Below are 72,089 nucleotides of genomic sequence, written 5' to 3'. Positions count from 1 at the left end.
CTCACTTGACATGCAAACTATTCATTCAGATTGGTCCAATCAGAGCAACAGACACAGAAGACAGTTCCCTTGATTATAAAGGTGCTTGTAAAATGACCCTGTAATTCTGCCAAGTATGTATCTGTAGAATCATTTCATAGGAAAAAAATCTACAATTGCAACGTGTACATGAACTTAGAACAGCAAGATTGTGTCACGAAGCGGAGCGGGAAACAGGAAAAAAGGACCCATTCGCGTAGACGTACTCACAATTTATTGGGGGAAGGATGAGGAGGGTGCGCACGCTCGATCTGGGGATCGATGGTCGCGGAGTGGATTAGAAATCCAAACAAAAGACAAGTTGTCAAAACAAACAAACGGATCAGACCAAAAAACAAGGCAAGTTCAAATACGGGCAGATTCACAGAACTAGGCATTTAACAGGTTTTAACAGAAGTCTCATGGAGTTTAACCAGGTTTAACAAACATTCCAGCAAGGCACAGTACAAAGGAGCGCGCTTAAGTACTCCAAGAGCAATCAGTCCAATGCGTCTCAGCAGGTGTCAAGGGGCGGGGCCAGCTAGGCGCCATGACAACCGTGCAGGACATGACAGATTGCGAACGTCTCTCAGTTCGAACAAATCGGTTCTCGACCAAAAATTTCGAGAAATTCTTGCTTCGCTTTTCGTTCAAAAAATCGGAGTTCGAACGCCGGTACGCTAGGGGCAATGCTGAGCGGCGTACGGGTGTAGATTGCCCCCACCCCTCGTGAAGAACTGTTGTCACGTGACCCCGCACTTTTTTGCTTTCGTTTTTAATATCGGTGAACGGAGTGTTTTCACCCCTAATTATGCCTTGGAAGAAGGTCGGTGCAAGCAGCAAAGTTGCTACAGGTGAAAAAAGAAGAGTAGTGCGTACAACTATTGCATTTAAGAAAGAAATAATAGCAAAATATGAAGAAGATGTGCGAGTTTCCCTTCTTTCGAGGGAATAGAGCATGGCTTCTGCAGACCACCACAAAGGTAAGAAATCCTATTCATAAATATTTTCTTTATCCTTTAACTTGTTGTGGAGACCCGGGTGCTAAATGACGTGTAAACGACCTGATTTTTTTATTTTTACACGTTCATGTTAGCGTAATCTTTTGTACGGAAGATTACGCTAACGCGAACGTACGATTAGCCCGGGTTAGCTTCATGTTTACGTTCATGGTAAACATTCAGGGTGTTGGAACGGATTAAAACGATTTTACATAACTTTTAATGGGAAAAACGATTTACGGTGATCGGACAAATCCTTTTTCGAACAGAGTTCTGGAACGGATAATGGTCGAGAACCGAGGTTCCATTGTACAAGACGTCTGGAAAACCTTTGAGTCAATATAAATTGAATGTCGTGTAAAAAAATAGTTTTTATAAAAAGTTAACGCTCAAAAACTACCATGTTTCAGTTTCAGGAGACTCCCTCAATCAATTTAAACTCTATGCACTCCTCTCATTTTTTTGTATTACGACATGAACAAATTTTGACGGCACCATGGACGGGTGAGTCCAATTTGTCACTGCGCCGGCTGGAAATGAAGGTAATTTTAGAAAGAGTTTGACTCAACTTGATTAAAACTTGACACTCGCTCCCTTGAGCTACTGTCAAGTGACAGAATGTACTTCAAAAATAACGAAGTATAACCAAATTTCATTCTCCTTGATGAGCTTCCTTCATCTAAATATTTGATCAAATGAGTTCCCTTCTCTTCCAAGTACACTCTTGTCCTAATCACCGACGCTAAACATTCGGTGTGCCCGCTTGATTAGCGCCAGTTAGCATCGCGCGCTCCTGAGCTATTATCAATCACGCCGTGCGATTTGCAGAATATATTTTTGCGCGCCCGCATAAATATTTGATTCAGTGCGTCCAATCAATTAACTCGTCTGATTCCGACGTCTAAAAACGGAGGACGAAAATGAGGTTGTACTTCAGCGTTCGGCCGTCGGGCAGGGCGTAATTGAAGCCCGATGAAAGATAATGTAATTTGGGATAGATCGTAAATAATGAATAGGCCGCGCGACCAAAGTATACCGGAGGAAAGATTATCTGCTGTTTTAACTGGCTGAAGTGATGAAGTGCATCTTTTTGTCTGCAGAGCAGAGTGCTCGCCACTGGCAAAGTAGAAATAATTAAAAGGGGCACCGTGTCAAGAAGGCTCCATTTTATATATGCTTCAATTACAACGCTAACATTTTTCTCCCTGAGGAAGTCTATGACCTTAAGTGTCGGGATGTCACAGCGCCTAAAAAACTAAAGGTGTTACCGGTCCAAACATCTCCCATAGTAGACCCTTGAGATACAGTGTCTCGCCTTACAACATGGAATTAACGATAATCGGCCACTTCTACGAGTACCTGATATGTACAAATAAGGTAACTATTACCTTAACTGAAGTCCGAAACCTGTTTGAAATACCATCTACTTTAGATCTTGACTTAAAGTTCTACCTAATCTGTAATCGTGAAGCAAGATGGGAACTACAGAAGACCCACGGCGTCTCATTTATAAAACTGCACAGAAAAGATCCCTGAAGTTGGTGTACGGAGGAAACACAGGAAGTACGTGCGCACTGTCCCCCACACTGGTTTCTCTTCATAAATCACAACCTACTAACATATGAGGGAACCACCCCTTTATTCCTATAAAAGGCCAGAGGAACGCCCTTGATAATTACCGTAAATTCCGGACTATAAGCCGCTACTTTTTTCCCAAACGTTCAACCCTGCGGCTTATTCAGTGATGCGGCCAATTTATGTAATTTTTCTAACAGCCGCCAGCAGACTCACAGAGCTACGGCACGTAAAATTTACTTTGCGAGCGTGTTGCTAGCGTGTTATTGAATTAGGGAGCGTGGGACAACTTCTATATGTGACAGTCTCTTTCCCATAATGGGAAAGACGACTTTGATGACGGCAGTTATAAGGAGGAAGATTAGGACGGTTTACCGTAATTACTACAAGTACGGTATGTTTTTTTAACAGAGCGGTTTACTGCATTGCGAGCGTGTTGCTAGTAGCGTTTTGCTACCCTTCACGGGCACGGTTTGGGACGATAGTTATAATATTATTATTAAAGCTTTGAAAACTCTCTCGGTGTACCGTCTTTCTTTGTAAATATGTGTAACCATGTATAATATGTATTTTCAACTGTATATTTTTGTAATGTCTTTATTTCAGACACTTATTCTGATATGTTTCCATCGGGCGATTAAAAAAGAAGGGGCGAAAAAAACGCGGGCTGACGGGAAGTGGTGAATGTTTATGGACGCGGCGGACAATAGTGGATATATATTTTTCCCACCTTTACCTTTGGAAATATACATTTTTTTTCCCTGGATTATTTTCAACAGGAACCGAACTCTGCAGGTCTGCATCAAATGTTAAATACCGGTATCATATTCCATTCATTTTGCCGGCTGTGGTTTATGGACTGTGTACTTTATATTCAGTTACAATCGCGGGACTCAAAGTCGGGTTTGGGTTAAATTTGTGATTGTACTACATGTTGTAATGTGGGCGCATGCGGCTTATATACAGGTGCGCCTTGTGTAAGTACAAAAGCGGTGATCCCCTTAAAATGTGGTGGATACGGCTTATAATCAGGTGCGCTCTATATAAATAAAAACGTACCAAAAATGAAAATGGATAAAGCGGCGACAAGAACCAAAGTGCGAACTGGAATTTCTTGTGGGTGAGGCGGATTGTGTGAAACAATTTTCATTTTGGGGGCTTAGCGTTGGCATCATGATGGCAAAAAGGCAGAGGAGTGGCATCATGTGACAGATGCTGTCAACATTGTTGCCTCAGAGGGCTGGACAGTGGCAGAAATAAAGAAATCACCCGACAAAGTGGAGGCCAAGAAGTTGTTCGACCTACGCTGCAGGAGTATGTCCGCAAAGGGGGAAAAGGGACCCTGAGCTCTCCCCTACAGAGGAAAAGCTGGAGGGGATCATTGGGGAATCCCTCGTGAGTGAGGTGGTGGTAGAGGCTGAGGGGGTTACAGATGTGCCAGAACCCAATGTGCCTGATGCACTTGATATCGCAGGTAATTGTATTCCCCTCCTTGAATTGATAATAACATTTGTTTTACAGCCCCCTGGTCTTTCAGCCGGGTTGGTGGGGCTGCCACCGTTGTGGGGGAGAGTGAGGCCCGGGACACCACAGCAGCCGGGTCCTGAAAGATCCAGTCCTGTTTCTTGTGTGTGCACTAAGAGAGAGTCAATGTCATATCCTGTACGCCTCTTGTTTTATTTTTTTAATTTACTCTTCATGTGGCTCAGTTCTTCTTATTCAGTGCTTGAGTCCCAGTGACAAAAAATAGTATATTTTTAATTTTTGTTTTAATATTTTCTTGTATGTCATTATAAGGGCTCGTTTGTTTTGCTATGTAATGGATGATATTTTACGATTATGAATGAGTCAGTGTGACAAAACATACATTTTTTTTTCGCTGTACTTGTTCTTTATGGGCATCAACCATGGGATAAACAAAAAAAAAAACAAATATGATAACAGAAGAAACAAAGCCTGTGATTCTGAATAAATATAAAGAAGGCAAATAAAATGCTACCCTCGTTAAGATGCATGCCTGTACCTTATCGACTATTGGGACCATTATTAAAATTAAGGATTAAAGCATGGAAATCTGCCAAGACAATCCTCACAAGCAGAAGTTTAAAATCGGTTTTAATTTCCGCCTTTGCATCCACCCACTAACTCCACAGGACCAGCTAAAGTCACGTCAAACCAAAGGTAAATAAAATGTCATGTTTCCATCATTTATAATGTTATTCAATAATACGTAAATATATTACACCTAAGAAGAACAATCCGTATATTATTTTTTCATTCTAAAGTTGGGGTTACCTGGGGTACCAGGAGCGAACTATCATAGGTTATTATCCCCCGCAATGCGGCAACTTCACTTTGCAATCCCCACCTCAGAACGGATTATTTTCCTATCCCGGGGAAGTTATGTATAAATAACAGTAAGGTTCAACAGCCTTGTCCAAAATTTCAGGATAATGGAGCACTTTCTGTCCAAACTAGTTTCCTGAATCCCACAGCCGGAGTTCCCGTGCTTTAATCCTGGCAAGGGGGTGGGAAAGGATTAGTCGAGGCAGAAATGATATCTGCTATTATGACATTAATCCTTACGGAGCGTCATTCAGCTCCTTATTATCTCGACGCCCTTATAATCTGTCATTGGCCAAATTGACCCGGAAAATGCAGAGTCGGCAATTTTTCCCGCACGGGTCGAAACGAAAATCCATTCCAATTTCGGCCGGTCTGTAACCGAGCTCCACGCTCAATAAATGGCTCTTAAATTTAGAATGAACTGGATCAAATCGTTAACCTTCTGACTGAAAATGCGTAGTTTATGATTTTGCGTTTCTTCTAATTTAATTTCACCCAAAAGATTTATTAGTGCAAAATAACGAAACCCTGAGTACTTTTTACCGTATTTTCTGGACTAAAAGTAACAACTTATGCATATGATAGCAATTCCTTAAATTACAACAAATAGTGTCGTCAGTTAGAGGGCGACTATTTCTAATATAGAGTTTTTACACATTTTCATGGCCAAATTTAAGCATTTTTTAAGGACTTTCAAAGAAAATTTCACAATCTGGTACCATTGAAAGAAGAAATTTCGTGCAATCATGTATTTTACGGAACCACAAATGTATCTGCAATTTACATATGTGATTTTGAATATTGCATGTGGATTTATCGAGACGTATGGTTTTTCGATCGACTAAATAGCGAATATGTTTGTGGATGTGAAGAAAACTATGAATATTTTTGAGGTAAATCTCTCCCCATATGGTTGTAGTGTAAAAATGTAGTTTACATTTTCAGTTGCAGTAAGTTTTTCCAATACAATTCATCACTGGGAAACGACTTAAATTTTGCAAGGTAGTAAATATTCATAATTTATACATTTGCATTAGAGGTAAGATCTTGGGCCCGGGCCTGAACCTGGCTCGAAACTCTGTTTTTTCCCCCCTCTGTGAAGGATCTGCAGAGCATTCACTTACTTTGACTTAAATATCTATTCAGATATAGAAAATGCTTACCAAACTACCAGTTTACCTCCAAATTACTAAATCCAAAAACCTTTCATCCTCGGTGTTGGGGTAAAAGACGCACTGCTTCCTCCTTCCACCTGCCACACGTCAGACGTCATTTCCGCTTCTTGCCAATAGCTTCCAAACTTTAAAAACGTTCTTCCTGCTTTTCGGCCAAATATTTCACTATCTGCAGCTTGTAATCTGCAGATCATGATTTTCTTTTCGGTGACATTTCAGTTTAATTTTAACCGAAATGCACACTCGGCGCCGAACCGTTAACGTTGGCTCTGCACTGGCAGTGCACGCTTAATTTGAGGGACTTGGCCCAAGTGAACCCCAAGCTGCATGGTTCAGCCGTAAAACACAGTTCGGCGCTGCCAAAGTAAAGCATTGTGTTTGCTTTAGGGGCAAATTAAAGCTCGGGATTTATTTCGGGCTCGGTTATCAAATCAAGTTAATCCGTCGGATTCGGGCGGGTTCGGGTCTATATACCTGAGACTCGGGTTGGGTTAGGCTGAATTTTTAGGCCCGATTTTATCTCTAATGTACACACTCCTTCCACTAATACATATTTCACAGTGCCTTGCTTAGGTGTCGCATGCACCTGTCCTATTGGGCGCGACCTGTGTTCGTACTATTACAGTTCCTTTGACGTACATTGAAAAATATTTTGTTATTCAAACAATAAAAAGTTTGAGACAATGGAAATGTTCTCGTTTTACTAAATTCATTAAAAGGTAAAATAATGAATAATTTTAAAAGGGAAAACAATGGTCTGATACCATAGATTGGGTATTTAGTAGCGTATTTCCCCAACTAAAGTATTTTTTTTTATTTTTACCAAAAATCAAACGAGAAAAAAATGTTCTTAAAATTATGCTTATTTTAGTTTTTTTTTTTATATTAAAAAAATTGTAGGATTATTAGAAAAACATACAATGAGCAAAATTATGTGCCAGTATAACCATTTCTGTTTGTATTTAATTAGTTTAGCAAAATGTTGTATTGAGAAACTACGGCATGCGTCTTCTATGTTGAAAAAAAAAAAACAATTGTGCTAATGCAATTGATATCTTGATAATTTATTTATAAGAGGCCAAAAAAAGAACCACTTCTCTTCAAAAATGCTCATCACGCTCTGGCCCTATAAAACAAACAATGCCCGAAAAACAAAATCCAAATGTATTCTCAGCAACTGGTCATTTTGTCTAGTTTGGAGACAAAAAAAAACATCTTATGTCCGCCACTAAAAAGCACTTCGGGTTCAACCACAAAATTGATCGGAATTCAGCGGCATAAACTAAGAAATTGCTTTTATAGAATTCAACAAAACTCAGTGTGATTGATTGTGGAACGTCTTGAAACGACACACCCCACAAAAAAGACTAGAAATCACACTAAAAAGTAATAGCCAATTTCCAAGAACCCTTGATATCTAAAAATCTAGCTCCAATTAAACAAATGAAATACATTAACAAAGGAAAAGGAAACAGTCCTCGAAATGGTGTTGATTGGCTAATGCATAGCATCTAGCTAATCTCCGAAAAATAAAAGGAATTGCCCGAGTTTCTCCCAAGTACTTATATCTGCATTAACTGTGGACAAATGACAAATTAAAGCAGTAAAAAACAATAAATACAATATTTTATAGTGCCTCAGTAGGGGAGGCTGATCACATTGCTGATTAGACGGAACGCCGATGCACCGATTGACTATGTGAAGCTTTATCAACTCATTTTAAAGGGTAGAAATTATATTTTTGGGGGTCTCCTTCTAAATAGGGACATTAGAGACCGGGAAGGTCAAAATAGAATAAATTAATTTACCAGCAAAATTCCCCTTGATTAACCAGACCAGGATTTTTTTTTTCAATGCCGACTTATTTACACTACCGACTGTAACAAATCAGTATTAACTATATTTTAACAACCACATTGGTTAAAATGTAACTAAGTATACTGAATTGTTTAAGGTATAATAATCTGTTTCGATCAACCGAGACTATTCAACCAAGTGTAAACATCAAATTTAAGTACAGTAGACCCCTCGGATATGAGTTGAGTATGGTGGGAATTGGAGTTTGAAAAGTGACATTGCCGTAGAGTGGGGAGATAGAAACCTATGGGTGGGTAAACCATAAAAAACATTTAAAAAAAAAACTCCTATTTTTGTTTAATGTATGTAGATATGATAGATACGTTTTTAAAAAAACAATAATAAATAATAATGACTCCAGCTGGTCCAGTGGAGCAGTGGGTAGATGCAGAGGGGTGAGGAGACAGAGGATGAAAAATGAAACTGAATTTTTAAGTTCCACTTCAAGGATTGTCACTCACATAGAAGATGTTTAAAAATAGTCCTGGTCGTTGATTGTGTTTCCCGCATTCAACTTACAGAGAGTAGCCGTTTGTGTACCTTCTTCAATTTAATAGCAAGCTTTGTTTCCATGGTTATCCCTGTTTTGCTTCTTTCTTTAGCATCACTGCAAACCTTGTGACCCATAGCGAAGAAAATGTTTTTTTGAAGGGGTTTCTGAACTGGATCAAGTGAAAGTGGGTGGAAGGTAATTCAGCCAATAGCATATCAGGATTTTTATGACACCATGATCCAAACCAATAGCAAACCGACATTTAATATAACATTTTCGCAAAGCAAACAACGCTGTAACTCGTCATACGCACAGAGACAGTTTCTGTGCATCCAAAATAATTTGTTGTCAATGATGTATAATGGTAAAAACACAATCAAAAGGGGCTGAAAAAACATTCCCCACGCTGTAAAGATTTTGTAATGCGGGGTCGCAGTATGCCGGAGTCTTCTGTAACGATTCACATGCTGCTTTGTCCACTCTACACGGAAGACGACTACTAATCAGCCTAGTTCATTTACGATGATATATTTTGTTACCTAATTGTTCTTCTTTGTGTTCTACAAGAATAATTTACAGGCAATTATTAGCGGCAGTGGCGTGTCCTAGTAAACAACACTCGTAAGTCCATTAATATTCATGTTTATATTAAGACAAGAAGACCGGGCCCAGGTAGAGAAAACAATAGCCCCTTTTATACAAGCTTTCTGGCAAATTGACTCATTTTGGAGTTGTTTTGTCCTATTGACGACAATGTATGTGAAGTATAGCCGCACAGTGACCAATTTGCTAGTAAACTTGACCACCATTCAGAAAAAAAAAGTACTGTAATCCCTTGTTCATCACGGTTAATGGGAGCACAACTCCCTACGAAGTACCCAACTTAGCTTTGGCATCACATGGCCGAAACAAGCTACACTTTAGCACCATATGCCCTCCAAACTTAGCTTAGCTTTACTACAATATGGCTTCCCATCCTAGCTCAGCTTTAGTTACACATGGCCTTCCAATTTAGCTTAACTTTAGCACCACATAGTATACCAACCTATCTTAGCTTAAGCAGTTCCAAACTAGCTTGACCTTAGCACCACATGACCTCCTAAACCTAGCCTAGCTTAAGCACCACATGGTCTCCCAGCCTAGGTTACCTTTAGCACCACATGGCCTCCCAAACTAAAAACATTTTAGCACCACCTGGCCTAGGTTAGCTTTAGTAGCCCCCCACCACCTCTATGTTTAGGGTGGGTCCAGGCAGCCCTCCGTTGCGGAAATAGCCGCCCAGAGACAATGGATAGCACCTGTAAAAGCGACAGTGAAAGCAAAAAAAGAGCTGAACGGCCTGACAAATCTGTTATCTTATCCATGCTCTCAGCAATAGTGAACAGGGATAACAGATAGAGGCCAAAACAGTGCAGTTTATTTAAAGTGGGCCACAATAGCACGGTTGATTGGCCTGAACCAAAGAAACATGCGCTCTGCATACCCTAATAAAAAAAAAGTCCACTGGGAATAACAGATCATGGGCACAACTGCGCATCCCCAGACAAAGGTCCTGTCTGCAAATCCCCGCTTTTGGAAATCTGGGATAATGGATAGTGGCAGCACAAGTGCAGTTCATTTTGAGCAGAAATAAAAGAAAAAAAGGCGTCAGGCGACAAAAAGTGCTTTGCGGATATAGGATTGTGAATAATGGATCGTGGTCGTGTGAGTGCAGTTGACTTTTTGGAAAATAAAACGGCAAAAAAGAGCTGCCAGGCCCGACAAAAATACAAACCGCCCGCCCCTCCTCGCAGCCATGTCCAATCAGAGATAATGGATAGCGAATGCGTGAGTGCAGTTCACTTTTTGAGCAAAGCATAGCAAATAAGGGCTGCCAAGCCCAACAAATATGCACTCTGCTGGCCCCCGTTTACAGCAATATGCGATTGGGGATAAAGCAACGGGGTTTCATTTTTTTGGGGTCCGAGTTCAATCCTATTGCAGACCCCCCAAAAAGTGTGTGGGAGTTAAGAGAAGCGCTAATTGGCGCCGAGCGGTCCGCTTCCCTCCCTACGTCAGTCCCGCTTTTCTTGAGGTCGCACAGAAGGCAACAATGCTCGCGGCCAAGCGTCTCAATCACCACAACGCTTTGAAGAGCTGCCGAAACAACCGCGGGATGAAAAAGTGAGAAAGAAAAAAAGCAAATTCAAAAAGTTTTTCACGGGAGAAAAAAAAAAAAAAACATGGCGATAGCGGCTTTCCACAAACCGGATTCCTCAGAACTGGAGCTTATTGAAGAGAAGTGTTGGCTTGTGATTAAAGTCAGGCGCTACCTTCATTTCTGTCCTTCCCGTTTTGCATTTGACCCCGGAGCACACTTAAATCTCTGCAAACACACGCTGGGTGACCTCCTTACCCCCCCACAGCCGGGGGTGCCGTCGCGTGCCCCGCCCGAAGGACGGCGCTGGCAATGATACGCTATTCATCATTTTTTGTGCATAAATGACTGCAGTAGAAAGGTGGAAAAGATGAGAAGAAAATAGGGGGGAAATATAACAGATTTCGAGACACTACGATCACTTTAGCCTTGCGAGTACATTTTTGGTGCACAGGAAAAACCAGTGACCCCGTTTCAGTAGAACCCCGAAATACTGCATTCATTTGCTCCAAGGTGGCGGTCTTGAAGGGACATTTTCATATACCAGGGGATAAAACCAATCCAAATGAGTTTTAAACCGACTGATCGTCGAATGTTTCCGGCCATAGTCCTGAGCAAGATTGATAATATGTGTTAATTCTTCGTATTTCTTTATTATTTCAAGCTTCTTCTTCATTTTTTTTTTGCATATCCCTTGAGGATCACTGTAAGGCTTGGACCCATAGCGAATAAACAAGGTACAAAAGTACATGAATATGGGGTGGGTAGATAAATCATTCTAACAAACAATTTATTGACCAATTGAATTAAAGAACTGAGTTTATTCTTTTCAAAACTCTTCTCGACTTTTTGGAGCACCACATACGTTTTTAGATCATTATGTCAGGGAAACGGATGAAAAACCGTGTTTATTTATTCTGAAGGGTGGCGACACACACTTTAGGTGAATTCTTTTTACTGTTTTTAAAAGTTCGATATGCTTCAATTAAGACACACACACACTCTTGGATTTATGGACTTTTATTTTACTAATCATCTACTGAAGAAGCTTGAATGGAACACAAAACAATAATAAAAACACAAAACAAAGACAGGGCAGCACGGCGGCGCAGTGGTTAGCGCTTGTGCGGCACAGTTCATGTCATGGGAACCTGTCGTGGGTTCAAATCCAGCTCCAGACTTTCTGTGCGGAGTTTGTATGTTCTCCCCGTGCTTGCGTGGGTTTCCTCCGGGCACTCCGGTTTCCTCCCACATTCCCAAAACATGCATTTCAGGTGAATTGGCCGGTCCAAATTGTCCCTAGGTGTGAATGAGCGAATGAGTTGTCTGTCCCCGTGGCTCCAGCCCCCCCCGCGACCCTAATGAGGATAAGCGGTACGGCTAATGAGAGATGAGATGAGACAAAACAAAGACAACTTGAAGTTGAGAACTTAAACTGGCACCATTTGGATGGACAACAACGTTGGCTTGATTATTATCTCATTCAATCATTCATTATCTGCACTGCTCATCCTCAGTAGGGTCGCAGAGGTGCTGTAGCCCATCCCAGCAGTCTTCGGGCAGTGGGCAGGGGACATCCTGAATTGGTTGCCAGCCAATCGCAGGGCATACAGGGACAGACAACTCACTCGGTCATTCATTCACACCTAGGGTCAATGACATGACATGCATGTTTTTGGAATGTTGGAGGAAACCGGAAAGCCAGAAGGAAACCAACGCAAGCACGTGGAGAACATGCAAACTCCACACGGGAAGGTCCGATCTCATGACCTCAGAACTGTGCCGCACACGCGCTAACCACTGCGCCGCCGTGCTGCCTGGCTTGATTATTACGTAACTCTATTCTGATAGAATTTTCCCTTTTCTGTCACACCAATACCGATACCTAGCAACAACGAGATGTTCTGCGAAGTTCTGCTTCGATGAAGATGAGCGTGTCATGATGACTGATGTGACTCAGCTGTGCCCGCTCATTTGGCGCCACCTGCCGCAGGTTCTGATTGGCTCCCTGTCACTATTTGAACTCTGTCCTGTCAATCCCCTGTTGTCAGTCTGTCTGCGAATCTCCGTGTATACAAGGGAAGCCTTTTTTGACCCTGACCCCCACCTGTCCCGTCTTTGCTCTCGTTTGTCTCCGGCTACAACCAGTTTTGATCCCGACCACGTCTGCTCTCTCAGTCCCGGCTACCGACCAGTTTTCCGCCCCCGACACCGCCATCGCTCGCTATGGAAGATCCACTTCCGTGTTCGGCTCACAACCAGAGTACGAGAGTGATTTTCTTCCTCTTTAAATAAAACTTGTAAACGTCACGCAAGTGGGTCCTGTTTCCGTCCTGGTCCTGACTGACAGCTCAGTCTTTATGTCCTTGGCTGTAGAGCAAGGAGTAATCCTGGTAGGCTTGAGACCATGTTGCGTTGAGGACCACAGGATGCAGGGAGTTGAAGCATAGGTTGACTGCTGGTGGCTTGAGGCTTCTCTGAGGTCGCTGGCTCTGTTCCACCGGTTTGGCCTCGAGCTTTATCAAGCTTGGCTGCTGACTTGGCAAGGTTCTCTGGCTGGATGTTAAGCTGAGACTTGGTCAGAACCGGGCAGGGTTTTGGTCCAGTAATTTTTGTTAGGATACGCCTTATTGCTGGCCTAATTCAGACTGTCTTGCAAGGTGAATGGTGTAACAGATCTGGGTTCCGGCCACCTGGGAAGGGCAAACCCCCTGTGGTGGAGTTGTCACGGCAACCTTTGATGCGCAAATGCAAACAAACGCCCCCCTTCCCCAACCTCACATTTCGCCAGTATCAGTCAGATAACATATCTATGTGATTGACTTAAAACACAGTATTCTCCTGACATATCTTGACATTGCAAAAGGGAATTCTGACCAAACGTTGAATTCTCTACAACTTTGAAGATATAATGTAAAATACAATTAATCAAAACTTAAAAATGTCCACTTGCGAGTATTGTCATGCCATTAGAGGTCTTTATGGCTTTTATCACCTCTGTATTCTTAATATTTTTTTATTGATTAAAGCTGTGTTTCTAAGCGAGAAAAACAATGAATGTTCCTTTCTCGTATTTCTACATGATTTATATATTATTATATTGTTTCCATCATCATCATGATATTTACTTCTTTATTTAGAATCACTGCAAGTCTTTGGAACCATAACCAATTAGTTTTTGTTCAACAAGATTCTAAACTCAACAGAGAGGGAGTTCAGCCAATAGCAATCTGGCATCTTAATGAAACCTTAAAGCAGACCACTGACAGACCAGCATCTTATGACTCAATAGCAGAATGGTATCTTAGAGACGTTGTTATATGGTGGGTGAAAGGCTGTAACGAGGGGGCGAAAAAAAACCTTGTATTCCACATTGTAACTTGAAAATATTGTTAACGAGGGACGCCAGAAACCGGGGGTCTCCTGTACTTGGAACATCTCCTATCTCCGTCTTCCAGGTACTATGACCAAATCCGATCGTCAATCGGTTAAGCCATATTTATTGGCTTCACAATGTGTTTTCACTCTTTGTATTTTGTTTTATTACTTCAAGCTTCTTTTCCATTGTTATTGTGTTTCTTTTTTCCCCCCTTTAGGAATCCCCTTAAGTCCTGGCTCTCAGCTACACTAATTACTTTGTTTCGTGAGATTGTGTACTGAACAAAGAGAGAGAAAGGCATTGTGGGAGGTAGTGCAGCTGTGAAAACCCAAGTCTAAGGAGGTAGGAAAGGCGGGCACGTTTTTCAATCGATGGTGAAAATTATTGGTGACATCAAAACAAACACAAACAGATCAAGTGTCTTTGCCTCGACATTGACTGAAACTAACGACGGGGAGGTGAAGGCAACACTGCGCCACCGCTAATTGGCTTAGCGTGTGAAGTGGACACGCCTGATTGCCGTGTGCACGTGCGTGTGCACGTATGAAAACGCCATCGAGACGCTTTAGTCATGGCCGGCGCGACGTCAAAGGCAATTAGCAGCCACTGTCCAATCATCTCCGAGCACTCCCCATGAAAAGTGCCCTCATCAATCGGCTACATAATACATAATAAAAGGACAACAACAACAGTCAATACATAAACCACAGAACATAAATAATACAGATTTTTTTCCAGCCACAAACACCCTGCCGCGACGGGTATAACAGTTATTCAGTTTGAGAGGAGCAATTTGGCGATGTTATTGCGATACGTGTTGATTGTCGCCAAGGATAAGATTAGGGGGGAGATATAGTGGATACTGATTGCAATTCCAGGGGTTTATGTCTCCTCAAGATTAATAAACGTCCAAAAATGTAGTAAAAACATAGAAACAAATGTTATTTTCACATTTGAGATTATATTTTTTTGAAATCAGAAAGGGGGCAGGTAGGTTTTCACGGCACTGTAATTTTGCTGGTTGAAAGTTTTTTTTTTTTTTTTATTATTTTACAAACAAATAGAAATGCCAATGGTTGCAATTTCACAAAGCTTAAAGCCCAGTTGAAAAACATAAAAACAACTATAAAAAGTAACAAAAATGTAAAAGCAATATCCAGTAATACATGCAAAATGATTTGCAGTTGGGGAGTTAATAAAGAAAAGTGCAGTTCTTTTGTTATTGATTTAGTTTGTTTATTTTTCACTCTAAATATATTTCTCCAATGAAATCAGAACAATAAAACAAAAAAATAATATTCACGATGAGTTCAAGGCTTGTAGTAATGCTCAAGGGAGAATGAAAATGATAATAACAAGGGAACGGAGAGTCCATTTGAAAGTCAAATCAAGTCATGTTTATTTGTATAGCCCTTACTCACAAAGAGTTTCAAAGGGCTGCACAGACCACAGACTGCAAACCACAGACTATTATGACACCACCCCCTGATCTGAAACCTACATAAGGGCAAAAAATACACAGGTATTGTCAACATAAAAGGGCATGACAACACTCGCAAGTGGACTTTGAAAATCCGTTTTAATTTGCATTTACCGTTTCCTCCCTCTTTGCACCCATCTGCTACTCCACTCTACCAGCTCAAGTCCCATCACATCAAGGGTAAATTAAATGCTCTTTTACTTGTATTTAGAATGTTATTCAATGATATGCAGGTATATTAAAAGTAAGTAGTACGACTTTGTTATTTTAATGTTTTTACAAGAAGAAAAATTAACACAGTTTTCTATCCCCCACTAACCAGCAATTCCACTTTGTGATCCCCACCTCAAAACGCTTGTTCTTTTGTACATAGATTTTGTTTCAGCCAATTTATTGTTGTGTTGGCAAAGTAATTGACAGATTACCGTATTTTCCGCACTATAAGGCGCACCTAAAAGCCTTTATTTTTTTTTCAAAAGCTGACCATGCGTCTTATAATACAGTGCGCCTTATATATGGTTTGAACCATTTTATTGGCACTTTTAACAGCAATTAAACACATTCACAATTTCATTACATCATATTCTAACAATATGGATCAATATTAAGTTGCAAAGTCTTGCAACTAAGGCAAGCAGCCACCGACTAGATTTTCCCCTGAAGGTGAAGTAGTCCGCGATGTATGCTGGGATTTATATACCGGCGTTTCATTTCCTAACCAATGTGTCAATCATCATTTGAATCAGTCACTATTGGCTAAAGTTATTCGGAGGTAAAGGGGGCGGATCCTTTTTATCATTTACAGGCTCGCATAGGCTAAAGGCGAAACAAAGCCTGCAATTGGCCGAAAAAGAGGAATGTGAATCACACGTCGGGTTGCACTACGGCATAGAGAAAACATTTTTTACTATTCTGTATTTGTAAATATTTTACTCTCCTGGATTTACTCCACTCACGGTTGTAAGAAGACCATGGTTACGTATCATTATTGAACGTGATGGCTGCAAGAGAACTTAGGTGAGCTATGCGGCTTTATATTTTCCCGGTATCTTGTTTTAGAACGATCTTGATGTTTCTGTGATGAGTCTATTTTTTCACTAAATTCAATTCAAAGTGTTTATTGTCATATGCACAGTAAAGAACCCCGTTTCCCTGCACAATAAAATTCTTACTTTGCTGTCCACACAGTTGCCAGCAAAAAATAAAATGGAAACTAAGAAATGTTTGGCATTTCTTGAATCCCAAGACTTTAACCCTCCGAATGATATTTGGAACGATGCATTTGAGTGATTGGTGACATCGTACAGACACTGTTTCCGTAAAGTTGCGAGTGAAAAAGAAAATAGAAACTAAGGAATGGTTGGCATTTCTTGAATCCCAAGACTTTAACCTTCCGAATGATGGAACGATGCATTTGAGTGACATCGTACGGACACCGCATCCGCACGTGTTCTCGACACGTATTTGCTTCTTTGCAAGCTTTTGGAATGTTAAGGGGGTAATAAGTTTGACTTAACTATCTGACTGTTTTGTCGACGTTCCCATTGTAGCGCCTTATAATCCGGTGCGCCTTATGTATGGAAAATATAGGACCGAAACTTTTTTTGGGGGGTGCGCCCTATAACCCGGTGCGCCTTATAGTGCAGAAAATACGGTAATTGTATATTGACCCCGACTTTCATTTGGTTTACATAATAAGACGGTATGGGTAATAACACAAACAGGGACCAGCACAGAAGAAAACCTCTTTGAGACGAGCACCGGATTCGAACCTCCCACTAATTGCTTCCGCAAGTAAAATGCTGTACACAATCTTCCAGATTAATCTATTCACACCGCTTAATAATTAATAGCGTTTCCCTGGTTGCGATCTCGGCCAGTGATCAATTAGTCCGTTTAATGAGCGGACCAGACTAGACTTGTTAAAAAAACCCTTCCGAGGTTTGGATCGAGGCTCTAAACGCACCGTTGGGGAAGACTCAGACTCTCTGGTGTTTGCTGTTCTGTGCCTGTGATCTATCTTGACAAGGACGTCAAAGCCAAATGTCAGGCATGCCGCGAGACAAGCAGGGGGGCAACAAGTCTGGAAATCCCCCCGCCGGTGACTGAAAAACGTCGCAGAATCAGAGGCCCCCTCGCTCGTTATTTAGCGCAAACCTAGCGAGACCCGCTGAAAGGTTAATGAAGATCTCGGCGGTTCCGAGGACGCCCGGACCTCCCGTGTCGTTCTGGTACGTCTTGTTTGTGTTAGCATCCCGTGGAGTGTCTCGCCTGACATTTCTTTATTATTGAACGGGAAGCTGTCTTGTAAGTTAAATGATTTACGTAGCACAAATATCCAAACAACGTGTGAGGGACAAAATCATCCATCCATTATCTGCATCGCTTATCCTCAGTAGGGTCGCGGGGGTGCTGGAGCTCATCCCAGCCATCTTAAGGCTGTAGGCAGGGGACACCCTGAACTGGTTGCCAGCCAGTCGCAGGGCACACAGGGGGAGACAATTCGGTCGCTCATTCACACCTAGGGACAATTTGGACCGGCCAATTAACCTGACATGCATGTTTTTGGAATGAGGGAAGAAACCGGAGTGCCCGGAGGAAACCCACGCAACCATGGGGAGAACATGCAAACTCCGCACAGGTAGGTTGGTAGCTGGATTTGAACCCATGACCTCAGAACTGTGCCGCACACGCGCTAACCACCGCCCCACCGTGCTACCCGGGACAAAATCAAGTCCATGAAAAACAAGATCATGGCCTTAAACTTGACAATCAAGGAATAGCCCAATAAACCCCCGGGATAGGTTGAGACCACCTTAAGACATTTGCACACTACAGTAAGTAACAAGAAATTGTTGGACGCTCTTTCCAACATTTTCTCCGTGATACGACGTCATCAACTCTTGTTGTGTCCAACATGAATTTCTAAAATTGGTCAACATATAAGATGCTTATCTGCAATTGTTTTTCGTCACAGCATCATGAAAATATGCTAATGGATGACTTTCTACCCACAATGCCTTTCCATATCATACATTTTACAGAGTTGGCGACAACATACTGTATTTTTAGACTATTTACTCTTTATGGGTCGAGGCTTGCAGTGATGCTTAAGAGAGAAAAAGATAACCATGGAAAAAAAGCTCGCTGTGATCAAGAAATAGGAAAAAGGCACACGAAGCGCTACCCTTTTTAAGTTGCAGGTTTGATAAACAAGATTTTTATTGAAAATAAGGAAGCAATTAAGGCAAATAAATCTTATGAAGGCATCAAAATTCTTGCAAGTGGAACTTTTAAAATCCATTTAATTTATTAATACGCCATTGATGTTTCCTCCCCACCCCCTGCATCCACTCGCTACTCTACTGTACCAGCTCAAGGCATGTCACACCAAGAGTAAAAAAAACAAAATTTTTCCTTTACATACACAGTATTTTTATGTATTAGGTGCTTTGAGCGTGTATTCCACATACATAGTACAGTGGAACTTCGGTTTTCGAACGCCTCTCAGTTCAAACAAATCGGAGTCCGACCAAAAATTTCCAGAAATTCTTGATTCGCTGTTCGGTCAAAAAATCGAAGTTCGAACGCCGGTAATGCGTGAGTGCGTACTTTAGGGTGTGATGCTGAGCGGCGTACGGGTGTAGATCGCTCTTTCGTGACCAACTGTTATCGCGTGCAAACGTGCTTCGTTTTGCTTTCGCTTTTAATATAGCTGTACGAAGTGTTTAGCCCCAAATTATGCCTCCAAAGAAAGTCAGTGCAAGCAGCAAAGTTGCTACAGGTGAAAAAAGAAAAGTAGTGCGTACAACTATTGCATTTAAGAAAGAAATAATAGCAAAATATGAAAGAGATGTGCGAGTGTCTGGTCTTGCTAGGGAATACCCCAGCGTCCCCCTGTGCCTTCTGCTGACCACCACAAAGGTAAGAAATCCTATGCATAATTCTTTTCTTTATCCTTTTTCTTTTATTTTTACATGTTCATGTTAGCGTAATCTTTCGTACGGAAGATTACGATAATGCGAACGTACAATTAACCTGGGTTAGCTTAATGGTTACGTTAAACATTCAAAACATTCAGGGTGTTGGAACGGAGCCCAACATTCAGGGTGTTGGGACGCAGCCCCCTTTCCAATGAACCGCTCACCACTTGTTGTGGAGACCCGGGTGCTAAATGACTTGTAAACGACCAGATTTTTTAATTTTTACACGTTCTTGTTAGCGTAATCTTTCGTACGGAAGATTGCGATAACACGAACGTACGATTAGCCTGGGTTAGCTTTATGTTTACGTTACACATTCAAGGTTAACATTCAGGGTGTTGGAACGGATTAAAACAATTTACATTATTTTTAATGGGAAAAATGATTTCGGTGATCGAACAAATCGGTTTTCGAACAGGGTTCTGGAACGGATTATGGTCGAGAACCGAGGTTCCACTGTACTTACTTTATACTATTTTGTCATTTTAATGAGTTTATCTGGTGTCCCCGGGGTTCGGAAAGCATACGCTAACCATTACCAAAGGATAATTTCTTGCTATACACCAATTTCACTTAGAAATCCCCACCACAGAACGGATTCATCTTCTATGTACTGGTTCTACCGTAGCTTGGATAAAAGAACCAGTCTTCTGTCATCAATAGACAGTTACTCTTTGACCCCAGATACATTAAAACTGAAATTTGACGACCTCAGCGGAACAAACTATAATCAATGCCGAAAAGGTCATTACGAGGGTTGGGCGGTAATAAAATTGTGACATAGTTTTACGGTCTCATTACAATAAAGTTAATAGTCTTACAGCTGATAATTTCTGCTTGTTTTAAGCATTATTTTGTATTATTGTCATGTTTCAACACAGTTGCATCAATGCTAATTTTCCAGCCATAATTTCATATTGAAAAAATAACAATACACACAGTCTTGTAGGGATGCGGCGAAAAATATATATTTTCTAAGGGTTATTTATATATTTCATGAACCTTTATCCGATTCCGTTTTCAGACTTCTACCAGAGCCAAAAAAGCTACTTTCTCCTTTGTGTTGTGAGGTGGAAAACAAAATGTTGAAAGATCAAGGTTGCTCCACTGTTGTGACAAAAAAACAAGATGTGAAAAATGTAAAAAATGACAAAACGCAAGGCTTTTAAATGATTTATCTTCCCAGTCCGAGTTAAGTAGCACACCATTATGTACTTTTTGTGTCCGCTGTACCCTTTGTTTAGCCTTTAAATGGACATAATACTGTGAAAACAGGCATTTTTACAGCCACCAGTTAACATTTTTAAGACCCTTGCGATTTTCGCCACCTAAAAAGTTTTCAAGACCCATGCAATTCAATTAGAGATTCGTTTTTAGCGATCCTTTTGTAAAGGGCATGTTTTCGACCACCTATAAACATTTTAAAGACCTGTGCAAGTCAACTTGTTATTTGTTTGCGACATTTGATTTTAAACAGGGATTATTTTTGCCACCTAAAAATATTTTCAAGACCCATGCAATTCAATGAGCGATTTGTTTGTGGCGATCCATTTGTGAGAGGTATGTTTTCAGCCACCTAAATATATCAGAGACCTGTAAGAGTCAACTTATTATTTGTTTGCAACAATTGACCTTAAACAGGCATGAATTTTGCCACCAAAAATGTTTTCAAGACCCATGCAATTCAATGAGAAATTTGTAGTGTTCCATTTGGAACAGGCATGTTTTCGGCCACCTGTTAATATTTTAAAGACACAAACGAAGCAACTTATTATTTGTTTGAGGCATTTCATTTTAAACAGGCATTTTTGCCACCTAAAAATGTTTTCAAGACCCATGCAATTCAATAAGAAATTTGTAGCGTTCCATTTGTAACAGGCATGTTTTCGCCCACCTGTTAATATTTTAAAGACACAAGCGAAGCAACTTCTTATTTGTTTGTGGCATTTGAATTTAAACAGGCATGATTTTTGCCTCTTAAAATGTTTTCAAGACCCATGCAATTCAATGAGAAATTTGTTTGTAGCGTTCCATTTGTATCAGGCATGCTTTTGGCCACATGTAAATATTTTAAAGACCCATGCCAGTCAACTTCTTGTTTGCAGCATTTGAATTCAAACAGGCATTATTTTTGCCACCTAAAGACATTGAGCAATTAGTGGGTGGCATTCAATTTGTAAAGGGCATTTTTGGCCACCTATAAAAAAAAATGTTGTGTTTCATTTGTGTCAGCCATGTTTTTGGCCGAATATAAAAGTCAGCAATACCTGTGTCATGTATTTGCGACGATCCATTCTTATCAAGCATGTTTTTGGCCACTCGAGACTCACGCAAGTCATCATTTGATTTGTTTTTGGTGATTCATTTGTAACAGGCAATTTTTCGGTTACCTATACGTGTTTTCAAGACCTGGGTGCGTCACTGACTGACTCGTTTGTAGCACCCCATTTGTAACAAGCATATTTTCGGCTACATAATATTTCCAAGACCTGTGCAAGTCAACAAGTCATTCAGGGATTTCTTAGTGACATTCCATATATATCGGGCATATTTCCAGGCTCCTATAAAAGACCCGTGCGGGTAAACAATGTATTATTTTCATAGTATTTTATTAGTAACAGGCATATTTAGGAGAATGTTTTCAAGACCTTTGCAAGCTAATGAGTCAGTGAGTTGTTTGTGGTGATCCATATCTAACAGGCATATTTTCAGGCACCTAAAAATGTTTTCAAGAGCCTTACAAGTCTAGTAATTATTTGCTGGTCGCACTTTATTTCAAGCAGGAATTTTTGGACCACAGCCGAGTAATTGAGTGATATGTCTTCGCCCTTTCTGTCATGATTACTCATGACACTCACTTGTGCCTGCTCGTTTGGCGCCAGCTGCTGCTGGTCATCTGATTAGTTCCCCGTCCTATTTAAGCTCAGTCCTTTCACTCGCCTGTTGTCAGTCCGTCAGCGAACCTCTGTTTTCACAAGACAAGCATTTTTGACTCTGACGGTACCGCCGTTCGCGTTTTGTCACCCGTTTTCCACTCGTCCGTTCCTGATTCCCCCGTATGTCTCCTTCTACGACCTGTTTTTTTACCCCGACCACGTTTTAATCTCCTGTCCCGGCTAACGACCTGTTTTTCCGTCTAACTACGCTACGAACTCCCGCTCCGGAAGATTCTGCATTCGGTGCATTCGAAACACGCTCCGATCCCGTGAGCGGCTTGCTTCCCGTGTCCAGCGAGCACCGGATCGCTGGCGCTGCCTTTCATCTATATTTCAATCAACTTGAGAGTAACGTTACGCATCTGGGTCCTCCTTCTGTTCTGGTCGTGACAGTTTCATTGGTAACAGGCATAATTTGGGCCACCTATAAAGTGAGTAAGTAATTTGTTCGTGGCGTTTTATTTCTAACCGGCAACTATAATAATTTCAAGTAATATCCTGCCTTATTAATACACGCCACAAGCTTGTTTGCTTTTCCCCCCGATTTAGGCTAATTGCTTTCTTAAAGCAATTATCCAAAGAATCTTGTAAAGACGCCCGTAAGCTGTGCGCAACTCTTTTCTCCGGAGTCACAAAACACAAAAGGCATGAACACGAATAATCAGCACCGTATAAAAAAAAATAAAAAAATAAAACTTCTTACCTTTATTTCGCAGGGAACGCCAGCAGCACCGGAGGGGGAACAGAGAAAAGAGAAAAATAAGATTAGAATTGGCACCGGCACAAAATCAACACACTTCTCAACTCATGTTGCTCCCGCAAATAATTTGTATATTAAAAGATGCAGTCTGACATCATTTCGCATCAGGCAAATTATTTCATGGACTTAAAGGGAGGAGGTGGTGGGGAGGGGGTACTCGATGTCAAAACCCATCAGCGTGAATCGGGAGACGGGAATTTTAAATCTGAAGGTTGATAATTGCAGATGAAAAAGGAAGTCTGAGAGGATGAGAGGCTTGGAGGAAGCCGGAGAAGCGAGAGATGAGGGGTTATTGTGAGAGTGGGGAGGTCTTTCATCTTTGGACTCAGCGCACCGTGAGGGGGTAGAAAAAAACACGGCAGAGAAAAAAAAAACATAAAAAAAGAGCCTTATATTGAGAGAAAACATGCCTGAAAACAACATGATCAGCAACTACTGACATATTTGGACAGCATGGAGTAATTGTGAATGGCCGCAAGGAAATACAAATCCTCTGCAGTGCTGTGGAAAAGAGGCCAAGTTTGCTTGGTTTTGGAAAGTTTTTATCCGTCGCAGAGAAAATAGAAAATCTGAACACCGATTTCTTCACAGAGTCAATTCAATATTTGAAAGGATCGATTTTAAGCCAAGTTATGTACGTTTTGTATCAGGGGTCTCCAACGTCGTGCCCTCTAAGGACAGTTCAGTCGCCCGCGGACCTGTTCGAAAAACAGCTCATCGTTACTGGTCCATAGTGATTTTCAAGGCAAATTACTTTTATTTTTTAGTGGTTGGCTCAGTGTTTAATCCTATTTCCAATGATGAACCTAGTCATAATATAGTAACAACATAGTAATAACATAAGTTTGTTAGAAATGCAAATTTAACTAGGTGACCTTGTGCGCTACTTAGTCAAATAAAGTAGCTCTCAGGTTGAAGACCCCTGTTTTGTATACATCATATGTTAAATATATATTTATTTCATTTATTTATTTAAATAATTTATTCAACTTAGCTTTTTACTGCCTTCATTTTTTAAAAAAAAATGCAGTGTTTGTAAGAAATTAAACAAAAAAAATGTCTAAGTAAAGTTACAATTTTGTTCATGTTGAAATCTTCCGACTTGAGGAAAATCTTAAATTTAGCAAAATGTGCAAATTTAGAATACAATTTAGAATAAAGCTAGATTTCCTGCAGGTATATTTACAAATAATGTATTTATTATTGATGTACTTAAAAAAAATCTTAATAAATCATAAGCTAAGATGGGTTTTAATTAAATTTAACATGACATAACATTAAAATCGAATTGAATGAATATTAATTTATTTAAATATTTGATTCCACATTATTGAATGAAAATATGTTAACAGGCGCTCCCCTACTTACGAACACTCGAGTTACGAAAATCGGTAAATACAAACATTTTTTTCGGGATGTCGAAAAATATCCGGACATTGCTGTAAGTTAGATTTTGTATTGTGTGCAACTTTTTCTGAGTACAGAACAGTACGTAGTGCTTCTTTCTGCCACTAACAACGAGTGGCGCTGTGAGAGCTCGCCCAGCATCCACCCCGAAGAAGAAATCCGCTTCCCCTTCCTAGTTTTTGTGTAAACATTCTATACTGTATGTCCAGCGCGCTAAGAACTTTGACATTTTTATTGTTTAATATCTCGTGCATCCATTCAATATGGTTGGTGTAAAGTGTAAAGAAGAGGCGAGCCATTTCGTTTGAAACATAAGTGGAATAAGAAAGCTTGATGCGGTTGAGAAAATGGTCGGAACGTTTTTTTCGGCCACTTTTTACCACGGAGGAAGACCTCTTGAAACGCATTTAAACCTTACCTCATCTATCTTTATAGAGAATATTTTCTTTTTTTGGTACAAAACAATACAGGTACTTTTACAAGCCAATACATTCCATACAAAATATAGCACAACTTACGAAAGATTGTATGGAACCGATCGTGTTCGTAAGTAGGGCCATATTATATATTCATATGTTTTAATTTTTAATTTGTATTTATGTATTTATAAATTCTATATGTATTTTGATACACCGTTTTGATTTTAAGAGACCCTGCACCTTGTTAGAATTGTACAAATATATTTTTTGATGTATGTATTTGTTGTATTTTTTTGTGAAAACATTTTAATACATACATTTAATATTTGGGAAGACCTTTATTTGTTTTTCCAGGTAACCGCTCATCTTGCCTGTTTTTAAACCTACAGTACCTGCCCTTTGACTATGCTTGCCTCGCCGGTTATTTATAACAACAGCCATCTTGCATAACAAGAAAAGCAGACAAACACCCAGAAAAAAAAAAGTAGTAACAGGCTCCCCCCTGCTGAGTCGCGACGATAAATGAGACGCGCTGTACCTTTAAGTGGTGCTCAGAAGTGCAGCGCCTCTCTGCAGCTTTTAGCTAAAACAGCAGATGTGCGTCAAATTAAAGAGCTCCGCTTTAGGGCAAAGATGCCGAGTTTAGAACGGGAGCACAACATGCCTGGATCCCAACACATCATTATGTACTTTTCACGCTAAAAGTACCAAAAAAAAAGGTGGGTCTGAATTTAATTAAGGTTGAAATTGGGTCACGTCGGTTGTTACCTCGACTTTAAGAATCAACATACAAAACAAAAAAGAAAACAGGCATGATTTTTAACAACACAAATGTCTTCAAGACCTGTGTGGGTTAATGATTTTTTTTCTGTGTAGCCTTCCATTTGTGTCAGGCATGTTATTGGCTACCTATGAATTTTTTCAAGACCAGTACGAGCCAACAGTAATTTGTCCACGTTTTTCCATTCTAAACTATGTATTCAGACATCTAGAAATGTTTTTTAGACCCATGCGAGTGAACGGTTGATTTGTTCTTGGTGTTCCATTTGTATCAGGCATGTTTTCGAACACCTATCAGAATTGTCAAGGCCTCTGCGAGTCAACGTGTAATTTATTTTTGATGTTTCATTTGTATCAGGCATCTTTTTGGCCACCCATAAATGATTTTGATACCCATGTAAGTTTGTGGCGTTTCTTTTGTAAAAGGCATTTGTCTGTGGTGGTCGTGTATAAGTATTTTCAAGATCAGTATGAGTCACCGACTGATTTGTGGCATTCCATTTGTAACAGGCACGTTTTCGGCAACCTTTAAATATCTTCAAGACCTGTGCAAGTTGACAAGTCATTCAGCTATTTGTCAGTGGCATTCCGTTTGTATCAGACATGTTTTCAGTCATCTATGACCGTTCAAGACCTGTGTGAGTTAGCAAGTGATTGGTTTTGTGGCATTCCATTTGTAACGGGCACGTTTTGGGCCATTTATTGATGTTTTCAAGACCTTTTTAGTGGAGTCATACAATGATTTGTTTGTAATGTTCCATGCGTAACAGGCATGTTTCCAGGCACCTATAATTGTTTTCAGGACATTTACATGTCTAGTAATCATTCGATCGTGGAGTTGACTGTATCAGGCATGTTTTCGGGCACCAATCACAGTCCATGGAGCGTTTAACTGGCAGGGTCAGGGCAACACTTCCTGTGGTGTGTCTTGGGCAATTACAGCCTAGCGGCGGCCTTCTCAAGTTCACCTGTAAGTTCTTTCAGAACCAGGGTTGGGTAGGGTTACTTTAACTGGATTACTTTCAATTACTTTTGGATTACTCCAATACCAAATGTGCTAATAAAAGACAAAAGAAACTAAATGTGAATAAAATTATGACTCACAACACGTGGTAAGCTTTCTCTCCTGGCTTTGATCTCTTTGATCTCCGGCAAAACATAAAATGCGACAGAAAGAAAATGAAAATAAATCCAAACAGCTTGCCAACATCATTTTTGCCGTTCCATGTATTCCGTTTACTCCCCAAGCCTGCACAACATTTTGTAATTTTATTCATATCTAGTTTCTTTTGTCTTTTATTAGCATATTTTGTATTGGAGTAATCCAAAAGTAATTGAAAGTAATCCAGTTAAAACAACCCTACCCAACCCTGTTCAGAACTTGTGTGAGTCAACAAGTTATTTATTAATGGAGATCCATGTGAACCAGGCATGTTTTTGGCCCACTAAGAATATTTTTAAGTTCTGTGCGGATCAAATAGTGATTTGTTTGTGGCGTTTCAAAGGTATCAGGCAAGTTTTCAGCCTACTTGAAATATGTTCAAGATCCGTGCGAGTCCAATACCCGTTGGTTTGTGTTTTTCTATTTAAAACAGGCATGTTTTCAGCCACCTGTAAATGTTTTAGAGTGCTCCTTCTTCGAGTAGCTCGCATTTTTCTGTTCTCGTAGTACAAATATCCCTTTGCTTCCGTTTAGGCACTTAACGAGAAGAAAAGCACGGCATCTTACTTAATTGGATCAGAGCATCGGCGCGAGAAAGAAAAAAAACAAGCACTCAAAAACAAACACGGACATCTGCATGAATCTCAGGTACTCCAAAAGGCGCGTCATCCATTATTCATGTCTGCCGTATTCCGACGAGCGCACAAATATTTTTTTACGAGGCAATTACGCAAAAGAACATCTGTCGACGTGCGCCGAGTGGGCAAGCGAGCGACCGACTCATTTACAATTAGACCGAATCTGTCAAAAGGGCAAACGGGGTGTGCTTTGATGCGACTTTCATTTCGCGTCAGCAATCGTGGTCGAGGCGGTCGCGGATGGCCACGTTTGACATAAGACTCGGGTGTTGTATAGCGACTACGTCTTTTCGGGTCCTGATTAATAACTCGAAAATCGGGAAAATAACTGATTCTATTGTGGGTTGCAAAATTATTGGCGAAAAATGCTGTTAAAATTAAAACTGGCCAGCGGAATTAAAAACCGCGAGAAAACGCTTCATTACGAAAAATGTAGGGTTTTGGGAAATTATTTTTAAATCACTTATCCGAAAAGGCTTTTGTGGATATGTAAAATAGTTAAAATGACTAAAAAATGTCAATACTGAAGACGAAGTGGTTGTTGCCTATTTTATCATACAACTTGTCTTATTCCAAAGAGATTAGATATTATAGAAGAGTAAAATCCATAAAAAACAACAACAACATTGAATTAACATACCGTAAAATCCGGAGTATAGAGCGCACCTGATTATAAGCTGCACCCACTACATTTTAAGAGGATAACCGCTTTTGTACTTACACAAGCCGCACCTGAATATAAGCCGCGTGCACACAAAATTAACCCAAACCCTACTTTGAGTCCCGCGATTCTAACTTAGCATAAAGTACTTAGTTCAACAACCACAGCCGACAAAGTGAATGGAAAATGATACCGGTAGTTAATATATGATGCAGACCTGCAGAGTCCGGGTCCCGTTAAAAGTAATCCAAGGAAAAGAAAGTGTATATTTCCAAAGGTAATGGTGGGAAAAATATATATCCACTTTTGTCTGCCGTTTCCACAAACAATCACCTTTACCGGTCCCTACTTCCCGTCATCCCCTGCGTCTGTTACGCCCCTTCTTTTTAATTGGTCAGTGCAAGACTTATCAGAATAAGTGTCCAAAATAAATACATTACAAAAATATACAGTTGCAAATACATATTATACATGGTTACACATATTTACAAAGGAAGACGGTACACCGAGAGAGTTTTCAAAGCTTTAATCATAATTTTATAACTTTCATCCCAAACCCTTTCTGTGAAGGGTAGAAAAACGCTACTAACAACACGCTCGCAATACAGCTAGCGGGTCTGTTAAAAAAACGTACCGTACAAGTAGAAATCACGGTAAACCGTTCTCATCTTCCTCCCTATAACTGTCGTCTTTAAAGTTGTCCTCCTTTAGTAGGGGAAAGAGACTTAGTCATACAGTATAGACGTCGTCCCACGTTCCCTGATTCAAAAACACACTGGCAACACGCTCGCAAGGTAAAGTGAGTGCAGTAGCTCTGTTTCCTTCTTTATCGGACTGTTCGATGTTCGATTTCGTTTAGCTTGTAAGCTGCGTCATGTGCCTTAAACTCGAGCGCCGCTGGCAGCTGTTAGAAAAATTACATAAACTGGCCGCATCACTGAATAAGCCGCAGGGTTGAACGTTTGGGAAAAAAGTAGCGGCTTATAGTCCGGAATTTACAGTAATTAAAATACCGCACTTTACAGACTATAAGTCGCTCCGGAATATAAGTCTCATTTTGGGGGGAATCTATTTGATGAAATCCAACACCAAAAACATAAAGGTCATCTTGAAAGGTCATTTAAAACACAAATACCAGAAGAGAACAGTAGGCTGAATAAGTGTACAATATACCAAGTGCACGTTCAGCTTGGGTGGAAACATATGATGGCCTGGAGAGGGATGGGCGCCACCAGGCTGTACTTGCCCAAGACACACCACAGGAAATGGTAGTAATGTCAGTTATTCAGATAACTCTAGCATTAAGAACGTGCTTACCCAACTGTAGACGGTAAGCTTGAAAATAACATGTAAAATGAAATACTTGCAATACAAATTTAAAACTCAATAATAATAATAATAATAATAATAATAATTTCCTTGTATTGTCATTCTGTGTAACAATGTACACAGAACGAAATGTCGATTGCACCTGACCCGTTGTAGCGAGCCGATGCAGCCGCAGCCAACAGAGGGCGCCGCCGACCACTTTTTAAGTTAATGTGTAAATAATTTCACATATAAGTATCACTGGAGTATAACTTGCACTCCTGGCCAAACTATGGAAAAACTGCAACTCATAGTCCGTTAAATACGGCACTTTGAGCCACCTATAATTGTTTAAGACTCATGTAAGTCATTGAGTGATTTTTTGTGGCCTTTGTATTTGTAACAGGCATATTTTTGGGGACCTATGATGTCAGTCGTCAAGTGATACGTTTGTGATGTTCCATGTATTTACAGGCAAGTTTTCGGCCACATATCAATGATTTCAAGACCTATGCGGGTTACTGAGTGATTTGTTAGTACCATTCAATTTCTAACAGGCATTCATTTGGCCACCTATAAACACGATCAAGACCTGTGTGAGTCGACGATTGATTTGTTGATAGCGTTATTTTTGTCCCAGGCATATTTTTAGCTACTTTTAAATGTTTTAATCATTCAGTGATTTGTTCGTGACGTTTTCATTTTCATCAGGCAAGTTTTTTTGCCACCGATAAACATTTTCAATACCTGTACAGGTCATTAAGTAATTTTTGTTTGAGACTTATTTAAGTCATTGGGTGATTTTTTTTTTTGTGGCATTCCATTTGTAACAGGCATATTTTCGGGGACCTATAATGTCAGTCGTAAAGTGATACGTTTGTGAGGTTCCATTTGTTACGGGCAAGTATTCGCCCACCTACCAATGATTTCCAGACCTATGCGGGTTACTAAATTATATGTTCATACCATTCGATTTCTAACAGGCATTCATTTGGCCACCTATAAACATGATCAAGACCTGTGTGAGTCAACGATTGATTTGTTGATAGCGTTCTTTTTGTCCCAGGCATATTTTTAGCTACTTTTAAATGTTTTAATCATTCAGTGATTTGTTCGTGACGTTTTCATTTTCATCAGGCAAGTTTTTTTGCCACCGATAAACATTTTAAATACCTGTACAGGTCATTAAGTAATTTTTGTTTGAGACTTATTTAAGTCATTGGGTGATTTTTTTTTGTGGCATTCCATTTGTAACAGGCATATTTTTGGGGACCTATAATGTCAGTCGTAAAGTGATACGTTTGTGAGCTTCCATTTGTTACGGGCAAGTATTCGGCCACCTACCAATGATTTTCAGACCTATGCGGGTTACTGAGTGATATGTTCATACCATTCGATTTCTAACAGGCATTCATTTGGCCACCTATAAACATGATCAAGACCTGTGTGAGTCAACGATTGATTTGTTGATAGCGTTCTATTTCCTCAGGCATGTTTTTAGCTACTTTTAAATGTTTTCATCATTCAGTGATTTGTTCGTGACGTCCCATTTGCATCATGTTTTATGTCACAGATAAACATTTTCGAAACTTGTACAGGTATTAAGTAGTTTGGTTGTGACTTTTTTATTTTTAATCAGGCATATTTTGGGCCACCAGTAATAAATTCCAATGCTTCCGGTTAAAATAAAATATAATTTTTCTTATTTGGTGTTCATAAAAATAGCACTTTTCTCATGATCTCATCTCAATCTGGAACTTGTAAAAATCCAACCGGATTAGCAAATCGAAGTATATTTAATGAATAAAATGGAAGCAAAACTATCAAAAAATGAATACATTGTGCGATAAAAAAACATTCCTTTTGTTGTTTCTCTCTATTTTGCTAGTATAAGCAATCCTCCGCGAAAATGCATGACGCCGCCACAATAAACTCGATATAAATTAGCCCTTAGGCGGAATTCGGCAGGCAAACAAACGTGCGGCCCCAATAACGGCCGCTCAGCCGTTAGCGTAGCGCTAATTAAAAGCCAACGTCCGTAGAGAGCACGCACATTGCCTTGAATGTAGCAAAACCAGGGTAAAAAAACCCTCGATTCCTCAACGTCTCGGCTAATTGAGAGAGCGCGTCTTCAGCTAGCAAATTAAAACAATTACATCTGCCGGGACGTAGCGTGAGCAACGATACGGAGGCAGATTTCATCAAGCCTTGTTAATAGAAGCGCGCTGTAATCAAGCCGCGGCTCGTTCATGTGAAAAGGCACAAGATTTAGCCGCAGATACTTGGCTGCAGCTGGCAGCAGCTTCCCCGGCGCCGCCATTAGCCTCTTTGTGCGCGTCCGACATATGCATCAAAATTGGGTCATCTCCCAGCTCGGTCTATCGTCCCATAAAAGATGGAAGAAGATTTCATCCTTCTGACGTGACTGATCTGGAGGTGTCCGCCCGAGACGGGTAGGGCTTAATGGACTGTTATGTAAGACACCTGGTGTTCGTGGAGAGACGCACAGAAAGCTCGTCCGGATTTATATCGGATTTATGGGTTGACGCAGCAAAAAAGAACATTGTAACCCATTGGTAAAAAATGTGCCTATTTTAACTTATTCACTGCCTGCCTTGATAAAATTTCAGCCGAGTTAAAATGGATCTTTAATGTCTAAAGCGGTCTATGGTAGGATAATTAGAATGGGTTTTTGACATGCCTAGCTAGAACATGTTTGACGCAAATAGTCGTCTATGACAGCCAAGCTAAACTAAATCTTTGACATCAATGAACGTTTATGGTAGCCTAGCTAGAACGGATCTTTGACGTCTAAAGCAATCCATGACAGCCAAGCTAAAATTGATCTTTGATGTCTGGAACTGTCTACTGCAGCCCAGCAAGAATGGATCTTTGACGTCCAAAATCGCCTATGAAACTCTAGCTAGATTGGATCTGCGAGGTCTAAAATGGTCTGTCAGTTGAGGTAAAAAGGATGTTTGACATCCAGGGTTGGGTAAGGTTACTTTAACTTGATTACTTTCAATTACTTTTGGATTACTCCAATACCAAATATGCTCATAAAAGACAAAAGAAACTAAATATGAATAAAATTATGACTCACAACACGTGGTAAGCTTTCTCTCCTGGCTTTGATCTCTTTGATCTCTGGCAAAACTAACATAAAATGTGACAGAAACAAAATGAAAATAAATCCAAACGGTTTGCCATCATCATTTTTGCCGTTCCATGTATTCCGTTACTCCCCAAGCCTGCACAAAATTTAGTAATTTTATTCATATTTAATTTATTTTGTCTTTTATTAGTGTATTTGGTATTGGAGTAATCCAAAAGTAATTGAAAGTAATCAAGTTAAAGTAACCCTACCCAAACCTGTTGACATCTAAAGCCTCACTGGCAGCCTAGCTAGAATGTATCTTTGAATATGTGTAGATTTCTATAGCAGCCAAAAGAGGCTGTATCTTTGATAACTAAAGCCAACAGTAGTAGCTTAAGTAGAATGAATCTTTTACGTACTGAAGGATTTTTTACATTTGACTATAAAGGATTTTATGCAATTGAATACAAGTTACTTTTATTGAGTTGAATGCTATAGTTATTTACTGACTGTGCCTTTAATCAATGAGCAGTGATAGATAAGGGCAGGCATAAGTGGTGGAAGAGGTTGTTTACAGGAACGGGACGTACTGCTGAGAAGATAATCAGCACACCCAGAATGGATGGTTGATATCTATAGCCGTCCATGATAGTTTTATGCTATTTTAACTTGTTTTCTCATAAAATAAAAAAGTGAAGTAAGGACTCTAAAGGTGGAGTACTGATTGAGAAAGGGAAGTTGAGACTCTGGAGTTGATATTGAGACTCTTGAGACCCAGAAAGTGAAATTGAGAAAGTTGCAGTTAAATTCAGATTCAGGAAGTGAATTTCAGACACCGGAATTGACATTGAGACTCTGAAGGTTAAGTTGACACTCTTGATCAGAAGTCAAGAGTCAGGAAGTAAAGTCGAGGGTGAGATTCTGGAAAAATGGAGACATTGAAAGGAGTTCCAAATATTTTGAGTTTGCTAACAACTGCCAGCTTGCCCAATGCAGTCATAAAAGAAAAAAACACTAACAAACAACAATACAGGTTTAATACATCCCAGGACTGTTACTAATTAGGAATAATGCACAACAAAGACGTCCTATACGACGTTCTGGGAATTCCGGAATGATTACCGACAAAAGCAACAAGCCCTTGAACGAGAAACCCCCCTTCCCCCTCGTACACATCTTTTTTCCAACCCCGATGAGGCTGCAAATAATCGCCGCAACTTGCGCTATGAACCGTAACTAGAGTTTGTTTACTTTTGCTATCCCTTAGTGCTAATCCGCTTTTAATGAGCATTAGCGCTGTTACACATCGAGCACACGGTGGCCTTTGGAGATGGGAGACCTTGAACAAAATCTGTTTCAAATAGATTTACATATGTTGAGAATACAAAAATAAAAGAAAACAGAAAATACTCTAAAATATGTAGTATTTCTTTTTTAACTCTCTGTATAAAATAAAAAGTGGGCAGCGCGGCGGATGGGTGGTTAGCGCGCAGCCCCACGGTGCGGAGGTTCAGGGTTCAAGTCCAGCTACAGCAATAGCGAGTGAGTTGTCTGTCCCTGTGTGCCCTGTGACTGAGTGGCAACCAGTTCAGGGTGTCCCGTGCCCACTGCCCCAAGATGACTGGGATGGGCTCCAGCACCCCCGCAACCCTACTGAGGATAAGCGGTGAAGATAATGGATCGATGTATAAAAAAGTAGTTCCTACATTTGGGTCATATTGGATAAAAAAGTCCCTAATTGGTCATTTTAGACAAAAGAAACAAAACAAAAATGTTTTTATTAATTAAGAACACTTTGCGTAAAATGCGCAAAACTGCTATTTTTCTGAGTCTAACAAATATTTTCTTACTATGAAAAATAAATAAAATGCTTAAAACCAGCAAAAAATTAGCATCTGTTAAGATGTGTTGGGTTTTTTGAAGTTTGTTTTTTTAATTTTATGAGAAAAAAACAACCTAGAAATAGCTTAAAACGTCATCAACAATCCATTCTAGTCCAGCTGCCACAGACTGTGTAAAGTAAGCTACTCTTATTTATTGTGTATTTCTCGGACTCCTATGTTACAAATTAACTTGTTAAGAAATTAACTTATTTAACCTGTTTTTCTATTTTACTACACAAGTAATCATTCACACACACACACACACACACACACACACACACACACACACACACACACACACACATATAGCCTCACTCTAAGATCAACTAATTATCTTTTTTAATATTTAATTAACTTTCCCCTTTATATTTCTCTTTATTTCTTATATGCTCCTTGTTTCTCTTTTTCTTAATGTTTACTTTCTTTTCCCCTCTCTTTCTACATTATTTCACTTACTCTTATCTTTCTGTATTTGTAACTTCCCTACCTGCTCTGCCAACAATCCATTCTCAACATAACAGACTGCTATAGACGTCTAACATCCATTTTAGCTGCGCAACTATGCCTTCACTTAGACGTTAGAGACACATTCTAGCTAGGCTTTAGTCATCAAATAACTATTAAACTGAAATGTAATAGTTATTTGTCAGCTAAATTAAGTTAAATATTCTTTCTACGTAGGATTCCATAGACATCAAAGATACATTCTAGCTAGGCTGCCATTGACAGCTTTAGGAAAAAAATATCCAATCTGGCTATGCTATCATATATGGGTATGGACGTAAAAGGTGAATTCTAGTTAAGCTACCATTCATGGCTTTAGTTGTCAAAAGAGTTTCTCTCTAGGCTACTATAGAGACATATACATGTCACAAGCCAGGAACGGAGACAGGACCCAACGACGTTCGTTTTACTCCGTTTTTATTAAGAAAGAGAGCAGTGCTTGCATCCAGGATCCGATGATCGTCAGTCACGGGTAGCAGATGGCAGGAACGCAGAAGTGGCACTTCCGTGTCGAGCGAGGGTAGGCGTTTGCAGCGAGAAAACAGGTTGATGGCCAGGACGGGGGAGCAAAACAGAAACGGGTCCAGAAAAAGAGGGCGGCAACAGGTATCAGGCAGGAAACGGAGCAAAACAGGTCGATGGCCCGGACGGAGGAGCAAAAGCAGAAACGAGTCCAGTAAAAGGTCGGCAAAAGGTATCAGGCAGGAAAACAGGGAAAGACAATTTTGGAGAGTACAAAAGCTTGCCTAGCTGAAAGCGTAGGTTCGCAGATGGTCTGACGCCTTCCTTTTGGAAGATGGGAGTTTAAAAAGAGTCCAGCGGCTGTTGGTGCCAACGGGGCAGCCGCAGATGCCCCGAATCAGTTATCATGACAATACATAGCAAGGATACATTCTAGCTAGCTAAGTCAAACATCCTTTTTGCCTCGACTGACAGACACATTTAGACCTGGCATACAATCTAGCTAGGGTGCCATGGACGTTTTGGACGTCAAAGACCCATTCTTGCTGGGCTGTAGTCGACAGTTCCAGACTTCAAAGATCCATTCTAGCTAGGCTACCATAAACATTTGCATAAAAATGTGTGAAATAAAGTGGCATCTCGCTTGACAAAAAAAAAAAAAAAACAATTATTTTCTTCTTTTTTTTAAGTATCCTTTAAGCCAGCTATCGTGCCGAACCACTCCAACTCCTGCAAGCTTTAAACAGGCGCCAAAGCACGAGAACTTGCAGTGAACTCTCCTCTGGAAGCAGTTTCAGTTTCCTTGGTTAAAAAAGTCCTGTTACCCCTTTGATTATTTTTCCGAGGCCGGGAAATTTCGAAATCCACTATGACCCTCTTAGTCTGTCTTGAAAAAGTATTGGAAAAAATAAAATAAAGGGATGCTGCCAAGGAGCAAAAAAATGTGGACCGGTTTAGTACCATTTTATTGGCAAAGTTTAATAAGATAGAAGTGTTTTTAGGGTCATTTTAAGGGGAAGCAAACCTCCTTTTTCTGAAACGAGGCGAGTACATGATTTTTTTGGCTAACTTTAATTGGCAGCATCAGCGGATTAAAGACAAAACAATAAAAAGGATAAAAACAGAAAGGGATGAAAACGCTGGCTATCGAGAACATTCCTATTACATTTGTGAAGCGATACTGGCGAAATCAGGCGCCTTTAATTAGATTTCACACGAGCGGCGCAGTCGATTCCAGTGGGCGGGGGAACGCGGCGCTCCCGATAAGTTATTTCTATCTTTTTTTTTTTTTTTTAAATTAACATTCCCGAGTCGATGTGTCATTTGCCGTTGGATGTCAATTCCAAGCATTGGCGACCGTTCAAAACCGGCAAACAAGGAGAGCTCAGTGGCGGCGACGCACGTTGGTGCCAAACCCCTTTGGGACAACGGCCTGATCAATATTCAGCTGGCGGTTGTGCTGAGCCGACTATTTTTTGTGCAATCCCATTCATTCAAATACGACTTAGATGTTGAAACCAGAAAATTCTGATAGCACCAGTGAAGAAAGAAACAAATCAGAGTTTTATTAGACCTTGGGATTCCACATTATTCTGTTCCGGAGTGGAGATCGCAAAATGAAATTCCCCTATGGTGGGGTATAAAAACCTTAGCAAATTCTAATTTATAAACATGTAAGGAAAAATAAATAACATTTTACCGTCGATTTGCTGTACGTTGGTACAATGGAGTAGCGGGTGGATGCAAAAGGGGTAGTAGACAGCGCATCAATCTCATTCTTTATCAACAGTCCTGATTGTGAATTGGTTACAACCGCGCAACTTAACAAGTGATCCGTGTCCCTTCTTTGTAGTTCTTCATCATCGCAAGCTTTTTTTCCATGCCCATCATATTTTTTGATTCTCCCTTTGGCACCACTGCAAGGTTTTGGACCAATAGCGAAACAAATTAATTTTTGTTACACAAGATCCTAAACTGAACAAATAAAGAAATATACTGTGGGATGTAGTTCAGCCAATAGCATATCCGTATTTTCAGGATGCCGCTATTCATGCCAATAGCAGACTGGCATTTTATATGGAATCGACCAATAGCAGACAGGCATCTTAGGGACGCAACTCATCAAACGCACAAACATCGAAAAGTTTGAATTTTGTACAATTTGGTGCATGTAAAATAATTTGCTTGCAAAATACCAGAATAGGAGTCGAAAAAATGTATTATTCCAGACCGTGAAGTGAAAATGTCATAAGGTGGGGACACTGTATCCGGCGTGTCTGAAGTGCTAGAAGATCATCTGCAATGGAGTCAATATTTTGATTCCTGATTAATTCTTGATTTTTTTGATTAGGTATTGGCAATAAATTGATATAATTTGATTTGAGAAAGAAAATAAGCTAAACCAAATCGAGAGATTTAACAAGTTTTTTGTATTTATTTATTTATTGTCTTTTTTTTTTTTTTTAAATCTACTTGAAGGTGGTTATGAAAACTGCCCTATTCACTGCCAGTGTGGGCTACAGGCGTTATTGATGGCTTAATGGCATGGAATGCACAGAAGAATATATAATGGTATGGTTTCTTTTAGACGTACTTACAATGGATAGAATTTTTAATTGTGGTTAGGGCACCTGATATGAATAGCCGTTTTTTGCATGAATTGCTGCATGAATGTAAAGTTTGTGTTAAAACATATTCAAAATCATTTATTGTGAGGGGATTTTTTATCAGGATCCTATGCGCGACACGATCCAAGCGCAGACGCACATTTGAAATTGAGGGTTTTAATGAGGAACAGGGAATAATACAAGGCGCTCTGAAGAAGCAGAAAACAGTCAAAAACAGTACAAAAACGAGGCTGGTGTACATGCAATGACTTATCACAAACTAAGATAGATAGATACTTTATTCATCCCTGCAGGGAAATTCACATTTCCAGCAGCATCCCTGCGCTGAGAGCAATACATTAATAAAGCAAAAAGAATACAATATACAAATACCCAATGTGACGTGCTAATACCCACTGTAACGTGTTATATAGAGTATCTAGATAGTGCTACACAGAATACACATTGCAATAAAATACGATAATATGCAATGTAGGGGGTGTGGTTTAATGTGGGCCTTTACTCCGCCGGGTGGAGTTAAAGAGCCTCATGGCATGAGGAAGAAAAGATCTCTTCAGTCTGTACGTAGTACAAGACAGTGACAGCAATTATTCTAATTCCAAACATTTTACACTCCCTCTGGTGGACAGAGACACACTGGACCTTAACATCCTTTTTCTATTCAGCTTATTTAAATTTTTGTTATGGTGGTTCGACATTTCATCTAATATTGCGTAAAATCACCCAAACATTAGCAATCATGCCCATGTTTTTGTTTCCTAACATAATTTCAATGCAATCAATTTTGGTTTACTATGCAATGTGGCGTTATGCACGAATGCAAAATGCATTGGCCTAAAAAGAAAAAAAAAATCCCCTACGGGCGTTGCGGATTGAGATAGGACGCAAAAATATCATCGTCAGGAAAGAATTGAAAAAAGAAATAATGTCAGCCGGTGTGACACTCGGGGGGAGTCAAATGGCGACGGCGAGCTCACTCATCCGACTCGGCTTCAATGAAGTGACAATTCGGGGGCGGGGAGGAGGCGGCTTAATGTCATACGATGTCGCCGCGGTAGCGCTAGGGGAGGGGAAGGGAACTTCTCTTGTCGTTCATAATTAGCGGGAAAAAGGCGGGGGGATTGAGGAATTAAAATATAGAGTTGAAAAAAAAACGAAACAAGATGAATCGAATGCCTCTTACTTCCAACGAAAGATACATTGGAGTTACTTATATTTGGAAACATTTAAAATTTTAAGTTCATCATTTTCAGAACGGCCTCAGGGATTGAGCCAGATGCTAGTATTTTGTGGTCTAATGAGGCCACCTCACATTAAAACAAAACCTGGAACATCCTCACATGTTAAACATGAATGGATTCAGTTTGTCATGATTGGCGTTTCAGAGCACCTGCGACTGCTTAATTGACGCGAAAAGCCCGGACAGCTGATTGGCTGATGTACTCTTTTTAAACCCCCGACTTCCAACAGATCCCTGTCAGATCATTATGCAAACCGTTGCCTCCAGCTCAGTAAGCTGTTACGCCAGACTCTGTTCCTGCCCTGCTTTTCTCTGCCTGATCCTCGTTGCCAACCTGTTTCCAGACCTGACTCTGCCTCGTTCTGCCTGCCGGTTACCCGATCTGTTTTGCCCCGTTACCTGCCTGCCTCCTGTTGCCGACCTCGTTTCCGAACTTGACACCGCCCTTGCTCTCCAGTCCCGGCTAGCGACTTGTAATTCCCGCCTGTCTTCGACCCCCCTCGCTAGACACGGAAGTGCCACTTCCGCATCTCCTGCTCCTCTTGTCCGTCAGTCATCGGATCGTGGAAGCAAGCCCTGCTCTCCCTCTTTATTAATAAAAACTGAGAAAACGAGCGCTATTCGGGTCCTGTGTCCGTTTCTGGTCTGTGACAGAGTTACTGACTGTTGAATTAATATTTCGTTGTTAGAAGAGTAACTGGGAAGCGACCCGGATGCAACTTGCTTGCGGTCTGACGAGGCGACATCAAAGACCAACGGAAATTGGAACATCGTCACATAATATTAAACATGAATAAATAGAGTTACTTATTGCATGCCAATTTCAATGTTGTTGAAAAACAAAATCATTGTTTGGCGTTAAAAGGGTGACCAGGAAGCGAGCCAGATGCTAATTTGGTTCCGGTCTGATGAGGCGACATCAAAGTCAGAAGGAAATTGGACGATTCTCGCAAATGTTAGACATGAATAATTTGAGTTACGTATTTCATTCCAATTTCAATATTGTTGAAAAAATATTGTTTGGCGTTACTCACAATAGTGAATGGGAAGCCCGCCATATGCTACTTTGTTGCGGTCTGACGAGACAACATCAAAGTCAAACGGGAATTGGAACCTTCTCACATATGTTAGACATGAATGAAACGAGTTACGTATCAAATTCCAATTTCAACAATATTGAAAGTTGACAAATCATTGGGAAGCAAGCTACAAGATACTTTAATATTGGTCGAAATCATACAACAGGTTGGTCTGCAATTGGTTTGTGTCACAGCATCAAAAAATGCTGATATCCGATTGGCTGAATTACCTCCAACGATGCCTTTCTCTTAATTGAGTTCAGAGATTTGTGTGCTTTGTGAAGACTTAGCAAGTCAGCGATAAAATATTGTGTTATTCCTACTATATTCATTTGCTCCGGGTACCAAGGCTTGAGAAACAAAAAGATGATGACCATGGAAACAAGACTTCAATCACTGAATCAGTGAAAATTAATTAACAAAAATCATTGCAATGGTCAGGAAATGTTACCTTTATAGAACAAGTGCAGGGAAATAAATATGGAATCACTCAATTCTGAGGAAAATATATATGGAATCATGAAAAACAGACAAAGAAATAACAATCGAAACATATCAGTACTATTTATTCGCGTCAACTTTGGCTTTTCTGACAGCTTGCAGTCCCTGAGTCATGGACTTGATGGCTTTTTGACAAACAATATTCTTCATTAATCTGGTGCCAACTCTCTTTGAGTGCAGTTGCCAGATCATCTTTGCGGGTTGGAGCCTTGCTGTGGACATTTTTTTTTTCAATTTCCACCACAGGTTTTAAATTGGGTTGACATCTGGGCTATTTGCAGGCCATGACATTGACTGGATGCGTCTTTCTCCAAGGAACGCTTTCACAGTTTTTGCTTTGTTGCATGAAAATGTGTTCATCATCTCCAAACATCTTTTCAATTGAAGGAAAAAAGAAAGCTGTCCAAAATGTCAATGTCAACTTGTGCATTTATTGCAGATTTGACCGCAACCTCTCCTTCGCCCATTGCAGTCTTGTTCTTTTGTGTTTAAGCGTCAACGATGGTTTCCTTTTAGCTTTCCTTAATGAAAACCCCATTTCCTTCAGGCGATTTTGCACAGTTCTGTCACATACATTGACTCAAACTTCCTCCCATTTCCTCTTCATATCTTGTTGTTCATTTTCTGTTTTCAAGACATATGGCCTTTCTCTGTTTGTCTTGTCCTACATGTCTTCCTTGGCCTACCAGTACGCTTGGCTAGACTTACCAACATTTCCATGCAGTTTGTATTCGGTCCAAATTTTCAATACAGCTGACTGTGAACAGCCCACATCTTTGGCAACCATACGAGTAGAGTTACCTTCTTCAAGAAGTCTGACCATCCCGTCTTTGGTTTCAAAGACAGCTCTCTTATTAGAGCCATGATTCTTGCCAATCCACTTAGTCCGGTAGCCCTCCAAGGTGTGATAACTGCACTGTTTTTATATGCTTACTAATGAGCAGGCTTAATCTAAGCCAAGTTACCAATTAACGAAAGGAAATTGACCGAGTGTGTCCTTATTCTCTTCTCAAAATCCACTGATTCCATATTTTTTTCCTTTATAATTGGTGATTCCATATTTATTTCCTTGTTCTTTGTAATGTATTTAAGGGTTTCTGAATGCCAATGTGTTGCACTTTGGAATGACCTTATGATTGTTTCAAGTTTGCGATCTGAGTTTTTTTCTACAGAATGAACTAGGTGAGGGCTTGCCCAAGACTGGTGATTCCATACTTTTTGTTAGGGGTTGTATATTATGTGATCTAATATTATACAAAAGTAGTACTTAGTATTTACCAAATTGTTATTTGAATCAGTGGTTCTTAACTGGTCTGACTTAGTGACCCACCATTCCACCCTAATTACAAGCTGTGATGCAAACAAAAAAAATATCATTTTTCAAATATATCCAATGAAATTATTGTGCAGTTTGGATCAGAGATAGTACAATATATTCACCTTTTTAAAAAAACAAAATGGCACGCAAAACCAAAACAACTTCAAGTACTGTATTATACTCGCATATAAGCGAACCCCGAAAACTACTTGGATATAGCCACATACTAAAAGTAATTCAAAATATTGATAAAGTGTGTACCTAAGCATGAATTATTATTAATTTAGTTAGTTAGGTTAACTTTAAATAAGTTAAAGTTAATACGTACAGGTAAAATGCTCAAAATATAACTATATACTGTACCTTCCACCAAGGCTTCAATGGCAGACACTCTTACACCATTTTCATATTTTGCAATTGTTTCCTCCTTTGAATCGATCGTTGTTATCATTGTTTTCTACTTTTCCTTCCCCTAATCACTAACTTTCTTCGGACCCATTATTATGGGCAGAAAAATAAATAAAACCATAAAATCACAATGCAATGAGATGTGGTCCCTTTCAAATGTTCCAAATGACTGAAGAGGTATAAGAGATAGAGCAGGGCATTATTGCCATCTACTGTTTGGGAGTGTAATATGTTTTCTTCTTAACATTCTGCAAAAGCAACCTACTCAAAATGGGTCTTGACCCACCAGTTGAGGAAAAAAGCATTTTGGGTGACTGTGGTTTGGAACACATTAGCTTATTACTGTAGGTTTCTATCCCCCACTACATGTTAAACGGCAAATTTATTGACGCACAAGAAAAATTGGAGAGATCCTCTAGCCAATAAGAACGTAGAACATTATGCATTATGGAAATCAGTGACACAGCAAGACGGTGAAAAGTGAAGCTTGTTTTAGCGAAGTTTTACAGCAAAATGAAACAGAACGGAATCAGAATCCGTTCATAAAAAATTGACTCTTCTACCTTTTGTTTTCTCTGAGTATTTCAGAGTATTGCAGGAGATTCGATGGTCGGTTGCAGTTAGCATATGGTGAATTTTTCTTCGGTCTTATCAAATATTCACAATTACAAACAAGAGGCAAACTCCTCCTGGTTGGCGTTTATGTTTAATTGATGTTGCTGCCTCGCCTGCGCTTCAGTCTTTCTTTTTTTCCGACCGATGTAGGTTCTCCACTTTCACTTTTTTAGCCGCTCGACTCCCTCGACGCCTGGTTTTGCTCATAAATAGACGATTAAACACGACACCGGGAAAGTGGTGGGGTTATTTAGCTTTCTCAAATTTGCAGAGATTCTTAAATATATATATATATATATAAATATATATATATATATATATATATATATATATATATATATATATATATATATATATATATAATGTATATAAATTAAACGCTTTGTGTAAGCATAGAAAATTTAGGCAGCATAAAAAGGTCTTCTGATAAAATCAATTCATGAATTAAAAATATTCCCCATTTGCAGATAATCAGACGCTGCCATACTTACAAACGAGATGAAGTGGGTTGAATTTGTTTGTAAGTAGCTTCAGTGCTAAATTTTAAATGTTTAAGGTTTTCTATAAGTATGTTTAAGGCTTGCATAAGTAACCAATATTGTTTTGAAACTAAAAAATAAACGTTTAATAAAGTAATAAGCTCTATAGCGTTACAAAGCAGACTGAATGATCAAGTATAGTACTGAAAAACAAAGCTACACATTAGGTGTTGGCATTATGTGGTCTGTGAAGCCCTTTGAGACTCCTTGAGATTACGGGTGTCACAAATAAACATGACTTTACTATAAAGATAAATAAAATCATGTTTAACTTTTGGAAGAGTTAGGCGACTTCCTCCTCCGTGGTAAAAAGTAGACGAAAAAAAGCGATCCAACCATTTTCTCAACCATATCAAGCTTTCTTATTTCACTTTCATTTCAAAAGAAACAACTCACCTCTTCTTTACACTTTACACCAACCCTATTGAATGGAAGCACGAGATAATAAACAATGAAAATGTCAAAGTTCTTAGAACGCTGGAGATACAGTATAGAATGTTTATACACGAAATAGGAGGAGGAAGTGGATTCCTTCTTCGGGTGGATGCTGGGTGACCTCTCACAGCGCCACCACACACCAGTAGCGGCATAAAGAAGCACTACAGTAATGTCCTCTACTCGGAAAAAGGTGCACACAATACAAAATCTAACTTACAGCAATGTCCGGTTATTTTTCGACATTTCGACAAAAATGTTCGTATCTACCGTTTTTCGTAACTCGAATGTTCGGAAGTAGGGTAGCGTATGTGTGTGTATAAATATATATATATATATATATATATATATATATATATATATATATATATATATATATATTATTGTTTTAATTATTTTTGCATTAGTTTAAAGAATGAAAATCTTATGAGAACAGTGAAAAATTGAAAAATGGCTAATTGATCTAATATTGTAGGTCTTTGTTTTCCAATTATGCTAGAAGTTTTGTATGAAATGTAAGAAATAATAAGCATGTTTAAATAAAACACATAAGTACTGAGAATGATTATTTTTTAACTCGTATTACTGTTTTTATTATTGTTTAGAAAAATAATAATGCTTGTAATTAATAGAGAAAAATATAAAGTTAATAATATAGTAGTAATAAACTAGTAATATATAGCAGTTAAAAATATTGCAAAGTAATACTCATGTTGAAAAACCCTTATAATGAGAAAGTATGTGTAAATGGCTCAAGCTTTTAGACAAACAATAATATTAGGGTAAATCGTGTATAGTATAATATATTTATAACTATACTAAATATATATAGTATAGATATTATATGTTCTTAAATAAATATAATATAAAGTAAAATATAGTGAATACAGATATTAATTTATATAAAGTAAAAAGAATATAGTCACAAAATAATGCAGTAAAAAATATTCGGAAAAAAAAACATTCGTGCAAAGCTTTTTGCAAAAGGATAAACAGATATTGCAGGATGTGTGAAGATGGCAGACACAACTTTCAACTGTAAAAAAAAAAAAATCCTCTCGTTTCTGAAAGTTGAATTATGTCGTTGATAAAGTAACACCCTCCCACCCACTACCCAGAACAATGTATATCAAAACAACAAGGAACCTCTGACAAAGAACGTTTGGCACTTACAAGCAGTTTAAAAGAATATTCTGATACTATGTACGCAGGCATAACTATTTTCGTTTTACCCTCTCACCTCACCATACACAAACCAGATGAACATTTGTGCTCCTCAGCAAACGTTCCTTAAAATAACTTACTGTGCAAGATCCTTACACCATTAAGGAGTGCAACTCGTAGCGTTGTCTATTTGTTCTGCCCCTGCAGCCCATATTCGGGATGAAAGCGTCGGGAGCGGCTGCGTGCGGCTTCATCAATGCGCGGAATACAAACGCTCAGGTCAGAGCCGACCTTTCATGTAACTCGCGTTGGCACAACAAAGTACACAATCCATACCACAGCGCCCGTTTCATCATCTTCCTCCATTTGCCCGTCACAAACAAAGATGAAACGCGGGGGGTTTCACCCTTTCTCCGGAGTGCTTTGTCGCCAGGCTTCGTTCGGGTCGAAGCACAAACAGCAAAAATGACACTGGGCTCAGCTCAGGTAGAAGACCACACAGCCAAAGATGAAACAGAGATATGTTCAGGCGGAAGCCCAAACAACCAAAAATGACCTCGGGCCAGAGGACCACACAACCGAAGATAAAGCTGGGCTCAATTCAGCTGGAAACCCCCTCCAAAAAATAATGCTGGACCTTGTTCATGTGGAATCCCAAAGAACCAAAGATGACATCAGGCTCGGTTCAGGTGGAAGACCAACAGGCAAAAGTGATCCCAGGCTAAGTTCAAGTAGAAGACCAATCACCAAAGATAAAACTGGGCCCAGTTCAGAGGGGAGCGAAGCTACAATAGATGATGCTGGGCTTGGTTCAGCTGGAAGCCCAAAAGAAAACAAAAATAATCTTAGGCCCTGTTCAAGTAGAAGCCAAACAACGAAAAATTACGCCGGGCTGGGTTGGGTGAAAGACCAAATGACCGAAGATGAAATCGAGCGGTTCAGGGAGGAGCACTTGCAACAACAGATTATTTCGGGCTCAGTTCAGATGGAAGCCCAAAAAAACAAAAATGCTGCAAGGCTCAGTTCATGTGGAAGCCCAAACGACCAAAAATGATGCCAGGCTCGGTTCAGGTGAAAGCCCAAAAAAACAAAAATGATGAAGGTCATGTGGAAGCCCAAACCACCAAAGATGACACCGGGGTCGCTCAGGTGGAACCACAAAAAAACAAAAATGACCCCAAGCTCAGTTCAGGTGGAAACAAAAACAACCAAGAGGATGAAGGCCTCGGGTCATGTGGAAGCGTTAACAACCAAAAATGATGCCAAGCTCAGTTAAGGTGAAAGACCAAACAATCAAAGATGAAACTGGGCCCGGTTCAGAGAGCAATAAATACAGATGATGTCGGGTTCGGTTCAGTTGAAAGCCCAAAAAAACCCAATGACTATGAAGGTCTCGGTTCATGTGGAAGCCCAAACCACCAAAGATGACACTAGGGTTGCTCAGGTGGAAACACAAAATGACGCCAAGCTCAGTTCAGGTGGAAACAAAAACAACTAAAAATGATGTGTGGTTGAGGTGAAAGCGCAAACAACAAAAGGATGAAGAGTGAAACTTCGGAATATGCTCAGAAGAGGTTCAACGAGTGAGTCAGGCGAGAGGTTTTGAAACGACTGACTCAGGTGACCCACAAAGACGAAGGAGTAGTGTTCTCCCTCTGGCTACCGATCATCCTCTCCGTTTTCTTTTTTTAGTCCTACAATCATACAGATAATATGAACAAAACAGCCTTATTCAAATATAAAAGAGAGAAGTTTCTTCATTGATTTAGAAGGCTTGGGGGGCAAAGTCCTCTGCTAGGTCCAACTCATCACAGAATCTGAAGAGTGGGCGGGCGACATTAGCTCAGGAGGTAGAGCGCTCGTCTTGGGATCAAGAGATAGCAGGTTCGATTCCCGTGTTATATGTCGAAGTGTACTTTGGCAAGACACTGAATCCCTAATGCCCTCAATAAGCAGGTTGGCGCCTTGCATGGCTGCATGGCCGCTATTGGTGTGTGAGTGTGTGTGAATGGTTAAGTGTGAAGCACATTGTAAAGCGCTTTGGGAGGTCTTCATTGACTTGAAAAGCGCTAGATAAATGCAGACCAGTTACCATTTACTATTTTACATCGACAACACCAGTGACCAGATGACGAAGGTGCTGTATATGAGTCATATCATGAGGCTTCACCTGCACTGGTAACGATGGAAACCAGTACGGTTACAAAAGAACAGCGTGGAGAAGGAAGGGTGCTGCCAGACTGTACTTGCACAAGACACATTAAAGGAAGTGGTGCCCTGACCAAGTAGTTAAGGGATCCAGGAAGATAAACACAAATCAGTGTTACATGTATTGCTGTAATTATCGAACGCTTGTGACGAAAAAGCGATTTGCTCTCTCAGACGGTAATTGCCATGCCAATGTTGTTCTATTTTGATCATTGAACAGTTGCAATGAATGAAGAAAGCTTGTAATGCCAGGGTTCTTCCATTTGCGGTCACTGTTTGCATCATCTTGTTGGTCTCCACCCATGGTTGCTCAGGGACACTGACAGTGTTGATGGTTTTGTCCTTCCATAATATACGTTATGGAAGGACATGTGGCCCTTGGGGAACATTTTGTGATTTTCTCTGCTCCAATACAAGTGATCAATATCACCAGGATAACTTGCCAATATGTATCACCAGACTTTTAGAGAAACCTTCAAAATCATGCAGGACTTGAGGCCCTCGTGGACAGGGTTTTCCTACCTAGAGTTTGTCCATCACTTCATTCCGACAACCATCAGCCCTTCAGTCATTCCACCGAGTCCAGTGAAACAATGTGTCCATTCATTTGTCTCTTTAAGATCTATGTATTGTAGCTAAAACAAAAAAAACATCCATTCGTATTTTGCCCCCGGTTCCCTTGTTCATCCATCCGTTTTGTCAGTTCCTCCAACCCAATTCCCATCTGCTTTTCACTATTACATGTTAATCCCTTCATCATTTACCTCCTCCACAATCCATCTGTCCTTCATCTCATTCCTTGGCATCCTTCACTTTAGCCAGACGTCCATCTGCATGCCACACCAGACGTTCATCCAATCTTCATGTCCAAACGTCCATTTGTCCAATCACCGGTTCCCGTCGCTTTCTTTTATCACTTCCCGACTCGTTCATCCCTCAGCCATTCCAAATCAATCCTCCGGCGTCCAGCTCTGCCGTGACATTTTATCTGGTGCCCTCATCTCCTCTCATTTACCGATTTATTGTGACATCTGTCTGCCCTTTTAAACATTCCTTCCTTCAGTTTTTTCCCCAACTTCCTTCCGTCTCGAGTCGTCCCTTCAACTTGTCCTTCATCTTTGCTCTTTCAACGTCATCCGTCGAGTCTGTCTTCAAGATCATAATATCTTCAATCCATCTTCATCTTCTCGATTCTGTCAACTTTTAGCTCTGTATTCATCTGTAAACCTCGATAAGAAATCATCAATCCATATTGTGCATCTCTTTGACCCCGGCTTGTCTTTTCATTGATCACTCCATCTTAGCCCTCCACATCTATTTCTTGTCCATAATTTATCTGACAAATGTCAATGATGTGTCCATCAACCAGGAATGCTAATCATCATTTGGCGGTTCCTTCATGCAAATTGAAATGACTCACCCCCTTCGGGTTTTAAACTTTGTTTTTGATCCCCTCCTTTTTCAGAAAACGATGCTTTTGTGTGATTTTCAGGAGGAAAAAAAACAACACCTCGCCCACACATCATTTATCTCGCAGCACGACGGCATTTTAAAACGACGTCCTGGGGTATTTTATCAGTTTTGCGATGACAGCTTGACTGATCACGCACAACGGGTGATCGAAATAATTTATTCCCAAACCACCCAATAGGCTACACTGAACTCTATGTAGAAATGAAACGACGGAATATCATTGATGGGCAAAGAGCGTCAAATGGAAATTGGTATTGACGTTTGTCAAACTTTCTTGGAGTTAGTTCGACATGAGCCTACGCTGAGAATTGAGTGGTGGGAGGCGGTTTGTGGTCTGGGGTAGAGTTATGTTAAGTTTTCAGAGGCGGATCCTAATGCAGGGAAACAGGACACAGGGAAGGCTGAGAGTCTTTGTTCTTCCTCGCCGGTAGAGGGACAATAGCAGCAAAAACACCTTATCTCGCCGCCGGGACAGAAAATAGGTGCAGCAGACAGTCCTTTACCGACCGTACAGGGTATGGGAGCGACCGTGGGTCCTTGTCTTTTCCCATCAGAAAACAGACAGAAGTGGCCTAGGGACCTTCTAAAGATTGGAAAACACTCACGGTTGGCAAGGTTCAGGAAGTCCAGAGTCGATGACAGAGGGGTTGAAAAACATATGGAAGCAACAATCTGACAACATCTAGCATTTGGTACAGTCCTTAAGTATTGACTTCTTGATTACAGTCAGGTGGTAGTAATGAGGAACAGGAGCAACGGCTGGCCCTCCTAGATCCTGACAGGGTAAGTCAGGATTTACGGTTAGGCGTAAGGGGTTTCAAGAGTCATAATCTTGATTCATTCCACTGATGTGCAAACATGGGTTGTGGCCTATGTTTCGTTTTCAAAGACCATTGCATCGTCTTTGGATGAGTTTCTTGCGCCTTCAGGGTTGCCGGTTCGCCATCACACTGGATAGAACACGGTCTATTATCCCAAGGGTGAAAACACAAGAAAAAGATTATAACTAGCCTCGTATTTCATAAGGCCATGACTGAGGAGAAACGTCGAAAAAAATTGGAAAAATAACACAATCGCAACGTCGACAAGCGTCGTTTGGCCGCAGGCCGTGAAACCGATCTCCTCCGTTGTCCATTCTGGTGACGGAGGGACAGCCGTCGCAACCCCGGCAGGGGAAGAGACAAAAGGATCGGGCGGTAAAATGTGTTTTTGGCCTCCGAGCCAGGAGTTTATGAGGAAGTGCCAAATGAGATAGCGGCACATCAAAGTTGTCCTCGGGGTTTTTTGACGTGGTGGAAGGACGAGCTGAAGGCATCGGACACTCTTTGAGACCGACACTTGATGGCATTCTAATGGATTTAGCCTCCCATGCTACAAGGCTAATGGACACGGTTTTTTGATGTCATTTGAAGAAGATTGCTACGGTCCAGAACAATCAGTCACACAATTGCTATGATGCAATTAACAATAATTGTTTGGCTTCTAGAAGTGCTCAATACTTAAAGGTACATAGTGTATTATTTGATCACTGGATTCCGACTGTATTGTCTATTCTGAATGAGCACATTGTAGCATTAAGATGCAAAAAAAAAAAAAGAAAAAAAAGAAATGTCATTACTTTTCATTATTTATAAAAATCGACATTGGTATGATAGTTCATGTAATTTTGCCTATTATTAAAATTAATGTTTTTTTTACTGAAGTTTTTTTTTTGTATGCCTAGCAGGCACTAAATATTTTACACGATCCCTTTCAAAATAAGCTAATTATCACCCTAACCAAAGTCTAAAACGTGAAACCTTGTTTGAGAATATCAATCTGAAATTCTGAATGAAGATGGTAACTATAGTAGATACGACGACCCCGCCTTAAAACGTTTTCACTTTAAGGTGCACAACAAAAAGGTTTTTATGGCCCCTCTTTACAGCATTTTCCCCACTATATGACATTAACAACAATTTATTTTGCACACTTGAAAACATATAAAACTCAAACTTTGCGGTGTTCGTGCGTAAGTTGAGTTACCTACCTATTCTGCAATTGGTTGAGGTCATGTCATGCTACTCTGCTATTGATTTGCATAACAACATCAAAATTGCAGATATCATATTGGCTAAACTACCTCCCACAAAGTTTTTCATCTTGATCATTCAGAATCTCATTTGATTTGTAGAGAATTCAATAGTATGGGAGAAGCAAAAACACGATGACCATAGAAACAAAACTTGCAACCAACGTCATGTAAATTGGAGTCTGCTATTGGTTTCCGTCAAGGCTGAATGAAAAGGCCGATATTCTATTGGCTGAATTACCTCCCACAATGTCTTTGGCACTACAACACTCAAATGTTTGTCCTGTATTTATCCACAGTGATTCCCTAGCCTTGCAGTAATGCTTAAGAGAGAATTTAAAAAAAAACATGATAACCATGGAAACTAAGCTTGTGGTTATCAAGCTACATGAATAAGGCACACAGATTGCTACCATTGCTATGGAATATAGCCATAAAAATTAACAAATGGGACAATCATTGAGAATAATTAGAATTAGAGTATAAACTAGCTGGAGAGCCATTACCCTCAGCACTCGTGCGTGCCGCCATCTTGAAAGACCATTTAAAACAAAATTTGCAGTTATGAAGAAATACAAAGTCGGCACACAGATTCCTACCCTCACTAAAGTTTAAGCCCGTTTTTGGTCCCTTTTTACTACAAAAAATTCTAAAGGGAGGAGCAGTTACATGATAACCAGCAAGGTCTGATACATCCTTTTCATGGCCAAATTCAAGCACTTTTGAAGGACTTTCCTCTCAAATTTTCCAAATTATCCAGTTCCAGAAGTAGAATTAACCGAGTGTGAAAATGTATCTTGCAGCGCCACTTATATGTCTGTGATTAAAATATATGACTTTTGTTGTGCAACCTCAGTGGAAATGTTTAAATCTAAGCTTAGAACACACTTCTACTCTATAGCATATGAATAACCTATATTTTTTGTTGACAATATCTCAGCCTGGTCATTCTGAAAGGGGGATTACCACATGTGCGGTCCCTTCTCAAGGTTTCTTCATTTTCCTCATGTTGAGGTTTTTGAGTTAGTTGCCCTCATGTTGGTTTCAGATCAGGGAATGGTGTAATAATAGTCTGAAATAATAGTCTGTGCAATAACCTGTGCAGCCCTTTGAGACTCTTTGTGATTAAGGGCTATACAAATAAAAATGACTTGACTTGAGAAAAGTCTCTCCCCATAAAGGTTTTGAATAAAAATGACAGTGATATGTGGCTTGCATTTTCAGTTACAGGAAGTTCTTCCTATAATAAATTACCATTGGAAAACAGTGACCACAAATGGAACAACCCTGGCATTACCAACCTTCTTGATTCGTTGCAACTATGCAATGATCAAAATAGAAGAATTAATGTATACAATTGATATGAAATTATTGCACTAATGCACATAGGTGTAGCATGAAACCTGTCTTCTAGGGCGCGACACGTAGGGGGCAATCATGGCGTTCAAACGAATGCTAACAGTAGTTAAAAACAAGAGGAGGCAAAAAACCCAAAGGAATGGTCGGTAGAGACCGGTGTCAGCGTCATTTTTAGGCGGACTTGTAAGAAACGACGTCAACAATGTCAAGCATCCACAAGCACTTCTCCCAAACACAACAAGCATTTTCAAAGATTTTAAGCACCCGTGCAAACACCGAAGCATGGAAACGAAGCCTTCGATTATCAAGAAGTATGAATAAGGAATAAGCAGGGTTGGGTAGGGTTACTTTAACTGGATTACTTTCAATTACTTTTGGATTACTCCAACACCAAATATACTAATAAAAGACAAAAGAAACTAAATATGAATAAAATTACAAAATTTTGTGCAGGCTTGGTGAGTAACTGAATAGATGGAACGGCAAAAATGATGTTGGCAAGCTGTTTGGATTTAATTTCATTTTGTTTCTGTCGCATTTTATGTTAGTTTTGCCGGAGATCAAAGAGATCAAAGCCAGGAGAGAAAGCTTACCACGTGTTGTGAGTCATCATTTTATTCATATTTAGTTTATTTTGTCTTTTATTAGCATATTTGGAGTAATCAAAAAGTAATTGGAAGTAATCAAGTTAAAGTAACCCTACCCAACCCTGGGAATAAGGAACCGCAACCAATCGATCGGGACTATTATCCCCCACGATACGCGATTTTACTTAGCAATCCCTACCTTTGAACTACTTGTCGTATACCGGGGGGGGTCTACTGTATTACCTAACATATCGACCGATCCCAAACATAATTTGAACTTATTTTCATCCTGGCTTCACCCTGCCATACTTTGAAAGAACAACCATTTATCTCAAATTGACCCCTTGTGGCCTCTTAACCCGACCTTTAAAAAACCAATCATCCAGAAATCTATGCACGAATCCAGCAAGCGGAAGGTCCCCGACAACTCCTCTCCTCCACCTCCTCCGAGACTGTAATAATAAGAAGAGCACCTGGAAGGGACAAAGGAGCTCCGACGTTCCATCACGTCCTACCCGCAGGATGACGGCCGCGGTGGTACAAGTGGGAGTGACAAAGCATTAGCCTGGCCTGTAATCTAGAGGACTGGATAAAAAAAGCGAGGTGGGGGAACACGCTCCATGAATCACCGTCGCCTCGGAGGGTTACCGCCGGAATAATGAGACCGCCTCAACCTTCCCGCCGATCGCTTGTAAAACCGCCCAGAAGTTCTCTTACTTTATTATGGTTCTGATTTCTAATTATACTAGATTAGGATTTCAATAACGTGGGGTGGCTGACGGGTGCTGCTGGGACCCTTTCACTCCTGGGTCTCGAATGTATAAATGATTCGGTGAAAAAAGAAAACAAGAGTTGGTCGTTATAAAGGATTTGGCCCAAAGGAAAGAGTAAAAAGGAATAGAAGGTCAACTATTGGATTCTATTCATGGATTGGTGCCTGGAGGCATACGTAGGATTGGCTAACAAGCAAAAACATTTGTTCTGTCGAATTTCTTCTACTTGTAAAAAATCTCCTTTTTAGACCCGTCTACTTAAAAGAACTTCTCTGCATACTAATAACTAACTTAGTTTTGTGTGGATTTCAAAAACATCTTGTGTTATTACTATGTTATTACTATGTAATTACCAGGTTGTTAATATTAGAAGTAGGGTAATAAGTCTACCAAAATAAGTGTGCCAGTTACATGGTTCGTACACAAATTCAAGCACTTTCAAAGCTAATTTTCCAATTTTTCCAGTACCATCAAATTAAAAAAAAAATCCAGAGAGAATCAGGTATTTTGCAGAGCCACAGATATATCTATGATTTGAATATTCATTTTTTAATATTTTGTTATATTCAAGATTTAATCAAGATCTATTTTGGGATCTGAACAATATGTGTAAATCTTCTTCCATAAAGGTGTTGGGTAAAAATGACAGTAAGATGTAGCTTACATTTTCAGTTACAGGAATTTCTTCCCATTACAATTTAACATAGGGAAATGCTACCTTCATTTTTTGCATGGCCCCATAATAAAAGTGGAAGTTGATACGCAATCCCTACATAATAAACATTTCCAGTTCCATGTGTAGGTGTAGCATTAAACCTGTCCCGTAGGGGGCAATGACAGCTGTCGTTGATTACGATGGAAGAAAAAAAAGCAACGGCAAAGCGAAGCTACCATAGAGCAGTGTCAGTGTCATTTTTAAGCAGAATTGTTGAGAAACATGACAAGAACTTCAAGCATTTACAAGCACTTCACCCAAAGTTCAAACACTTCAATTCTTGGGAGCACAACATTAAAAATCAAGCATTTTCAAGGAATTCAAGCACCCGTACAAACTTATTCGACAATAACAATGAAACATGACCAGTTTGACAGCAATTTATATCATTGATAGGATTTCTGGTAAAATACAAATGATGCCAAACTAAGTCAGTGTTATATTAATTGCACTAGAAATATACTTTTTTTTCTCAATTGGCAGATTATAGTAATTGTCACATTTAGTTCATAATTCTTCATTAGTATTTTAGTAAATATTTTTAAATGTGTTTATTTTCATATCTGTTTTATTTTGTAAGAGAACAGCCTTTTTTAGGGTTAATTGTTTCACCGTCTATATTGTCATTTTTAATCTGTATCTCTTCTGTAAAATTTGAAAAATAATCCTTAGAATTAGCCGTTTTCTCATTTCCCCAAGATTTCTGGTCCCGTGACCAAGAATAGTGCGACAACGAGATAGTACCTATTGCCTTTTCATGTGTCATCTGTGTCCTAGTGGTCTAGTGAAAAGGATCTGGCACTCTATTTGCAGCGATATGGGTTCAATTCCCATTGCAATTGCAATCAACCATACATTTCCAGACCAGTATTTTCAGGGCTAAGGCTCTGGACAGGGACTTAGGGGGGAATTAAATCAGAAAGATATGAGGGAGAAAGTCCATGCATGATTTTGTATAATATCGACAGAACCTTAAAATCACATCTTAAGCTAACAGGGAGACAATGCAGGCTAGCTAAAATCAGGGTAATGTGATCAAATTTTCTTTTCTTAGTTAAAAGCCTCACTGCAGCATTTTGTACCATCTGCAGGCTCTTGAATTTAGACTTGGGGGGACCAGAGAGTAGTGCATTTCAGTAATCGAGACAGGAGGTAACCAACGCATGAAATATAAACTCCGCATCGGACTGAGACAGCATGGGATTTTTGATGATGAAAAAAACGTTATTCTAGTAATATTCTTAACCTGCATTTGGAAGGACTGATTGGGGTTAAATATGACACCTATATTTTTGGCTGAGTCACCCCGTGTGATATTACATTTGACAATATTCAAAACAGTTTTTGAGAATAAGTAACGGAATTTAGATGGACTAATCACTAACATTTCGGTCTTTTCAGAGCTAAGGTGCAAGAAGATGAGTGACATCCATTCTTTTATCTCAGTGAGGCAGGGCTCTAAAATTTCCAGTTTAGTGGGGCCGATTCCTCCATGGGAAGACATAGTTGAGTGTCATCTGTGTAGCAATGGAAACCGATAATATACTTACGAATAATATCACCTAATGGAAGCATGTAAATGCTAAAAAGAAGGGGGGTAAGTACTGAACTCTGTGGAACACCACAGGTAACACTAAAGGGCTCAGATGTCATTTCACCATATTTAACACAGTGCGTCTTAAAGGAGAGGTAGGATCTGAACCATAAGAGGACTGTTCCTAAGAGACCAATCCATTTTTCCAACCGGTCTAGTAAGATCTTATGGTTCACACATGAAGCCCTCAGTAACCTGCCTTGTGATAACATTTGCTGCATGCAGTCTTTGAACACAATGCACAATGCCCTAATATCAATGACAATAAAGAAAATTTAATTCAAAATCTGCAAAGAAGTGAACTGGCGAAGGGTCTCTGTGCAATAAAAACGAGAAAATTCAAATTATCCAGCAAAAACTGTTTTTTCCCCCCGACGCTTCAGAGTCCCGTGTGAAAACTCCCCGAAAAAGACCACCGCCGCCCTGTGATCCAAATGCAAACTTTTAGATAATCAAGATAAAAGCCACCCGAGCGTTTTCCCGGCACTTAATATTCAAAGCGCCGCCCCGACCGAGCAGAGATAAGTGAAGACGTCCCGGTGAGCCCAAAGCGAGAGAGATACTCATAATCAGCTAAAAGCCGGCGCCGGCGGGAAGGTCGAGCGTATTCTGACGCCATCGATGCCTGATTGGACCCGAAGCTTTGAACCGCCGGCCGTTTCGCTCTTTTTTTCCCCTGATTGACTCGTTCTCTTGTCACTGAGAGGGTCCTCGTGAAGACAAAAAAAGCCCGGAAATTAGGGTTTTAAACAAAATGGAAGTTGAAATAATGCAGGAAGATCGATTCAACTCCTAAGTTCCCGCACTCAAACATGAATTTTTAATGGGATGACTTGTTTATGTGGTCAGACAACATCGCTGTCATGAGCGCTCTCTCTACCGGTAACCAGCAGCAATCATCTCCCTGCTCTGTCACTGCACCCTGATCTGTTCCACCTGTCAGTTATCGTTCACCATCAGCTGTTTTGAATTCCCTGCCAATCAAGCTCCGTATTTAAAGCCCTGCCGTACAGCCTACCTTTGTCAGATCGTCTTCAGAGCCTACACCCGGAACTGGTTTGTCGGCGCTTCTGACTTCTATGACCCTTCTGCCTTCTTTTCTGCCCCGGTCTTCCAGATTCGTGGTGAGTGAACCCGGACCCATATTCTCCTACTACCCCTAACGCCACTCAGCGACTTAGGAACACAGACACACAAACTTGTAACCCAAATGTGAGACTCATTTTTTTACTTAAACTTGCAACTTCAAAACTAGCTTAGAACCCAACTTTGTAACCTTCAACTCAATTTGAAACCTTACTTAAAAATTTGTTAACACAAACTTGAACCCAAATGTGAGACTCGCTTACTCTTCATTGAACCCAAATTTCACAAAGTGCTTAGAACCAACTCTGTAACTTTAATCCTGAATTGAAACCTTACTGTAAACATCCTAAACACAACTTTAAACCCCTAATTTAAGACTAACCCTTTCTAGAAACTTCCTGTTTACCTAATGCAAACTTACTTAGAACTCTTCATTGCAACTCCAACTTCAAAACTAGCTTAGAACCCAACCTTGTAACCTTTGTCTCAATTTGAAACCTTACTTTATACTTTCAACCCAAATGTGAGACTATTCTCTATTTTTTTACTTAAACTTTCTTACTTTTCACTGAACCCAAACTTCACAATGTGCTTAGAACCCAACTCTGTAAACTTTTTGCTAAATTCCTAAACACCATCTTGGAAACAAATTGAAACCTCTTTTCTTATCTTGTGCATCAATGACACATGTTTAAAACCCTAATAATCCTAAAAACTATTTTCACTTGAATATGGTTGAGTTGTTAAAAACCCAACTAGTGTCTTGAAACCTAAATTTCATCCTTGTATGAAACCATCGGTATAAATAACTATGTTTGTTTGTACATGATTCAAATTGAATCTTTTCTGCCGGCGCCGTCACAAATGGCAGCCACTCCAGCAGCTCCCGTGTTATTTTCAATTGTTCTCGATTGTTCTCAGCTCAGGGATGCTGCTGGAAATGTGAATTTCCCTTCGGGGATGAACAAAGTATCTATCTATCTATCTATCTATCTATCTATCTATCTATCTATCTATCTATCTAAGCAATTCCCGCTGCAATTGTAAGAGTTGTGATGTATCTGGCAGATGTTGGTAGAGAACCAGTAGCGTTGAGTTGTTAGCATTATGAGTTAGCATAAAGTTATTAACTCAGAGATGTATTTGTAATTTTAACTTCTGTGGGGATATGTTGTTAAAATATAGACTTTACCAAAAAATTTTTGCACGAAAAAGTTAGCATAAAGCCGTTAGCATCACTTTTTAGCATGTATCCATCAACATAACTCATTGACAGGAGGCCACTAGCATAATTTGTAAATATGAAATCGTTAAAATATTGCCATTACCAAAATGTTTTAGCATGAAGAAGTTAGCATTTAGCAGTTAGCATCACTTTTTAGCATGTATCCGTTAGCATAACTCATCAACATGAGCCTATTAGCATAATTTGTAAACATGAAATCGTTGGCAAATAGCCATTAGCATAATTTTTAAGAAAGTAGCAGTTAGCATGAAGCAGTTAGCATATAGCAGTTAGTAAGAATCTTTAACAATTAGACATTATCATAATTATTCAGCATGTAGCTGTAAGCATGAATTGTCAATATTTAACTGTTAGCAAGTAGCCGTTAGCATGCTTTGTAAGCAAGAAGCAGTTAGCATTGACCAATCAGTGTTTACAGCTAGCATGAGTAAGCATAACATCAGCCAATCCCAGCAAATATTTGCTGGGATTGGCTGATGCAATCAGATGATGATCAGAATTTCCTCGCCAACAGTGTTTACAGCTAGCTTGCGCTAATACTTGGGCTGGCAAGCACAATTACATTGCCCTTTGCTTTGCACTTGGCAATGTAGTCATGCCTTGCTGAAGCCATCACAACTAATAAACTGTGATAAACACCCAAATTTTAATTCCCAAGCCTTTTTGAAACCCTAACACAAGGTTACAACCCAAATTCTGTTCTGAGACCCAAATCCCACCCCTTCTCCGAAACCATCATCACAAAACTTACACTTTGATACACACCAGAATTTGAAGCCCTAATCCTTCTTTGAAACCCTCAATCAAGTTTACAACCCGAATCCTTTTATTGAGACCCAACCTCGATCCTTTGTCTGACACCATCAGTTGAAATCATAAACTCTTTTAGAACCCGCAATTAAACCCCTAATCCCAGTTTGAAACCCTACCTTTGCGTTTTTATTCGAAACCATAATTGGATGGCCTAACTCAATTTCTCACCGCGTTGTGATCTACGGGAAAGAAACCAGCAGGTGTCTCGCCGGTGATTTGCCAAGCTTTCCGTACTCCCTAATGTTCCGCCACGTATTTATGACGGCTCTAAACGCGGCCGTAAAAAAAGCATATAGGCCGGAAAACGGTTATGGCTCCCCTGCGTCGGGTTCTTTATCTTTTTTTTTTTCTTTTTTTTTACGACAGACACGCAAATGATGCACCGGGTCGGCGGCAATTAGAGACGGATGACGGGAGAGGCGAAAGATTTTGCTGTGCGCGTAGTAAACGTTACGACGGTTCGCTTGTGACAGATTTAGCTGTCGTTTGCGCATTTCGAATTCTTTGGCCGAGTGCGGGTGTGTCGGGAGGTTTGGTAGAGGAGTTTTAATAAAGAAGGAAAGACAATGATGAAAGAAGGAAAGAAACAGAAAATGATGAATAATATGGTGAAAGAAAAGGAAAGGGAAAGAAAAAAAGAAGGAAAATGATAAAAGAGGGAAAGAAAAAGAAAGAGAGAGGAAAAAATGAAAGAGAAAAGGAAAGCAAGAAGGAATAGGAAAAATAAGAGGGAAAAAAAAGGAAAAAGAAAGAGCAAAATAAAAAGAAAGAGCAAAAGAAAGAGAAAAAAAGGAAGGAAGAAAGAGATAAATTGAGAAGGATAAGAAGAAAGAAAGAAAAGGAAAAAAATAAATAAATAAAATGAAATTAGAAAAAAAGGAAAGGGCAAAAAGACAAAGAAAAACTAAGAAAAAAACAATGAAATAAAATAGAAACAAAAAGAAAGGGAGTAAGAACAAAACAGAAAGAAAAAAAAGACTGCGCTGTTTTGCCTGCAACCCATTATCCCCAGTCAACTATTATTGGGACCATGGGCCAACATAGCAAATTCGTGTCATGCCTGGCCGCTCTTTTTTCCTTCCTGACTAAAATGACCGGAATCTCTGTGGCCAACATCCATTATCCCCAGTGTTCCTGAGAGCGGGGGCCAAGAGAACCAATGTGTGACATGAGTGGCCGCTATTTTTCCCCATTCTCTCTGCCTAAAATGAAACGCTCTTACGTCACCGGGATTCATTATCCCCAGTTGACTATTGCTCATAGCAGAAGTCAAAAGAGCACATTCGCGTCATGTGTGGCCGCTCATTTTTTCCATTCTTTCTGCCTAAAATGAACAGCAAACGAGTGGCGTCATTCCATTATCCCCAAACTACGATTGCTTAGATGGGATGGTAGGGGTACATGTCAAGAGAGCATATATTTTACATGGATGGCTGTTCTTCTATTCTGTCCACCTACATTAAACAGCATCCATGCTGCCAAAATCCATTATCCCAGGTTGACTGTTGCTGGGAGCTGTGGCTGATAAAACAAATTTGTGTCATAATCTGTTTATTTTTCTCTGTTCTTCCTGCCTAAAATGAACAGTACCCGTGCGTTCACAATCCTTTAACGCTCATCTACTATTGCTTAGAGGCGAGGGGATCGAGAGCAAATTTTTGTCATGCGTGGCCGCGATGTTTTACCCTTTTTTCTGCCTAAAATGAACAGCGCCAGTGTGCCAGAGATCAGTTATCCCCAGTTGACTATTGTATAAAGCGGTGGTCCAGAGAGCAAATTTGTTTCATGTGCAGAGGCTCGATTGTCCATTCTTTCTGCCTAAAATGAGGAGTGTCAAGATTTTCAAGGAAAAAAATGGTTGAGGTCGTTGAAGCTTACCTGGAGGTTTCGGTTTCTGCCGGCGGTGTCAAAATAAATGATAGAAGGTTTGAAATGTGACGGGGAGAATGGGTCCGAAAGGGGATCAAAGGAGCGTGGAAGAATTGCGGGAAATCGCCTCGGAGGGTCAGCGAGGAGCGATGAGTCTAAGACAGCTGCTGCATCATTAGCGGATTAGGATCTGTCCGGGGCCAGCCGAGGCCCCTGCCCGTGGACACGGTCCGGCAGCTGCCCGAGCCGTTTCCTCTCCATTACCTCGAGAGGTTTCTCCTCACCGCTTTTTGTCTGAGCGGCGCCGGCAAATACATCCTCAGCCGGAGGCTTTCCATGAATAAGGCAGTCCGGCCCCACTAGATGAAGAATTTACAGGTGGTCTGTTTTTAAATGTATCCGCAGTTTCCTGCCAATCAAAGGAGTCGGGGAAACTAGGGGCTTGACTTGGGAGTGCACAGGTCCGACGTCGGTGGATCAGAGACGCTCGTTTCTCTTTGAGTTGGATCTGGCTTAACGACCAAAAGTCAGGCTGCTGTTTAACTCACAGTAATAGGAATGGATTTTGGCAGCAGGGATGCTGTTCTTCAATTCAGGTGGAAAGAACAGAAAAAGTCAGCACGCATAACACAAATGTGTTCTCTTTGCCCGTTCTCAGCAATAGTCGACCGGGGATAATAGATGACAGCCAGAACAGTGCAGTTCCCGACAAAGGTGGCTCGCTTTAATATGGGATTGGGGATAATGGACCACGTTTGTACGAGGGTGTTCATGCCTGGCAGAAATGCCCCCGCAGGTCCCCGCTCTCAACAATATGTAATTAGGGATAATGGATCTTGGCCAGACAAGTGGGGTTAACGTGTTGATGAACGGAGCACTTAAAAAGAGCTGCAAAAGCAAACATTTGCAGAAATATTCGCTCAGGGATAATGGCTCGCGGGACATTTTTGAACCTGTGATGTACTGGGCCACTTAGCTATAGTACCAGACAGCCTGCTAAGGTAGCTTGATTTTGGCACTACGTGGTCTCCAAACCTGTCTTAGCCTTAGCACTATCAAGCTAACTTAATGTTATCACTACGTAGCTTCCCAACCTAACTTAGCTTTAGCACCAGGCAGCCTACTAACGTAGCCTAATTTTGGCACAACATGGTCTCCAAAGCTGTTTTAGCCTAAGCACTACCAAGCTGACTTAATAGTAGCACAACATAGCTTCCCAACCTAACCTAGCTTTAGCATTAGATGGTCTGTTAACATAGCTTAATTCTGGAACCACATGGTCTCCAAACTTGTCGTAGCCTTAGCACTACCAAGCTAACTTAATATTAGCACCAGATAGGCTCCCAACCTCACTTGGCTTCAGCACCAGACGGCCTGCTAACGTAGCTTGATTTTGGCACCACATTATCTCCAAACCTGTTTTAGCCTTAGCACGACCAAGCTAACGAAATGTTAACACCACATGGCTTCCCAACCTAACCTAATTTTAGCACCTGACAGCCTGATAACAAAGCTAACACCGGCACCACATGTTGTCCAAACCTGTCTTGGCCTTAGCACTACCAAGCTAACTTAATGTTACCGCCACATGGCTTCCAAACCTAACCTAGTCTTAGCACCAGACAGCCTGTTAACATAGCTTAACCCCGGCACCACATTGTCTCCAAACTTGTCTTAGCCTTAGCACTACCAAGCTAACTTAATGGTAGCACTACATAGCTTCCCAACCTAAATTAGCTTTCGCGCCATGGTCCCCCAAGCAAGGTTAGCTTTAGCATCAAGTTGACTTCCAAACTAGCCTAGCTTTAGCAACACATGCTCTTCAAACCTAGCCTCCAGAACCTACCTTAGCTATAACCCCACATAGCTTAGCTTTTGCTACACATGCCCCCAAAACCTAGCTTAGTTTAGCTACATTTGTGTGCTACAAAATTTTCATCTGTAATATGTCAAATGAATCCCCCAAACCAAACCCCTTATTTCTATTCAAAAAGCAATTCTCTGTCATTTCATCCGTCTCCTTCCAGGGGGGCCTTAAACTTTTCTTTGATGGAAATGGAATTTTCTTCATTGTGATTTTGATCACTTGCTATAAAACACAAAACTGTAATAACTCAACTCTACAAGGTCACGCTTGTATTGTGAGTGATGAATGCCTCGCCCTGCAGGGATTCGAAGGGACTAGCTAGCATGATTTTTTTTTTTTTTTTAATTTTTTAGCCCCAAGACGAATGCTAAAACACAAAACTAGAAAGACCTGACAAAGACTAGACTCTGTGGTGGGAATGTAGGGTACAGATATGATCATATTTTCAAACCCCCAGGATATGGCGACCCCACCTTAAGATGTTTTCACTTGATGATGTGGATTTTTTTAGCATTTTCCTCACTTTATGACATCAACAAAAAATGATTTTGTGTACCCCAAACAGTCTTAAATTCAAACTTTTCAGAGTATGTGTGTATGACGAGTTACACCGCTAAGATCCTCGTTTGCATCACAGCATCATTAAAATACACAAATGCTATTGGATGAACTACCTCCCACAATGCTTGTCCCCCTCTCTTTCTCTATCTCTTAGAATCTATTGTTGCAAATATTTAACTGTGGTAATTCGTAATAGGTCCAGGACTTTCAGTGAAGTTAAAGGAAGAAGCAAAAACACGATAAACATGGAAACGAAGCTCGCCATGATCAAGAAATACAAAGAATACACATAAATGGCTACCCACGCATGGCTATTCCCAATCAACAATCGGGACTTATTAAAAATAAGTTTTATTTTTAAAATGCCGCTGTTTCCTCCACCCTCTGCATCCACCTGTTACTCGGCTGTACCAGTGACATCACACAAAAGGTTAAACATACGTATTTTTTTTCTTTACACGTATTTTTTATTCAGGTAGTTTAAAAATTGGCAGGTATATAACTTGTAAAGACTACTTACCCACCTCAGAACGGATTAATGTCGTATCCCGGGGTCCAATGAGTTGAACTTTTATGGTTAAGGATGCCTAAACCACAAAGGTTTCAGAGGCACTACTTCCTGTGGTGGTTGTTAGACAAGTACGTCCTCGCTCATTTCTCTCAATTGTTTGGGTAAGGGGTTGTCTCCCCCAAATGAAACAGATCCTACTGGTTTCCATGGTTACCAGTAGCAGGAGAAGCCTCCTGATTTTACTCAGATACAGCACCTTCATCATCTGGTTGCTGTTGATCTAAAGTGCCATCCGGCTCATCGAAGATATGTTACATAACTGAGATTCCCGTTTGCATCACAGCATCATTTAAATACATAAATGCTATTGGCTGAACTACCTCCCACAATGCTTCTCCCTCTCTTTTTGTCTCTTCTGTTCAGAATCTATTGTTGGAAATATTTTACTGTATTTATTCAGCATTGAGGGGCAGCGACGTGTAGAAAAATCTATTTTGCTTGACAATGAAGGATTTTATACATTTGACCATAAGGGATTTTGTACGATCAAATACAAATTACATTTATCGAGTGCAATGAAGATTTTCACTGAGTGAGCTTCAGGTTACGCATTTGCAAATGTTTTGTTTAGTTCTGTTGATAACAGGACTCTGACGCAGAAGACGAGACACACAAGGACAGACATCGCGACGCTCTTCGCCGTGATGTTGGGGCCACGTGGGGGCTTTTCTGTGGGCCGCCCATGGGAGGAGCCGACACGCCAGCTTGGGAGAAAGGCATGGACAGAGGAAGAGAGGGAGAAGATTGTTGGAAGATCGAGAGAGAACGAGAAAAGAGGCTCGACGGAGACTCGAGCGACACAAATTCGGCTAATTCGATGGAGTTCACTTAGTTAAATTATTCAAGAAATTAAATCTGCCCCGTGTGGAAATGCCGGTCTCTTGTCCGTCTTTTCACAAAAAGAAACGAGCACGCACTGATAGGACAGAATGTATGTTGTGTTTTATTAATGGAGTCAGATAAGTAATTCGAACAATTTGGTACATTATAATATATTAATTCCTGACAACAATAAGAAGTATCCATTCATAAAAAAATGGAATGTTGTCGAACTGAAGCACATTCAACCAGATTTCTTTTTGAATCAAAATCCCAAACTCAGGATTGTATCGGGACCCGTTTATCCAAGGTCACCAGTCGATGTATCTCGTAGTTATCACGACATGTCACGCCATATTGTCAAGATCTTTCATCTTCAGTTCGAACAACAAGTCGAATCAATTCCAAAGCTGTCGAGTTGCCCTCAGATATAAAGCACCGGGACACGTACGACGTATTTATTATTTTTTTTCCCGACAGAATGGCCCCAAGACAATCGCGTCTGCCCCTCGACTCAAACCTGAAAAAAAAAAAACATAAACTCTGTTCCTTCTTTGTTCGAACTGAAGAGAGCCAAAGATGAAGAGCTGCAAGGCATTACGAGCCGATTTCCGCAAAACATGACGTTGACTCACTGCTGACAAAGCAGACGTTTAAGCGAGCGCCGCTCCATAAATTTGCCGCTCGGCGTAAATCACCTTCGAGGACGAGGCTCCAGAGCTTTTCGTGATGCTAAATGGGGACAGACTTTCATTTTAGAACCGATAGATTTTTGGGACTGCTAGTCGTTACGCCTTGACACAAAACATGTGTATTACTGGGTAATTATCAAACACACACAAATCCTTACAAATACATTGTGTAATATTTGACCACTAGATGGCCCTGTATTGTCTAATCCGGACGAAAGCAGTAAAATGAGCACAGCGTAATAGCAAGATGCCAGGCGGACATGATAGAAGCTACTAGGTATGGATTCCACAATGTAAAATACAAAATTCTAGACCGATGGTATGATAATTCATGTATTTTTGTCTATACAACTCAATATTGTTATTTTCTACTGAAACAAGGATTTTTGTACCATTACACACTGTCCCTTTAACATTTACTTTAATCGGTTGCACAATTCTCTTATTTTTAAGTTATTTAGTGATAATATCTGCTGATTCAGACATTGTATTGTTTCCATCAGAGAAAATTAAAGAGAAGGAATATGTTTTTGAGAGATAAAACTGTTATTACTAAATAAAGCCTGGACTATAATCTATTTGTATTTTGGTTTTCTGATTAAAACACATAAGAAAAATAATATTTTTTTTCAAATTCGCCTTGAAGATTAAATGTTTATATATGAATAAGATTGAAATTGTTTATATTGGAAACTCTCCCTATACCCCATTTTGTCTAGCTAATCAAGAGTCATCCTGAGGCCTTCCAAGACCACCCGCGGGGTTGGAGTCATTTCCAGTACCTTTTTGTTGGTGGGACATGCCCAGACCACCTCGTCCTAAACATATGCTCGAACCACCCCAGCTGTTTCCTCTTGGCACAGAGAAACAGCAGCTCTATATTGAGTATTCGGGAAAATATATATATACATCTTCATATACTTTCCCGAAACCGTTCCTATCCTGAGCCATTTCATTCAGTAAATCCAATAGGATCCTGATGTTTGCCATGCCTGGAGTAATTGTCCCTCCAGTGTGTACTGGGTCTCCTTGGCAATGAGACATACCCATAACACATAAGATGAATCATATATTGATTTTGATGGGGGGAAAAAAACATTTTGCCAATCCCTTCTTAACTTAAGCCACTTCATTCAACTAATCCAAAGAGATCCTGAGGCATTCCCGGGCCAGCTTTGAATCCTCCTACCTCCAGCGTGTCCCAGGACATGCCCGAAATTACTAAGCGGGATCTTCTTAACGCAGAAGAGAGGCTCAATACTAATTATTCAGGATAAAAAAAATACATATACTTCACCAAGACACTCCCTTTCCTGAGCCACTTCACCAAGTGAATCCAAACAGATCTTAAGGTCTTCCCTGGCTAGCCAAGAGTAATAGTTTCTCCAGGTTGTTTAGGGTCTTCTTGCTGATGGGACATGCCAAGATCACCTCAACTTACCAAATGCCTAAGCCACCTCAGCTGGATCCCCTTAATAAAGGGGAGCAGTTGCTTTACATAGTTTATTCAGGTAGGGACAAACCTGTCTTTGACCTTCCCTATCCCATGCCACTTTGCTAATCCAAAAGGATCCTGACGCATTCCCAGGCTAGCCCACGGACACACAACCTCTATTAAGTCCTAGGTTGTCTCCAGAACCCCCAAGCCCAGAACACCTCATCCATACCAGATGACTGAGCCACCTCAGCAGGATCATCTCAATGCAGAAGAGCAGCAGCTCTACACTAATTATTCAGAATTTAAAAAATACATATAGTACGCCAAGACCCTCCCTATCCTGAGCCACTTAACCTAGCTAATCCAAACGGATCTCAAGGTCTTCCCAGGCTAGCCTACAGAAAGTCTCTCCAGGTTGTTCTAGGTCTCCTTGCTGATCGGCATGCCAATATCACCGCCTCCTTACCAAATGCCTGAGCCACCTCAGATGGATCCTCTTAATAAAGGGGAGCAGCAGCATTACACGGATTATTCAGGGGGAAAAAAAACTTTCTTTGACCTTCCCCATCCGGTGCCACTTTTGTAAAGCTAATCCAACAGGATCTTGACGCATTCCCAGGCTAGCCTCGGGACACACCATCTCTATTAAGTCCTAGGTTGTCCTCAGAACCCCCAAACCCAGAACACCTTATCCTTACCAGATGCCTGAGCCACCTCAGCAGGATCCTCTTAATGCAAAGGAGCAGCAGCTCCACACTGATTATTCAGAGAGAAAAAATAAAACCTACTTCAGTATCTAAATTTAGCATTCACTAGGTACAAAATTTCCAAAACATCTGGGATTGCGCTCTTTGGTTACCGCAATTCCCCGAACGTCTTCGCAAGGTAGCAGCTGCGAGAATTATCGTCCCTCTGTCAAAACACGGCTAAAGTTTCTACCAAAGTAACGCGCCGGTTAATAATTCATCCGGAGGCACGCGTAAAAACTCGATTTGAGAACTCCCTTCAACGTGACACAAGTCTGTTTTTTATTGGGACCGTGCCTCTTCAATAACACGCCGGGAATTATTAACGTTGGCAATCTCCGCATGCGAGGAAGTCCGCGGGGAAAATAAAAGAAAGACGGCAGCGAGGCCTCCGCACAATGTCAACAACCTAGCGGAAAAAAGAAAAAAAATAGTGAGAACGAGGAAGAAGTTCCCCTGGCAGACGAGTCGAGGATACAAAAGTGGCAGTCGATTTGAGATATTAAACAATTATTAAAAATGCCAGGGAAAACAAGTCGGCATTATAAACAAATATCCGCCTGTCTTTTTCTAAAATATGAATGAGGAGTAGTGATTATTAATGAAGGCCAAACAAATAGTATAAAAAATGGACTTTGCGTAGAAAAGGGAAGAAGTATAAATAAACGTAGCCGAATGACTCAGCCCGTTCAAATCGCGCCAGCTGTCATTGACACATGGACGACAAGCTAGTGACACATCCGGACGTGGATTCAAACATTTTTTCTTTTTTCTTTTTTTCTGTTTAGGGAAATTGAAGTAGCAGGCGATGCATTCGAAAAATACAGTAGGTAGACTTCATGTCAAAAGATAAACAAAACTGTCAAAATCACCTGTTTTTCATTCCTGACAAATTGTAATGAATCAAAATCGATTTATGACCCCAAAATTAGACAGATTATATATATATAAGAAAATTATCAAAAAAGTATGAGACATATGGTGTAATCGTAATATAATCCAAAGAATTTGTCACTAGAGAGCTATAAACCATATATTCATAACTAATTTGCCAACAGGTGTGAGGAGGGGGTCATAAATCTATCATACTTAATAAAGGAATTTCAGCAATGATAAACATGCAAGAACTCATTGTCAATAATTGTGTGTACAAAAGGAATTTAAAGTAGTAGGCGGTGTGCATTAGAAATGCATTTTTTTTATTATTGATTTACGACCCCCACTTGTTACATGTATGCATATATTTGTCATATTGAGTACTAGTAAAAGAAAAACAAATTGTCACCTTGCCAAAACCTATTTGAACGAATATGACCAATGAGGTCATAAATCAATCATACTTCACAAAATAATTTCAGATTAGTATGCAATAACTGCAGTAATGTGAAAACTTGTCATTAAAATTAAGGTAAGTGGACTATGTTAACTCTAACAAAACAGCCAAAGGCTCTCTCTAACACAAATTGTGATTGATTTATGACACTCGCATGATGTATTTAGGAAAAAAGCTATACAAATATGCTGTATATGGCGTTATGGTAGTCAACCTAAATAAAGCCTTCGTGTCACTCAAGAGTCATAATTTATTTTCGACTCATTTGCAAAAAAATAAATAAGGTAGAGGGGTCTTAAAGCAATTATAATCCTAAAAGTATGTTGAGAATAATAACCATGCAATAATGAAAATTATAAATAATGATTTCATGATTCAATTGCATTACTCATAACTCCTAAGCATTTTTAGGAATGTCAGGAATTCAATTAGTGCGATAACGGTCATAAATCATATTTGCACAAAAACGGTGGTCAAAAATGACAATTCCTTCAGGAATGCAAGTGATGTAATACCTATAGTCTTAAATAATTCTCATATCTGCAATTTCAGGAAAGCAAGGCTAATTTTTGAGAGTTTTATGGCCTATTTTGAAATGATTTATGTCCACCAAAGTAACATTACCCACGTCAACATTAGCCCTATCTCCAGCAAAGAAGACTTTTAAACTACTCCCACCAAAGTATCTGGCCTCAAAGCAACACTCACACACATTTGACTTAGGAGGTCTTAAAACAAAAATTCCCAACTGTACATGGTGACCCAGTAAAGCACACCTTTTTTGCTGAGACGGCAGACTTTTGTCCCAATTTCGGTGACTAATTAAGGTACCAAAGAGCTCTCCGGGTCGGAATGGCTGAGCCAAGCTGTCGGTGAGTAGCGCCAGTTGTTTTACATATAGATTGAATTACCTGCGATGATTCATCCCCAGCTAAATGAGCATTATGCTAATGCTACGCTACAACACATACGTCACCGCCCGCCGCTTGCGGTTGATTAAACTCGTAAAAAGAAAAAAAAATAAGGGAAAAAGAAATGACGGGGCAGAGAACAGGTGGAAGGCCAGCTGCCGGACTGTGACCGACCGAGAATGCGGAGGCAGGAGAGAATGGCGGCGAAACGTAATTACGGAGGGCAAGAAAAGGTGGCGTGGGAATCGGAAAATGTCTCTCAAAAGGTGTCGGGGTGAAATTCCAGACCTCGTGTCTGGAATAAAAATCTGTTGATTGCTCGATTCAGTGTGATAATGGTGCTGATTGCATTGTGGGAAGCGCTAATGTCACTGGTAGTTGAATGCTAACTGTAGCAAGCTAGTTCATAACTGCAACATGAAGGGCCGTGTAGCACGTTGACAAAGACAGGGATACGTCCTACTTTGCAATGTTTGGTCTAAAAAATGTTTAAAATCACTTAAACTAAACTTTGTCGACCATAGGTCTAAAAATGTACGTTTTTAGACGTCTAAAAATATAGATTTCCGGAACCTTCAACAAGACAGGTCATGTCGCATGTTTATGAGCCCAGATTATTTGTGGTCTAATGGGCTAAAATTGGTCTAATATAGGTCTAAATGTATCTGTTTTTAGACGTGTAATTTCCCAGAAGTTCAAAAGGCTGTGTCACATATTTATAAAACATAATTATGTATCAATTATTTGGGGTTCAAAAGACGTCAAGTAGACGAATCCTGTTATTCAGGCTAAAATTGGTCTACTGCAGAACTAAAAGTGGACGTTTTTAAGATGTCTGACAGACGTTTAAATATCAAAAATTTCCAGACCTTTATCGAAACAAAACGTGTCTCACTTTCAAGAGCCAGGGATATTTTCTTTTGACGACTGTTGGGTCGAGAACAGGGGTGTCAAACAGGCGCGCTAAAGGATTGAATCAGGCCCGCGAGACAATGCTGAGAGATGTGCAAGAGAAAAACGAGCTGCAGGTTGAAATATTTCCAGTTGATGTTGCCGAAGCCCGGTGCCTCTCACAAACAGTGTACTATTATTTCTCTCTCCATCTCTCTGTCTCTCTCTCTTTCTCTCTGTGTCTCTCTCACTATGGCTCTCTCTTGTTATCTCTCTTCCTTCCTTTATCTCTATATTTCACTCTCTCTTTTTCTTTCTTTGTTCCTCTTTGTCTCTTTTGACCTTCCTTTGTTCTCTCTTTTTTTCTTTTCCCTCTCTTTTCTCTCATTCTCTCTCTCTTGCTTCCTCCTTTTCTCTTTCTCTCCTCTCTTCCTCTCTTTCTATTCTTTGAATTTTGTTTCTTCTTTCCCCCTCTCTCATCATTTCAATTTTTATCTCTTTTGTTTCTCTCCCTCTATCTCGCTCTCTTTCTCCCTTTCTCCCTTTCTCTCTTCCTTTGTCCCACTCTCAGACTCTTTGTCCGACTCTCCCCCTTTCTACCACAGGTCTAAAAATGCACGTCTTTTACACGTCCAATAGACATCAAATTGTAGACATTTCCCAGACCATAAAGCAGGGATAAGTCTCACTGAGCATTTGTAGGTCTAAAAGATGTCTAACAGACGCCTGAATTCACTTGGGCTAAAATTGGTCTGCCACAGGTCTAAAAGTGAATTTTTTAATAGTCATGAAAAAGACTTGTTTTCCACTTTTAGTCTTCAACCAAATGTAGACATCTTTCGAAAGGAATATCGGCGTCTTTTAAATGTCCTCTCTACCGGTCTTAGGTAGACAGGTTCCAATTCCAATGTAGAACGAATTAGCCCCCAGAAACTAATCTTTCAACGTTCTTAAAGAGACAGATAAAATAATGAGTAAATAATCAAATAATCTACAGGTCTGGCTTAGAAATATTTTCAAGTCAAGTCACATTGATCTGTATAGCCCTTAATCACAAAAATGTCTCAAAGGACTGCACA

This window comes from Urocampus carinirostris, chromosome 19 (assembly GCF_059441175.1).
Source record: "Urocampus carinirostris isolate Australia breed hairy pipefish chromosome 19, RoL_Ucar_1.0, whole genome shotgun sequence".
Lineage (NCBI taxonomy): Eukaryota > Metazoa > Chordata > Actinopteri > Syngnathiformes > Syngnathidae > Urocampus > Urocampus carinirostris.
The sequence above is the reverse complement of the archived record's forward strand: the minus strand, read 5'-3'. Positions refer to the sequence as shown.